Raw genomic sequence first — 72089 nt, 5'->3', positions numbered from 1 at the left:
GGTGGAACCCCCTGCCAGGGAGACAGTGATGCCAGGATGTTAAGCTCACAGAGGGGGTGTGAGGCCAGAATTTCCAGTCCTCCAACCCTGATAACCACAAACTTGTTTCAGGCAGTTTTAACTGCTCGATCTGAGCACCCGTGTAGAACGGGGGTGTGAAGGGGTTGTGAGCCGCTCCTTCCCCGCTTTTGTCCTGGTGGTCCCCAGGCACCTTTGAGGAAAAAGGTACCTTTTCCTAAAAGGTGCCCTTTTCCTAAATAATTGAAGCAGATGTACAATGCATAGAAAGGAGGCCAAAAAGATGCTATTTGAGTTAGTTCGAGTTTTCTCAGATTCATGTTCATTGAGTCGGAGATGCCATCCAACCATCTCATCCTCTGTTCTCCCCTTTTCCTCCTGCCCTCAATCTTTCCCAGCATCAGGGTCTTTTGAAATGAGTCAGTTCTTCGCATCAGGTGACCAAAGGATTGGAGCATCAGTCCTTCCAATGAATATTCAGGATTGATTTCCTTTAGGAGGGACTGGTTTGGTCTCCTTGCTGTTCAGGGGACTCTCAGGAGTCTTCTTCAGCACCATGTATGAGACCTTGGCAAATTGTTTAACCTCTGTGCCTCAGTTTTTCTATCTGTGAAAGGGGGAATGATAAAATGGGTCCTGCCTCCTGGGGCAATTGGGAGAATTAAGTGTGTCATATGCAAAATAACTCACTCGGGTTGGTATCCGGCTTTCAAGAACCAATTGTTTATCTTTTAAAGATTTTTTACAGTGTGGACCATCTTTTAATTTTTTTATTGAATTTGTTTTACAATATTGGTTATGTTTTATGGTGTTTTGTTTTTTTTTTATCACAAGGCATGTGGGATTTTATCTCCCTGACCAGGGGTTGAACCTGCAACCCTGCACTGGAAGGCGAAGTCTTAGGAAACGATATTTAAATCCTCGTTATCATTCTGCCGATGCAGTATCAGGTTAACCCATGTATGAGCCGGAATGGCTTTCCTACATCTCAATATGTGAAAACTTCTTTATTTCCAAAAGCCACAAGGATATTCTAAATATCTGTGTAAAACGGGAGGAGATCCTAGTCAGTGGGAGAGAGATACAGAACTAAAGAATAACTTTATTCACTCCTGGATTCAGCACAGCCTGGTGGCTGGGGATAAATCATAACAGATCAACATAAACATGAAACATAACAGATCTCGTCAGTGGTGGAAACCGTAGCCATTCTCCTTTGCTATAAAAGGGCTTCCCTGATGGCTCAGTGGGTAAAGAATCTGCCTGCAATGCAGGAGACACAAGAGATGCAGGTCCAATCCCTGGGTCGGGAAGATCCCCTGGAGAAGGGGATGGCAGCCCACTCTACTATTGTTGCCTGGAAAAACCCATGGACAGAGGAGCCTGGTGGGCTACAGTTCACGGGGTCGCGGGGTTGCACTAAGTACAGACACAACTTTCCTCTAGTGATGGCAGCTATTAGGTGACACAGGATTGCCGAGCTAGGGACTACACTTCCCAGCATCCGTTACAACTGCATGTCGCCATGTGACCCGTTCTGGCCAACGAGAGGTGAGGAACAGTGATCTGGGTTTCTTGTAGGAGTCGCCCTTTGAAGGACTGAAGCATGTCTTCCCCTCTTCTCATCCCCCTACTTTCCCTGGAACCAGAAGCTGGACTGAGTGTAGGGGGTGAGCCCCCTCCAGACACGTGGCACAGAGCACCAAGGTCAAAGGACCCTGGCTGCCCAACTCCACAGAGCTGCACCGCCCCAGCCCTGGGAGTTTCACACACAGACCACAGCCTTGGGAGAGACAGCAAGTTGGGTTCATTGAAGCCGCCATATTGGGGGTTTCACATGACAGTAGCCCAGCATGCATGATAGGGGGGCATGCGGGTGGCCTGGAGCGGGAGGCCGGGGGGACCTCAGGTTTCAGGAGATGTAGAGGACGTTGAGACCGCACAGGGGACACTCCCAGGCCTGGATCTCCTGATACTTTGCACGAGGCTTCGAAGGGGAGGTGTACTTCGGGCCAGCTCTCAAACTTACAGGAGAAGGTTGCGAGTCAAACTCGGAGTCGCTCGAATCCATGTAGAAGGTGAAGCAAAAACCCAGCTGGAAGGAAAGAAAGACCACAGAGAGGAGAGAGAAGAACTTTAGTGCCCAGGGGGAGAGGGCCCCCCCCCCTTAGTTTGAGGAGCTGATCATGGACTTCAGGGGCGACCCACCTGGGGTTGAATTCCTTCTTCGCCCAGTACAGCTGGGGATCCTGAGGCAGATAACCTGACCTTCCCTGGCCGCAGTTTGCATTTCTGTATAATGGACTATAAGTAACCGATCCCTCACAGAGGTGCATAAGGACTGAACAAAGTAATCCAAAAATGGATCATTAAATGTAACAAAGTTTGCCGCTTTGTGAGAGCTGGAAAGCCCTCAGCTGTGACAATGTTTGCTTTGCTGATTTTCTTAAAACCATCTGCTTTCCTAAAAAATTAAACACTTCTTCCCAACAGAAAGCTTCACCCACAGTGCTGGCAGTATTGAAGCTGTAGTAATTTCTGGGAGGACTACTATTTCCATCCCGCGGTTTTTGAGCATTTAGGACGCTTCAGCCTGAATGACATGTCAGGTCCCATTTAATCCTCACGAGGTGGCCTCTGATCTTATTTCTCCATCCTGCAGATGAGGAAATAGGGCTAGGGAGGCCCTGGTAAGCGTTCCCACTCTGACATTTGATCAGACGTATAGGTTGGGAGCATGCGGCACTCAGGATTAGAAGTGAGTACATAACCTTCTTGATTCTCCAGGCAAGGATACGGGAGCGGGTTGCCATGCCCTCCTCCAGGGGATCCTCCCAACCCAGGGATCAAACCTGTGTCTCCTGTACTGGCAGATGGGTTCTTTACCACTGGCACCACCTGGGAAGCCCATTTTTCCAGGTAAGCGTGGCACAGATGTGAACTCATTTCATTTTCCTAGTAATCCCATGTGGGGTTCCTACTGCCCTGTTTCACAAATGAGGAAACTGAGCCACAGAGGAGTTCAGGAACTGGTCCTGGGTCCCACAGCTGGTAGTGGCTGAAGCTGGGTTTGAACCCAGCGCTGAGACCCTGGAGTTGGGGCCCTTAGCCTCAGAGGGCTGGGATGCCAGCTGGGAGGCTTGGGGTGGGCAGGACAGTGTTCCCTCCACACGGTGCCCTCACCTCTGCAGAACTGTCCTCCTGTTCCCAGGTTATCAGCCCTTCCCACTTGGGACATTTGGGGTCCAGATCCTTCTTGCGATGGGTGGGGCAGGGGTGTCCTGAGCATTGCAGAAATGCTAAGCAGCATTCCTGGTCACTGGATGCCATTAGCACGACCACTTCAATTGTCACAAACAAAAATGTTTCCAGACATTGAAGGCGTCCCCTGAGGGGCAAACCGCCTCTGGAGGAGAATCACCACCTCATCCCTTCCTTGTGTTCTCCAGGTTTGGGGAAAGGGAGGGATCGCCTTCCCATTGCATTCCCATGGTCAGCTGACTTGGCCTGGGGCCATTAGGGTCCTGCATCACCTCAGTTCATGACTGGTTCTGTGGAGGACACAGGTGAGCAAGGGCCTGGAAGGCACAGTCAGAATTCTCTCTGCTTCTAGGTTATTTAGTGCATCTACAAGTGTCTCTCCAATGAGTCCCTATTAGAAAGGGGAAAGTCAGATATTATTCAGCAAAGAACTGGGACAAGCATCTTGGCCCAATGGCTCAAAATTCACATCACCAGTGATGGCGCACAGACCTCATGTGCATCAAAATGTGATGTTCTGAGAAGGACACGGCATCACTTAGGTGGTGCTCCAGAGATCAGAGCTTATCCTGAATCTCATTCATAGGGAGATGGCCAAAAATGCAACCGATAAACCACAATATGGGATGGGGGTGACTCTGGACTTCAAAATGCCTTCATAAAAGGCAAACAAGGCTTAGGAGACTGTCTAGCGTAAAGAAAACTACAGATACGTTACTAAGTACAACCCCTGCATACACAACTAGACCTAGTGTTGGAGGGAAAAGAATGCCAAAGGGACAGTATGGAGCATACTATTAATATCAAAACTGATACAGGGATAAGATGAAGTGTGTGTCAGGGCTGAATGCAGGAAGGTGACCATAGCCCCACCCTTAAATAACAGAATATTGCATTTCTCAGGCGATACACACTTAGGTATATTATGTGTAGATATACTGCAATAAATATACATATATATTACATTTTGTTAAAGAAAATACACAAACAGAGAAAATGTTAGCAATTGGTGAATTTGGGTGATCTTTAAACCGTCTGTGACTCTCACGTTCTTTTCCAATGTGATTTCTAAGGAGTCCTTCCCAGGAGTGCTACAGGCACTAATAGGAAAGACATTCTCGCAGGCATCTGACACAGGGCCTCCCCTCCCCCCTCCCCACGGCTGCCCCTGGTTCTCACCAGGGTCCCTCCAGGCTCCCTTCTGGCCTGTTAAGAAGCCCAGAGACACAGCAGATGCCTCGTTGGCCAAGGGTGAGTCACGTGCCCAGCCCAGGTACAATCACAGGGAACCTTGGCACTGCCAGCTCTGATTGGTCGGGGCGGACCTGGAGCTGGTCTGAGGATGGGATCAGATCCATCCAAAGAGCATGGAGACACGTGGTCTCCCCGGAAAAGTCAAAGTGGTTAGTAGGAAAAAGAAGAATGGTACCCAGGTAGACAAGGCCATGCTTGCCTCCACAGGAGGGACCGTTCCCGAATTCATTCCTTCATTTAATCAGCCCGTGTGTATACAGAGCCTGACACCGGTTACACCTGATCTAGACAGGGGATGTGTCACTGAAGAACACGGGGGTTCCTGCTGGCATCCTCCCCCTGAACTACTCTCCTAAGGGAGACAGATTAGGAGCAAATAGATACACAGTGTAATCTCAAGTAGCAGTAACAGTGCTGAAGAAACTCAGCAAGGCAAGGCATCGGGGAGGCAGTGTCAAGGGCGGCTTCATGAAGGAGGTGACACAGGAGCAGAGGTTGGAATCAGCAAAGAGAAGGAGGCAGGAAAGAGGGCAGCACCCTCAAGGAAAACCATCCCCTCCACAGGAAGGGGTCCCATCTGGGACGGCGGAGGGGCACAGGGCACCCAGGCACCCAAGGGTCTCTGCTGGGCGGAGAGGCTGGCCGATAAGCCTGACCTCTCAGGCCCAGGGTTCTCTGGGCAAAGGAGAAAACAACTAGACCCACCATGCCACACGTCGGCACCCGTTTGGCTGACACTCTTGCATTCTTTCCGGTGGGCCCCCTTTGCCGACCGGTAGTGCTCTCAAAAGGCAGGGCTGAGCGAGGAAGAAAGAGGCATGAGGCTATCTCGCCGCTGAGGCTTGAGAAACTCGATAATAATAAGATGCTCATCAGGAAACCAGTGAAGACGGCTAATACCTGTGGAGTACCTGTTATGTGTCAGGTGTGCTTTTAAGTGTTTTGCAGGCATTAGCTTGTTTGGCTGTTCATAATAATTCTCTGAGATGGGCACTATATTCCTCCAACTTAGCAATAAGGAAACAGAGAGCTTAGGACCCTTGTGGGAGTTTGCACAGCAGTGCCTGCAGAGATGCATGAAGTTGCATCCTGAAGGTCCCCAGGGAACAGACAGGGCTTGTCAGTGAGTGGAGAGGCTAGAGTTAGACAACAGGAGCTCTGGAGATAGTGACGCCCTGGGGCGCCCATGCCCAGGAGGAAGGCACAGCTGATACACAGGTGCCAGTGGGGCACGTCTCTCCAGAAAACACGAGAGTTTCCTCGAAGAAGACAGACATGTCAATTTGGAGTCAGAGTTCCTGCTATTTCAAAGCTGCGCACAAATCCATCTATTTCCTTACACACTCCTCCACTCCTGGCCTCTCTCTGGAGGAGCATCCAGGCCACCTGTGCAAACGTCCCCTCGGACACTGCCATCTCCCTTTCTAAACATATGGTCCTGGATCCACTCCCCTGTGTAATGTGACCCAAGTAGAGTCCTGTTTCTACTTGCATATATTGTCATCATCAAACACTGGGAATAACCCAAATGGCCACCTGCACGAACCTGGTTAAGCTTCCCTGATGGCTCAGTGGTAAAGAATCTGCCTGCCAGTGCAGGAGACACAGGAGACCTGGGTTCAATCCCTGGATCCAGGAAGATCCCTGGGAGAAGGAAATGGGAACCCACCCCAGTATTCTTGCCTGGAGGATTCCATGGACAGAGGACCTTGGCAGGGTTACAGTCTGAAGGGCAGCAAAGAGTCGGACATGACCGAAGCAACTGAGCACACACACATAGCACAGAGAGACTGTGGAATCCCAGGCAGCTGGAACACAAACCAGGCATCCTGAGAGGGAGAGCCCTCGAGATGGACAGGGGACACAGTGCTTAAGGTCAAAGACCCCCAGGCCAGATGGCCAGGGTTCCGATCCCACTGTGAGCTGATGATTCACACTTGTCACCCTTCAGATTTCCCATCTGAAAAGGCGGTAATTCCTGTCCCTCCCTCACTGTGAAGCATGTGTGACTGGATGTGTGGAAAGACTTGGGACTGTGACTGGAAGATTCTCAGTGTCAGATCAGAACTAAATGAAACAAGACCCAGTATGAATGAAAGTGGCATGTGTAGTATGCACCCGTATATCAGACATAAATACACAGTAACAGATACATACACATCCTTGTCTCCATGAGTGAGCATAGAACATTCTAGAAAGCTGGACAAGGAGCTAGAAAGTAGCTATGTCTGGGGAAGGAACTACAAAGCTGAGCGACGGAGAGGCAGGCCTGTTGTTTTGTGTGATGGTTATAGGCTCCGACAGATTTGATAAAATACGTGGGGAAAGACATGGTGGATTCCGGCAATATCTGGCGTACCATCATCACGTCAGCTACAATGACTGGGTGTCCCCAGCCCCCCCCCTCCTTAAGAGGAGCCAGTGGGAGATACTTGGGGTTGGGGCCAGTCTTCAGGGTCATCCCTTCCCCATCAGCCTTTCCCTGAGGCCCTCCCCACTCCTGCCTGCCCACAGTTTCCGCCCCACGTGTGTCTCACCTGGTCTCTGTGGAGGCCTGGTCTGCACCTCCTCCCTTTCCTGGCCCCTGCTGGTGTTCAGAGGCAGCATGGTGACTCCACTGCTGCTCCCTGTGAACAGGAGAGACAGCAGTCAGTGCCTGGGTGGCAGAGCCAGGGGGCCCGGGTGTGAACCCAGAGGTCAGGTGCACTCAGACAGCTCCATCCCCTCCACATGTCTCCAGGTCCCCAACATCCAAGGAACCAAGGGGACGTGTTGACAATGCCTCCCTCCTGGTTCTGTCCAAAGCCCAGCATGTGATCTGGGGAGACCGGTGGTCATGGAGCCTGGCAAGGACAGGGGCAGGGCTCGTGGTACCTGGGACTTACCCCCTCTAAAACTAGAAAACCTGTGACATAAAGTGCTGGGGACAGGAAGCTGCAGCTTGGCTAAGTGGGAATCAAAAGGGCCTCAGGAGTCTGGCATACAGCAGGCACTCAGTAATTGCACTCCTGGGGCATTCCCAGGGCTGTCTTTCAGCTCCTTCCCAGGGCTACCAGGCAGTCTGACCGAGGGGTTCAGACAGGCCCTCCCCTCCCTGTCCTCGGGGCCATCCAGGTCCACATCAGGACTGTGGTCAATGGGAGGGGCTGAGCCCCAGACCCCCAAGCACAGCCCGGGGGAGGGGCTGGCCCTGCAGGGAGGCTTCTCTGCACAGGCTCAGTGTGGGGTCCTCATCTCCGGCCAGCATTGCCCTGGGCAGGACTTGGGCCAGCGTGTCCGGGGGTGAGAACTGGGGGGATTCCAGCCTGCCAGTCACTAGCTGAGAGAGCTCAAGGTTTACCAACAGCACAAGAAAGCACAGCACACTGAGATTTGAGTTTCAGACACACAGATCGTTTTTTAGAATAACTATCTCCAAACACTGCATGGGTCGTGTCCTACATGACATAAAAATTCATTTTGTGTTTATTCTGCTAAACTGTGTTTCAGTATTGGCATGTCCCATGGACTACTTTCGATGTACTTGTACTAAAAGGTAATTCATTCTTCACCTGAAATTTCTATTTAAGTATTTATCATGTGTTTTACCTGGGATGCCCCAGTTTGGGGGTATTTAACCTCTTGTGCTGTCAGCTTTCCCATCCACAACATGAGCAGAATGATGAAACGTGAGGATTACATAGAATTAAATGCATGTCAAGTGTTGAGAACACAGTCTGACCCAGACTCAGGCAGTCCCGTGTCGGATCCAACTCTATCGCTGTTGGTGGCGGGGGTGGGTCAGGAGGCCTCCCCCCAACCGTCTCCCATGCACCTTCCCTGGATCACTGTCTCTAACCCTGGGACCCTCCAGCCTGACCTCTGACCTCTGATCTCTCCCTGATCAGTCTAGGGCCTCGTTCTGGGCCAGGTTGTCTGGGGGAGAGAAACCCTGCGGGAGGGAAAAGGCCCCTGGGTCACCAAGCAGCTGAGGCACAGGGACAAGGTGCTGGTCAGTAGGGCATGTGGGCTTCAGAACTGGGGCAGCCCTCCAGGACCCTCAGAGCTAGGACAACCCCCCAGGAACGGGGAGACCCCCTCGGGTCCTCTCACGCACTCTGGCTCTCCATGATGTGCTCCAAGCATCTGGGGCACCAGGTGCACCCAGAAGTTTATTGGAAAGAACCGAGAGCCGCAGGCAGACACACTGCCCTGCAGCCCCAGAGGGGAAGACATAAGAGCTGTGTGCCCACCGTACCCTCCGGCTGAGCCTGGCCCCCCAGCCCCGGCGCCTCCCCCGGAGGCCGCCCCTCTGACACAAGCTGCCCTGTGCCCACCGTCCCCGCCCACTGACCCCGGCCCACCCGGGCCTGGCCCCTCCCCCAGAGGCTGCCCCTCAGAGAGGCACCCTGACCCCCAAAACCAGACACGACCCCCAAAGTCCCTGGAGGTCGCCAAGCCCATTTCCGACGGCTGTAGTTAGCAGCACATCATCACAGCCATCCTCCGAGGACCTCTGTATGCCTCCAGAAGTTTCTCTGTCCCTATTTGTCCCAACAGGCTCCCCCCAGAGACAATTTCTCAATCTTCTCTTTGGTCAGGGCTGTGCCTGGACCCGTGATTCCCACCTGACCTCTCCTGTGTCCTGCACAAAGTCCCGCCTCCTCCCCCAAACTAACAAGTCCACAGGTCTGTCCCTTGCGCTCCCTAAAACCTGGGGACCAGGACCCAGCTCCCCCTCCGCTGTCCCGCGGGTGGTCACCGCCATCCCCTCTTGCAGATACCCCAGCCTCCTCTGACCACTGCAGTCGTGGCTCCTCCTGGTGACCCCAGAAACACTCAGACTTGGGAGGGGCCGGGAGGCTCAGAAGGTGAGATGGCCCTCAGGGAGGCCTGGTTCCTCAAGGGGCGCCACCGCCCGCCCCATTGGGTCTCAGTGGCCCCCAGGTCGTGCCCCTGCACCCCACTCCCCAGGAGGCCCCCGCACATCCTCCCCGGGTGCCCCTACCCCATGCTCCCCGCGGAGACCCCGCAGCACCGTCCTGCCTGAACATGAAAGTTGGAGACCCTTCAGGACCGTGGCCAAGGAACTGATCTCGAGACTATCATTGCGACCTGGGTCTTCCACCCTGGGCGTAGACGGGATGGGTCCCAGTGCCTTTGCTTGACGCCCGGACAGGGCTGGCTCTGGGGATGCCCGTGGAGCCTGTGGACAAACGCGAGAGAATGAATGCGGCTGGATTGCCCAGTCACACAAGGCCCCCGTCCCCGCCCCAACCCCCAGATATTAAGTCAAGAGGTTAACAGGGTCTCTGACACCCGCACAGGCGTCGGAATGTTCACCGCAATTCCATTATTCGTGGGGAGGGTCCCGGGCCTCTTCCTCCAGGGAGATCCCCAGCCTGCCAGCATCACTGTCCCTCCTATGAGCTGTCCCTACTGGACCTCAGCGCCTGGCCCCTCGCCCAGCGCCCCTCCCCCACTGTGGGGCCAGGCCTTCCTGGGAAAGGCACAGAGGCTCAAGCTTCAGAGACCCAGGGGTGGGGGTCCTGAAGGATTACACACACACAGTGACTCCCTCCCGCGAGCTGACCCCCTGCTGGGGACTCACAGGGGGACACTCTCAACAACTCCCAGCCACACCCCTGGCCCCAGAGTCCCACGTGTGCAAATAAAGACACACTTTGCACTTGTAGATCCTGAAACACACGCAAATGGGCAGTAACACATCGTGAGGTTCAGGAACGCTCAGGCATGCATGCGTGCATACACACACACACACACAGATGTGCAGATACACACAGCTTCAAATACTGGGCACTTCCAGGCACACACACTCAGGACACACATATTTGCACAATTCAATCTGAAAGGACACTCTATGGGACACCCAGACCACCTCTGTCTGACACCCCAGGCTCAACCCCCAGTCTCACCTGGGGACCCATCCCCCAGAGGCTTCCCCTCTAAGACCACCCCCACCCCTACCCGCAGGTTCACTCGCCTTTACACTCTCTCCAGATGGTGTTTTTAAACATCAGAATCACTGCTTTGGACTTACAGGCTTGGTAAACAGTGAAACCTACTAGGAAATCAAATCACACAGATAAGCAGAGAGAAACCCTGGCGTGTCTCTCTCAGACACCCTCGGAGACACCCAGCCGTGCACACGGACACACACATACCCACACCCACACCGCAGTCACAGACATTCCTGGAAAATCAGAGTCACCCCTTCAGCTCGCGGGCCTTTTGGAAACGCTAAGACCCGCTCACAGATCCACACACACAAACGTTCAGGTTTAGGTTCGTGGAGCTTGAAAGAGCAGACAATCCGGGCAGATACACACACAGACACACGCATATACGGACTTGCAGAAACACCTATTTTCAAACAGACACTTTGGACACGGGGACATAAAGACACAGACGCCTTGGCAGACACGTTTGCAAAGCCGGAATCGGCCTCCAGACACAGGATCGCCTAGGGCTGGACCCGGGGGCCGACGCCCGGTCTCCCCCAGAGGTCGCCCCCCTCAGATGCGCGTCCCCGGCGCGCTCCAGGCACCCGCCGGCCGCAGGCGCGGGCGCGGAGACACACGAGGCTCCATAACGCTCCGGCAAGCACGCTTCTCGCCAGCTTGCTCTGGTGCCCCCGAAAGGCTCCGGAGGGGTTGCACGCCCCTCCGCACTCCCCCAGGCCCCCGTCTAGGCTCCCCCGAGTCAGCCTCCTGAGCTGCCTCCGGCCGTTCCGGAAGGAGGCCCCGGCCCTGCCGCCTCCCCAGAGCGCCTCGTCCCCCACGGGAGCCGCGCGGCCCGCAGACCCGCGCTCCTACCTCCTGGCGTCTTCGGGCCGGGCGCCTGCTCCTCCTGCACCTGCCCAGGGAGGAGGCCCAGCCAGGCCTTCACCCACAAGGCCCAGTCCTCCTCGCTGCCCTCCAGCCTGCTCTCTTCCCGGCGGCCCGAGGAGCCCTCGGACCACGAATCGCCCGCCTCGCGCCTCAGAAGGGTCTGAGGACTGCGGCCGCCCTCGGGGAGCCGCGGGCTCCTCGGGGGGCTCCTCGGCGCGCGCGCCCGCGGCCCGCCGCCCGCCGCCCTTCGCCCGCCGCCCCGCACTGCACACTCGCCCGGATGGCGCAGACCCTTCGGAGCCCCGGCAGCGACTCGGCTCTGGGCTGCCCAGAGGCACAGAGTCGGGGCGGGCCGGCCCCGGGCCGCTTCCTGGCGTCCCGCGGGGGCGGTGAGGGCGGTGGGTTCCCGGAAAACCCTCCTGGGGACACCCTGGACAAAAGCACGGAAGGAGCGGCTCCAGACCAACGACCCCGCCCGGGCCCACAGGGACTCAGATCGGGTGGGTATAACAGTGCCCAAAACAGACAGCAAGTGCTAGTGCTGGCTGTGGTTTTATTGCCAGGGTTGGAGGGTTGGAAATGTTGCTCTCATACCTGCTCTGTGAGCCCAGCGTCCATGGAATATTGTCTCCCTGGCGGGGGGTCCACCTGGGCCCCCCGCCCCCAGCGCCCCTTCCCCTCCCCGACCTCGACCCAGCCTGGGCCCAGGTCTTCCAGGAGGCAGGTGGGGTTGACAGGGAAGAACCAAGAACCCTGTTATACTGCCGGACCCAGGTCTTCCAGGAGGCAGGTGGGGTTGACAGGGAAGAACCAAGAACCGTGTTATACTGCCGAGCCACGGAGACCCAAGGGTCTGGATGCCTGGGGGTCAGGGGGGTGGCACTGATGTCTGGGACCTGGGGGCCTGCCCTGTGCCTACTTCACATACACAGTGACCCCCAAGGCACACCCACACACTCACTGCTGTTCACAGTGGCCTACTCTCAAACCCCCAAGATGTATTTCTCCTCCATGGACCAGAATCTCCTCCCCTCTTTTTTGATATGCAGATAATTAGAATGAGGAAGTTATCTTGGGTATTGACCATGCGGTAGGCACCAACCCAGTGTCTTTACACATGTCGATCCCCTTAATGCTCACGACCACGTGGCCAATTCTGTTATTCTGTCTCTTTCTGAGATAAGAGAACAGAGGCACAGAGTTCCTGTCGCTTGCTTCAGGTCACACAGATCATAAGGAGCCAAGCCAGGATTCAAATCCAAGGAGGCTGACTCTAGAGACTGTGCCAACAGGACTTAGCAGTTAAACAACAACAACAAGCCTCTGTATCAGACTCCTTTGGTGGCAAGCAACAGAAACCCTGATTCAGGGCCTTTGCACTGGCTGTTTCCTCCCCCTGCAGCGCCCTTCCCCCAGGGTTTTTCTGTTGTTGATTCAATCAGCATCTTTTCCAGTTCTTCCTTGCATGCAGGTATTGTTGACTTCACCGCTTATGAGATATTTATGACAGTTCTTTGGTGCTGGCTGACTTTAAGATTATCACCAGTTTCCAGCCCTCTGTTACTTAGGAAAGCACCCACTCATTTCTGAGAAGTCAAATGATCACCCATGAGCTTCAGCACTTCAGCAATTTAGAAGATTATAGAGCGAGTTTTCTCTTTAAGATAATACATGCATTTCACAAGAATCCCAAGTCGTAACAAGGTGTATTCATTAAAACAAACAAACAAAAAGCCTCTCTCTCTCTACCTTCTACTTTTGAAGTATCAATTTTGGGGATATTTATAATCTATTCATCTTGAGAAATTTCTTTCAAAAGTTTTGCCTTCAAAAACCAGATTCCAGGGGTACAAGCACATATCCTTCCGACTGATTAAAGGAAAAGAAGGAGAGTCGGTGAGGCGGTGAAACCCCTGGAACTCTTGTGCATTGTTATGGAAGTGTGAATTGGTGCTGCTCTTTAGAAGAGAAAACTGGTGGCTGGCATAACTGCACATATGCATGTGCAACCCCAACAACCCCATTCTTGGGTATATTCCCAGTAGAAATGTGTATTAAGCTAACAGAGGGTGTGTACGAAGATGTTTCATGACACCTCTCACACTGTTGGTGGGAATATAAACTGGTGCCGTTACTCTAGAGAACAGTGTGGAGGTTCCTTACAAACTAAAAATAAAGCTATTGTATGAGCCAGCAATCCCACTCCCAGGCATGTATCTGAAGAAATCTCTACTAGGAAAAGACCCATGCATCCCAATGTTCAGAGCAGCACTGTTTACAACAGCCAAGACATGGAAGAAACCTCAGGGTCCATCAGCAGACGAACGGATGAAGAAGATGTGGTACATATACACAATGGAGTATCACTAAGCCATCAAAAAGAATGAAATGATGCCATTTGCAGCAACATGGATAGACCTCGAGATTATCATACCGAGAGAAGTCAGGCAGAGAAAGACAAATACCTTATAATATAACATATAGATGGAATCTCATAAAAATGAACTTAGAAGAAACAGAAACAGACTCGCAAACATAGGAAACACACTTATACTTACTGAAAGGGAAAGGGGTTGGGGAAGGGATAAATTAGGCCTTTGGGATTAGCAGATACAAACTGCTATATACAAAACTACATAAGGTCCTGCTGCATAGTCCAGGGAGCTCTATCTGATATCCTGTAATGAAAACCAATCTGAACATTCATATTTCTATCCGAATCACTTTGCTGTGCACCAGAAACTAATACAACATTGTCGTAAATCCACTATACTTCTATAAAACAAAACCAAAAATTAACTCATGTATATACACGTGCTGTCGCTTCGGTATCACTAAGCCATCAAAAAGAATGAAATTATGCCATTTGCAGCAACATGGATAGACCTAGAGATTATCATACCGAGTGAAGACAGGCAGAGAAAGACAAATACCTTATGATATAACTTATAGATGAAAATTCATACAAATGGATTTAGGAAACAGAAACAGACTCGCAGACATAGGAAACACACTTATACTTACTGAAAGGGAAAGGGATTGGGGAAGGGATAAATTAGGCCTTTGGGATTAGCAGATACAAACTGCTATATACAAAAATACATAAGGTCCTGCTGCATAGCCCAGGGAGCTCTATCTGATATCCTGTAATGAAAACCAATCTGAAAAATCCTACATACTTCTATCTGAATCACTTTGCTCTGCCCCAAAAACTAATACAACACCGTAAATCCACTATACTTCTATAAAGCAAAAACAGAAATGAACTCATTATATATATATATATATATATATATATATGTGCTGTTGCTTCGGCAGTGTCTGCTCTTTGTGACCCTATGGACTGCAGCTTGCCAGTATATATAGGCTTCCCTCATGTCTCAGACAACAAAGAATCTGCCTGCAAATCTATAGGTTAACTCATGTATATATCCGTTCAGTTGAGTCCAGTCACTCAGGCATGTCCAGCTCTTCGCAACCCCACAGACTGTAGCACGCCAGGCCTCCCAGTCCACCACCAACTCCCAGGATTGACTCAAAGTCACGTCCATCCAGTTGATGATGCCATCCAACCATCTCATCCTCTGTCATCCCATTCTCCTCCCACTTTCAATCTTTCCCAGCATCAGGGTCTTTTCAAATGAGTCAGTTATTCACATCATGTGGCCAAAGTATTGGAGTTTCAGCTTCAGCATCAGTGTTTCCAATGAATCATATACACACACACACACACATATATATATATGTAAACCTTACATATATACCTGCACATGTATGAAGAATGTTCCTAACAGGTCCATTCGTAATAGTCCCAAAGTGCCAGCTACCCAAATGCCCACAGGATTTCTCAGCTTTTGTGCTGGGAATCCATTTGTTTAAGGTCTGATGAGAGTCCATCCTTAAGGGTAAGGACCAGCCTCAACACACAGGCCAGGCGGGGTGTGTTTCGGCAAGTGTGTGCCCAATCCAAAAGAGTGTCATTTGCCACCATCTTGGGGGTTTTGTGAGTAGGCCATTGTGAGCAGCAGTGAGTGTGTGGGTGTTTGGGAGAGGGGTGACCGCGTGCCTGGGGGTCACTGTGCATTTGGTGATTCTGCAGTGTGGGACCCCAGCCCCCGGCCCTTCCTATCCCCACCCCCAGGCATCCAGGCCCTTGTGTCTCCGAAGCTTGGCAGTATAACATGGTTTTCCCCTGTCAACCCCACTTCTGGCCTCCTGGAAGACCTGGGCCCGGGCAGGGACAAGGTAGGGGAGGGGAGGGATGAGGGTGGGGGCCCAGGGGGAACCCCCCGCCAGGGAGACAGTGATGCCAGGACGTTAGGCTCACAGAGTGGGTGTGAGGCCAGAATTTCCAGTCCTCCAACCCTGATAACAACAAACTTGTTTCAGGCAGTTTTAACTGCTCGATCTGAGAAACCGTGTGGAGTGGGGGTGTTCGGGGGTTGTGAGCCGCTCCTTCCCCGCTTTTGTCCTTGTGGTCCCCAGGCACCTTTTAGGAAAAAGGTCCCTTTTCCTAAAAGGTGCCCTTTTCCTAAATAATTGAAGCAGATGTACAATGCGTATCAGTTCAGTTCAGTTCAGTCGCTCAGTCGTGTCCGACTCTTTGCGACCCCATGAATTGCAGCACGCCAGGCCTCCCTGTCCATCACTAACTCCCAGAGTCCACCCAAACCCATGTCCATCGAGTCGGTGCAATGCATATAAGGGAGGCCAAAAAGATGCTATTTTAGTGAGTTCGAGTTTGCTCAAACTTATGTCCACTGAGTCGGTGATGCCATCCAACCATCTCATCCTCTGCTGTCCCCTTCTCCTCCTGCCCTCAATCTTTCCCAGCATCAGGGTCTTTTCCAGTGAGTCAGTTCTTCCCATCAGGTGTCCAAAGTATTGGAGCATCAGCTTCAGCATCAGTCCTTCCCATGAATATTCAGGGTTGATTTCCTTTAGCATAGACTGGTTTTGTCTCCTTGTGTTCAGGGGACTCTCAGGAGTCGTCTTCAACACCATGTATGAGACCTCGGCAAATTGTTCAACCTCTGTGCCTCAGTTTTTCTATCTGTGAAAGGAGGAACGATAAAATGGGTCCTGCCTCCTGGGGTGGTTGGGAGAATTAAGTGTGTCATGTGCAAAAGAACTCACTCAGGTTGGTATCTGGCTTTCAAGAACAAATATTTATCTTTGAAACATTTTTTCAAATGTGGACCATTTTTAAAATTTTTTATTGAATTTGTTTTACAATATTAGTTCTCTTTTATTGTTTGTTTGTTTGTTTTTTTTTTTTTGGAACAACGCATGTGGGATTTTATCTCCCCGAACAGTGATTGAACCTGCACCCCTGCATTGGAAGGGGCAGTCTTAAGAAACGATATTTAAATCCTCGTTATCATTCTGCTGATGTAGTATCAGGTTAACCCATGTATGAGCTGGAATGGCTTCCCTAGATCTCAATATGTGAAAACTTCTTTATTTTCAAAAGCCACAAGGAAAATGTGAGGCCTGTGACGCTGAGTTTCTGGATCCCTCCCCTGTCCTGGGGCTACCCATGTGGCCCAGTGGTAAAGCATCTGCCTGCCAGTGCAGGAGATACAAGTTTGATCGCTGGGTCGGGAAGAATCCTGGAGGAGGAAATGGCAACCCACTCCAGTATTCTCGCCTGGAGAATCCCCTGGACAGGGGAGCCTGGTGGCTACAGTCCTCGAGGTCTTAAAAAGTCGGAGGCCTCTCAGCATGCCCACACACACACACAAAAAGGAAACTGAAATCAGCCATCCTCTGTAACATAGGCAGGACTGAATTAAAGATTAGTATGGCTAGGCTCCTAAAAAACAAACAAAAAGAAACAGACAGACAAAACCACACATGCGTGATTTGTCGTCCCTGGAAGTCTGAAAATCTAATATCTGCAGAGTCTGGGCAAAGACATCCAGCGAATTATTAGTGAATTAGTGAATCCAGCCAATTGATAGAATAGCGAGTGATGGGGGCCCTGGAGAAACGGAATCTGTTGCAATGAGGCGGCCGCTCCAAGCTCCTGCCAACTGGTGGTGGTGGACCAAGCACTGCCAGATTCTCTGATACTATTCAAGAGAACCCAAATTCCAGGTTGTTATTTAAACTTCTTGACTTGGCAGTTAACTCAACTATCAAGGGCTTCTCAGGTGGTGGTAAAGAACCTGCCAAGGGCTTCTCAGGTGGTGGTAAAGAACCTGCCAAGGGCTTCTCAGGTGGTGGTAAAGAACCTGCCCGCCAATGCGGGAAGACAAAAGAGACTCGGGTCCATTCCCTGGGTTGGGAAGATCCTAACCAACCAGAGGGAAGAAGAAAAGGAAATGGCACTGTGCATGTCAAATACCCGCCTCCAAGGCTCAATCCTAGCCCAGCCATGTACCAGCTGTGTGACGTTAGGCAAGTTGCTTAACCTCTCTGTGCTTTGGTTTCTTTATCTGCAACATGTAGGAATAACAATGTCCCCTCACCCACCATAGAATTGTCATCCTGATGCTGCTGCTAAGTCGCTCAGTCGTGTCCAACTCATGGACCACAGCTTACCAGGATCCCCCGTCCCTGGGATTCTCCAGGCAAGAACACTGGAGTGGGTTGCCATTCCCTTCTCCAATGCATGAAAGTGAAAAGTGAAAGTGAAGTCGCTCAGTCCTGCCCGACTCTTAGAGAGCCTGTGGACTGCAGCCCGCCAGGCTCCTCCGTCCATGGGATTTTCCAGGCAAGAGTACTGGAGTGGGGTGCCATTGCCTTCTCTGAGAATCATGAGGATTAAGTAAAGTTAGTACAGGTGTAACTGTGAGAATTGTGCCCAGTATGTAAAACCCTGTGTCTCTACTGCTTTCTCTAAATGGGTGAGTCTGTTTCTCAGAACTGTGTGGGACGGTCTCTTCATGGATATAAATAACAATGCTGCAAACATCATGATTGGGGACTTCCCTGGGGGTCCAGTGGTGAAGAATCCGCCTGCCAATGCCGGGGGCCCGGGTTCGATCCCTGGTCTGGGAAGATTCCACATGCTGCAGGGCAGCTGAGCCCGTGCGCCAGCCACGACTGCTGAGCCCGTGTGCTCTAACTACTGAAGCCTGTGGACTCTGGAGCCTGTGCTATGCAACAGAGAAGCCGCCGCCATGAGAACGCCACACATCGCAACCCCAGGATAGCCCCCGTTCGCTGCAGCTCGAGAAGGCCCTTGTGCAGTAATGAAGACCCTGTGCAGCCAAAAGCAAACACATAACTTAAAAAGCATCACAATCTGAAGCAGTGGAGAGGAGCAGACACCCTGGGTTTGAGCCATCGGCCAACGCGACACGTCAGCTCGGCTGCTGAGTGGCATGGAAGCATCGCTTCGGGGGTAGGATGAGATTTTAGCAACTGCCTCTCCACGAGCACTGCCCGCAGTATTTCTATCCTGCCGTCTCACAGCTCTGGCTTACATGCCTCCACTCATGGGGATCTCATGTACAACAGTGCTTATTCAGACAAGGATGACCATGCTCCCCTAAAAGGGATCTGTGGCACCATCTGGGGACACTTTTGGGTAGAGACAGGGGATGTTGGTCAACCTCCTGCAGTGCACAGGACCACCCCCCCAGCAAAGACGGATCCAGCTCCCATACAACAGAAGCACCAAGCTGGCCGCTTTGACCCCTCAGTCTGGAATCCCTGATGCTGCATCAGCAGAGTGACAACGAGGATTTAAATATCCTTTCCTAAGAATTCCCCTTCCCATGTAGGGGGTGCAGATTCAAGGCCTGGTCGGGGAGATAAAATCCCACATGCCTTGTGACCAAAAAAACCCCATAAAACAGAACCAATATTGTATATATAAAAAAAAAAACAACTCAATAAAAATGTTCCACATTTAGAAAATCTTTAAAAAAATAAATAAACATTGCTTCCTGAGAGCCAGATACCAGCCTGAGTGAGTGCTTTTGCATATGAGACACTTAATTCTCCCAACCACCCCAGGAGGCAGGACCCATTTTTTCATTCCCCCTTTCACAGATAGAGAAATAAGGCACAGAGGTTAAACAATTTGCTGAGGTCTCATACATGGTGCTGAAGACGACTCCTGAGAGTCCCCTGAACAGCAAGGAGACCAAACCAGTCCCTCCTAAAGGAAATCAATCCTGAATATTCATTGGAAGGACTGACGCTGAAGCTGACGCTCCAATACTTTGGTCACGTGATGCGAAGAACTGACTCACTGGAAAAAGACCCTGATGCTGGGAAAGATTGAGGGCAGGAGGAGAAGCAGAAAACAGAGGATGAGATGGTTGCATGGCATCACTGACTCAATGGACATGAGTCTGAGCAAACTCGAACTAACTAAAATAGCATCTTTTTGGTCTCCCTTATATGCATTGTACATCTGCTTCAATTATTCAGGAAAAGGGCACCCTGACCAGAAATAATGTCCATGTTAAAAATAAAGATTAAGGGCCCTATTTCTGGGTCACCAGTGTTTGTTCTTCTTTGATAGGAAGACTCCCTTCCCAGGTGCCAGGTCCACACTGACTCGATATGTATGTGCTGGTCTCTCTTTTAACACTGAAGAAATATAACCCCCCTGACTCGTTTAATGTTTTTGTTCTGTTGTTTTGCAGTGGTTGAGTTATGTCTGACTCACTGTGACATCATGGACCGCAGCACACTAGGCTTCCCTGTCCACCATCTTCCCGAGTTTGCCCAAACTCACGTCCATCGAGTTGGTGATGCCATCCAACCATCTCATCCTCTGTCGCCCCCTTCTCCTCCCGCCTTCCATCTTTCCCAGCATCAGGGTCTTTTCCAGAGAGTCGGTTGTTCACATCAGGTGGCCAAAGTATTGGAGATTCAGCTTCAGTCCTTCCAATGAATACTGAGAGTTGATTTCCTTTAGGATTGACTAGTTTGATCTTCTCGTGGTCCAAGGGACTCTCACGAGTCTTCTCCAGCAACACAGTTCAAAAGTATCAATTCCTCAGCACTCAGCCTTCTGGCAGCCTTTGTTCTGACAATATATAAAACTGTGCTGAAAACTTGGAGCAGCTTGTCAGAATAATCTGGGAAGATGACTTTCAGGTTGGCCATGTTTGGCTTATAGAAATCAAGACTTTTCTCTATCATAAGTAAACACAACTCTTCTCTCTTCTTATTATAGACTACTATTATTTTCATTGGTGCTGCTTGGCATACACAGCAGGATATCTGAAAAGCCCACCTGAGTTCACCTGAAGTCTACTTTGGACCAGTGCTCGGTACCAAGCACGGGACCCTTGAGCCCCTTTGGCATCACAGCGCCCTCAGGTGAGTCTGTGAGTTTTCCCTTGTATCTGTCGCTCAGTTGTTAAGTCGTGTCTGACTCTTTGCGACCCCATGGACTGCAGCACGCCAGGCTTCCCTTTCCTTCACTATCTCCCAGAGTTTGCTCAATCTCATGTCTGTTCAGTCGATGATGACATTCAACCCCCTCATGTGCAGTCACCTCCTTCTCCTCCTGAAACATCTGGATCTCCTTATATTAAGTGATGGTCCACCGAAGAGAGAGATGGTCCTTTTTTCTAGGCAAAGGACCTAGGCGGAAGTTCCAGGTAGGAAGGCCTGGAATTTTGGTGTGAACCGGGTTGGCGTGTTTTTTTTTTTTTTTTTTTTTAATGTGGCTTAAAACAGGAAATCTAATTTTTGATTTGCATTCTATAATAGAATGAAACTAAAAGAAAGCAGGAGACAGTGCTACCCAGTGAGGCGCCACCCTCTGGAGCACCAGCTGGTTTCTACAATTGGTAGGGAGAACTAAGATCCCGTAGGTCATGTGGTATGGCCAATCCTGCCCCACCCCACAAGAAAAACCAAAGCCCAAGTAAACAAACGACGAAGCCTATGGTCAACTGATCCAAACCAGTCTTCTATCTGAAAGGCTGAAGTGGGCCAGGTATCATACCAGTGGGTCCTGTACTTCTTCCCTCTTTCAGGGTCCCCCCTGGAGGAGACCTGAGAATCAGATGGCCTGGTCCCAGCACTGGAACCAGAGTGAGAGGAGATTCACAACTGAGGCTGGGCGCGGGGTATGGGGGTGGTATTTGTAAGTTGTGTCTATACCTGTGCTCACATACTTAATGCTATGCTTTTCCTGCATTTTCCTTCGGAGAATCTGTGGTCCCCACCTGCCTCTGGAAGCACAGGGTTTGGCTAGCTTGAGTGCATGCAGCGGGGCAACACTAGGAATAGTAACCCCATTCCTAGGATGCTGGCGTTTGGGGGAATTATAACCAACGAGAAAAAGCCTACACAACGAAGCCTACAACTGCAACAGTATGTGGGAATAACTAAGGAAAACTGATGAGAAAAACAAAAGCTTTGTTGAGAACACAAAGCTTTACCAGTTGATAAGAATGCTTGAATATATAAAAGAACATCATATTCCTGGATGCTAATAAATGTAACAATGTCAATTCTTCCTGATTTGTGAAGTTCACTTCAATAATCATCAAAAAGCTGTTTTTAGTTGGTAAACAAATTTTTCATCCAGAAGAGTAACCATCATATCTTTCTCATATAAGTACACATACATATAAATACACTTTTAAAGGTACAATGACAGAAAGCTCACCTAAGACGATATACAAGTTAAAAACATAGATCTAGGATGCGTAAAGGGTGACAAAACAATTTGGATGATACAGATATACAACTGTATTATAAAATAACATATTATGACTTGATGTGTCACTTATTAAAATTGATGTTGCGGCAGTTAATGGGAGACCAGTTTTATTTTCACATAATACATTCAAAGTAAATTCAGTAACAGTTAAAGTATATTTTATAAGTAATAAAAACTGCAGAATAAAACATTAATGTTTAGAGGTGGTTAGATTTTGTAGGTTTAGAAAAGATAGCAGAAGAATTGAGCTATATAAAAATTGAAACCTTCTGAAAAAAATTATTGAAACAAACTGGGGGAAAATGTTTATGGCCAAAATGAAGACAGTTAATATCCTTATTATATAAAGAGACTGCTCAAATTGATTGGAAGATATTAAAGCTACACAGACAATGAATGCAAAGAGGAGAAATATAATTGCTTAAGAAGCTCAGAGGAAACTATTCAGTGTCCTTAAAAACGAAATAAATAAAATTAAATTAGATGTCCCTTCTCTTGTTAAACTAGCAAAGGTGAAAAGCACCATCATGAGTTAATGGCGGCGGTGCAAATCGATATGTTTTTGAATGAAAACTTAGATGTGTATCAGGAACCTTAGACAAGTATACCCCTTCCCATACAATGAATCCCCTTCTGATACAGGAACTCCCTTTTGGCAAAATCTTAAAAGACTCCTAACTTTAGAAAAATATTTTAAGGACCAAAATGTTCATCACAGTATCCTTTACAATTGTGAAAAACCAGAACTAAATGAAACATTCAAACAGAGGGGAGGGCCACACAGATAAATCTCTGGGCATACTCTGCAGCTATCAGCAAGGTGAAAACGACTTCCCGGGGACAGAGCAGTGTGTGAGGTGTACGGTTACATGGAAAAAACATGCCATGCACACATGGGATGATCACAGCTAAATGAAAACTATAACCATCTTAAAATAGGTAACACGCCCACATGTGTCAGTAGGTGAGACAGAACAGAGGTACCATGGAAGCCAGACTTCCTCCCCACTACTCCCTACAGGCAAGCACCTCCTTAGTCTGGTGATTAGTTTTAAATTATAACAAAACAAGAGGACTTCCGTGGCGGTACAGTGGTTAAGACCCTGTGCTTCCCAACACAGGGGACTCAGATTCAATCCCTGTTTGGGAAACTAAGATCCTGCATGCAGTATGTGCAGCCAAAAAAAAAGAAAACAAACCAAAATGACCAAAATGTTAATGCTGTCTATGGTGTACTGGAGTCCGGGGCAGGGGACAGCAAGGCAGAGAGAGAGAGAGATCTCAGTTCAGTTCAGTCGCTCAGTCGTGTCCGAGTCTTTGCGACCCCTTGAACTGCAGCACGCCAGGCCTCTCTGACCATCACCAACTCCCAGAGTCTACCCAAACCCATGTCCATCGAGTCGGTGATGCCATCCAACTATCTCATCCTCTGTCATCCCCTTCTCCTCCCGCCCTCAATCCTACCCAGCATTAGGGTCTTTTCCAATGAGGTAGAGAGATCTACCTTTTCATAAAACTGAAATTGTTTTTAATGAGTCAAGTTAGTGCTCTCAAATGAACAATAGGAATCCTTTTAAAAATCCTTTTAAAAAAAGGAAAACCAGTTTGTGCAAATCAGTAAAAAAGAAAAAAAGCACAGACACAATAGTAAAATGGGCAAAAGGCCTAGATTATACACAGAGAAGTTTAAAAGCATACACGGGCAGGAGGGAATTCATGAGGTACCAAGAATCACTTTTTTGGCTTATCAAACAGGCAAACATTTTCTTGGTTTAAGTAATAAATATCCAATGCTGGTAATGTTGTTCAAAGGCTTCTTTATACCAGGCATGGGAAAGCCATTTCTTTGCAAATATGAACTGCTCAGTCTGTCTTATAAGGAGTGCTATGCTGAGAAAGGTTGTGGGCCAGTCTTCAGGTTCAGGGCCAGCGTGACTGATTAGCTATACACATCTCTGCCCACCCGCCTCCTGCCCTGCCTGTAGCTGGTGGCTGTGAGTGCTGCCCCTCAGGAAACAAATTCTGCACCATCTTTTGAGAACCACAGAAATGCTTTTCCTGTCTCATCTGGTAATACCACTTTTTGGAAATCTATCTTCAGAAAACAACTACAAATACAATGCTTTATGATCTGTTTACCCAACCTTTATATCACTGCCATTTTTAAATTGTCATTACAAATTAGTGAGAAAAAGAGAACTCCAAATCTGTAATTATACGAAAAATGTTTACTCAGAAAAATTATTTAAAGTACAGTGAATACTCCAATGTGCTAAGGTGTGGTTGTATCTGACATATGGCTGTGGTCTGTAATTCTGCGGTTTAGCAACTGTCACTAAGAGAACTTTAAGAACACCCCCTGAGTGCCTACTATGTACCAGGCACTGTTAGGCTCTGTTGTACGGACGAGCTCCAGGCCTTTCAAGAGTTCCAAGGGGAGGCACTGTTACCGCATTTCCTGAGAAAGTGAGGTTAAGCGGCTTCTGAGGAGGGAGCTGGCTCTGGCTTCAGGTCAGCCCAGCTCCAAAGCCCACACTCTCCCTACCCTACCAAGGGGCTCCTCAGCCAGTGAACACAAGCATGGTCCTGGGTGTGTGCTCTGATGAGAGCACCCCGGGGCGGGGGAGTTTATTAGCCTGCTGTGTTTCTGAATTTTTTTTTTTAATATGCTTACTACTGTTTAATGAGGAAAGTAAACCTAACACAACTGGTAAAATGAGGGTGTGGACAAACTACTTCATCTGTGGATCTTTCCAGGCCTGACATTAGGCCTCTTAATTCCCTAAGCGGGGTTAAGAGTGCAAATTCTTCACAGAGCAACTGTAGTAGTTCTTCACAGAGAGTTGAGTAGTTCACTTGCTCCCAAGAGAAAAAAAAACAAGTGTACACATCTTTTTGACCTTGAGGAGAGAAGGCCAGGGGTGCTTCCAAAGCCTTCAAGATACATATACCTTTTGGCCCAGAAGGTCTATTGCTGGGAACTTCTCCTTGGGGAACACAACCACATGCAAAGACATCAGAGCAAGTTGCTGATGGAAATTCCAAGACTCAGGAGGTAATGGGGAAGCAGCGCACATGTACCAGATAAGTTTCAGGTGTACAACACAGGGAGTGAGCATTCTTACACATTCAGCAACAATCACCACAATCAGCACAGTTACCATCTGCCACCACAAAGCTGTCACAACAGTACTGACTATATTCCCTACTTGTACATTACATTCCTGTGACTTATTTTATAGCTGGAAGTTTGTACTTCTTAATCCCCTCACTTTTCCGGTCTATCCCCCCATCCTCATATAATACAGTATGTTAATTATAACTAAATAAAAAAAATAAAAGGTTTGCAATGGAATAAAAAAAAGAGATAAAGAACAGTAACCCCATTTTCCAAACCTAGAAGTCTAGGGAAATAAATTAGGCCAAGTCTATGCAACCAAGTATGAGGTAGTCCTGAAAGATGAAACTGGGGGATACATTTAGGAATGTGGGAAGATGTTCATGATATATTACAAGAAAATTGCCACCTTTAAAATAGTATGTATTTTCTTTAAAAATCTATAGAAACCTATACACAGGAAAAAATGTCTGAACAGTGTATACCTCTTCTGGCAGCAAGTATATCTAAGACAGGAAATACAAATATTAAAAAAAAAACAACCAAATCCTCAAAGATGATAGTATTTTCTAATCATCTTCAACAGATAGGTATTACTTGCATAATCAAAGAAAGCTTACAACATGAGTGTTTCTACATTAAAAAAATAGCCTGAGTATAAGACCAGTGCTCAAACTGTCTGATGTATCAGGAATTGGTTGGGAAAAGCCACAAAGAATAGTATTATCCTTGGGGGCCCACTAGAATAGGAGCAAGAAAAGCAGCAAGGTGAAAGATAACAGGCTGAGGTACCTGCCACCACAGGCAACTAGAGCTCAGCTTGAAAAGTATGGAGGCAGTGGCTTGTGCATATTTTATAAATTCCAACTAGTCCAGGGATGACCGGCAGAGTTAACTACCCACGTTGTCACTGCTGCCATCTGTGGTATGAAAGCAGCATCGGAACAGAGTCAAGTCTGATGCTCCCTGGCTTTCTAGAGTTAAGGTCTCTTAAGAAGCCTTGGCCCAGGGCCCTCGACAAATGTTCCACAGCAGACCCCCTCGAGGAGTCTCTATCACCTCTTAATCCAAATATCTAAAGACCAGGATGGAGTAATGGGGGGAGACACGTAAAGAAAAATCTAGAAGAGGTGGTGAAGAAGGAACATGCAGCTGGATCATGAAGAGTACATGGATGGTGAAAACTATGAAACCTTCCTGCCTGTGAATGGTGCAAGCTTGGAGAATGGTGCAGTGGCTTGGAGAATGACTTCAAGAGCCTAGACCTTTGGCAGGGGCAAAAAACTTGACCGGGATATGATATAAAGTACACAAAACCACCTACGAGGTATTCCTGCCAAAGCAGCTGAAGACGAATCAAACTAAATTCTCCAGAGTTTAGCACTAACTTCCATTTACAGAAAATACAGGGAGAGAGGGACAAGTTAAGGATACCACAGGAAGCAAACAGACACATTTACAAGGGGGGACATTCCACAGGACAACTGACCTAGTTTCTTTCAGGACTACTGGCTTAATCACACAAAGCTTTAAAAAAATGAGAGCCAGAAAGATGGCTGCCATGGCTGGAGCGAGGGGGAAATGGGGAGTTCTTGTTCCATGGATACAGAATTTGAGTTTTTCAAGACGAAAAGTCCTGAGTATTCACTGCACAATAATGTGGCTCTACTTAACACTACTGACCACTTAAAAATGTCTGAGATGGTTAATTTTATGTCATGTGTTTATCAGAATTAAAAATAAATTAAAAAATGAGGGCTTCTAAAATTAAACAGTTAAACCTTAATATAAGGAATATAAAAGCTGTTAGCTATACTAGGAATTGGGTGGAGAGAGGGGGGAAATATATTTCTACATTATTCTTGGGGTCACACAAGGCACTAAGAAAAAGTGAGAAGAGATTGCTTTAGGTTAAGAGAAACTTGAAATCAGACAACCAAATGCAATTAATAGAGCACATTTGGATCCAGGTTCAAACAAGCCAGCTATAAAAGGACATCTCGGCAATGACTAGGAAAATCTGATTATGGTCTGGGTAAGACACTTTTTCTGAGTTGATTTAAAATTTTCCTTTTTAGGTAGATATACTGAAGTTTAAAGAACAGAGATGACACAATTGAAAGAAAGTGTGTTAAGCTAATAATAATTGGGGTAGTATGGAGATTTAGCAAAAATGGTGAAGGAACAAATGGGATGGCAGACTGATGAAGGGTGTGAGTAAAGCTATGATCCCAGGGAAAGCAGCAGATTTCACAAGGTAGTGGTGAGGTAGAAGTTATCATAAAGAAATGACAGGGTTTTCCTGGAGTGCATGGAGGTTACAGTTACAACCATTCAGAAAAAGGATGGAGTCTTTTCGAAAAGGCACAGGAGCCAACTCGGAAGGACTCCCAGTGGCCAGAGCTGGAACAATTCTAAAGTAAGTAATGGTCATGTTGAATTACAGCCCATGCCACAAATCCATGCTATATAAATAAATTACTGAATAAAAATCTAGAGGAGCAACTTTTCCTCACAGAATTCTAATTACTAAACGTAGAAGGGATGAGAAAAATGAAAAAATCACTAGTATGACAGAGTAAAAACGGCTGTATGTAAAACCCACTTGCTAGATTCTAGAATTCAGTAGGTAAAAGTTGGAGGAGAAATTGGAAGCTCTCCTGAAAGTTTCTCCTGAGAGATATTTATTAATCACCAAGAGAAACAAATGAAGGTTAATTAACAACATCAACAATAAGCCATACTGACATTATCTTCCCTTCAGGTAGTGGTGGCAGGATCAGAAACAAATATACAGTGGGTGGGGAGGGTGGTCCATGGGAGGAAACAGGGCCAGTCAGTGAGGGCTGTTCCACCAGGAACTTGGGAAACAAGGATGAGGGGCTGTGTAGTGAGCGCTCATGTGGATCAAGTGCTCATTTGGCTGGTGCAGGCCCTAATGACTCATGTTGGTTTTTAAGTTCATGACTTTGTAGCCACACATCATAGGTCAGAAACGGCAGGATGAGAAAAAGCACGGCAGTGAATAACGACAGACACAACCCACCCTGCCAGGCCAGGAGTCAGATTCTGAGACACTAGGTCACCTGGTTCCCAGGTGTGTTTGCATCTGACCATCATTCAAGTCAGTGATGCAAAACCTTTACATTAGAACACTATGGCATAAAAGAGATTTTTAGTGCAACTCGTGGCTCGTACTTTTGAGTGAAGTATGCCCAGCATAGAAATAGGACTTTAGGTGAAGCTGGCTGTGCTGATGACGCCCGAGTCCTACAACAGAAACCGTTTTCAAATACTCCTTTTTTTCAAAAATGCAAAACCCCAAACCCTCACATATAAAACTACTAAACATGCTACTTGATCAGCAGCAGATTTACGATCTACAAGACCAATTATAAGAAAGTGTTTAGCAAAAATATTCTTCCCTGATCAGTGTCCCCAAAATTCATCTAATTCTAAATTGTAAGAGAAATGGCTATCTGAACTTCACTTTAACAATCTCTTTGACCCCCTAGTTCCACCAGTGTCCCATCTGATTTAACATGAAATAACACTGAAATTACTAAAAAGAAAGGTGGCTTCGGTCAGTACAGATGTTACTTTTCTTCAGAGAGAATGTGGCAGGAAGAAAACAAACCTGGGTTGAGCATCAAGATTTAAAATAAGTATCTCAGGGACTCTCAAAAACCAAACAAGCGAACCAAACCAAGCTGGGGTTCAGTTTTTGCCTCATCACTTACAACCCAGGTCAAATCAAATGACAACCTGGAGTTTCAAGTTTGCTCTATCTGTACATATGAAATAAATATCCTCAACACAGGTGCAGTGCAGCATTCCTTAACTGATCAAATAATACACATGGCAATGTTTTCAAAATTATGAATGTCTATGTAAGCACATTACCAATTACTTCAGCTTTGTGGATTATCACCATAGGTACACCTCACACACCTTTTTACGATGCCCTTTGCTGATGCATCCCACGTGGTAAAGATATTGTATGTCAACACTTCTGTAAAAATTCAGACAACAGAGTTCCTGTCTGGAGCACACCTGCCAGTCACACATTTTTTGTCGGGATGTCAAAATCGAGGTTCTCTATTCTATGGACACCACCAGAGAAGGACAAACTCTATCGGCTTCTTTCCCAAAAATACTCTGTAAGGTTTTTTGCTTCAGTGACTGGCACACGTGCTGACTGTCCGTCTGCAAAAAGACTGTTCTATCACCTTGCAACCGCTTGCTGTTTTCTGACTACACCATGACATGTTTTCAAGTTGTTAACAAGGTGGGAGGGCTGGTGCAAGACCTTCTTTCATTCAGAGCGCTCCAAGGGTCTCTCTCCAGGAGAAAGCCTAAGAGGTTGAGAATGTTCTGACTGGACGTGTTTCAACAGTAATGGCACTCCAGGGGCTTCTCTTGAGAATGGAGTTGGTAATGTTGAGTGAGGCAGGAGGGTCAGCTGAAACACTTCCCACACAGCTGGCACTGGTAAGGCCTCTCCTGAGTGTGAATCCTGTAGTACTGGATGAGGTGTGATCTTTGACGCAACCTTCTGCCACAGTCGCAACACTGATGGGCTCTTTTTCCAACGCAGTCGTGCTGCCGCTTACATCCAATCAAATACATCTTGTCTCGGGGTAACTCACGTGGCAGGGCTCTTGCTGCTTCGTGGGCTTTGAGATGCTGCACATGATGGACAGCCTGGATGACAGCTTTGCCACACTCGAGACGCTCATGGCAGTCCTGCCTCTGAATGCTCACGCGGCCGTAGACATCTGCACGCTGGGTCAAGGACTTCCCATCCCAGTGAGTCTTCTGATGCCTGCTGAGGTGCGGCATGAGGTAGAAGGCCTCCCCACACCGTTTACATACAAAGGGCTTCTTCCCCGTGTGGATTTGCTGGTGCTTCTCCCGGCCTCCTCGGGTACTGAAGTCTCTCCCACAAAATTCACATCTATAGTGTTTGTTCTGTCGGAGGAAAAACGAGTTGTGGGCCAGGCAGGACCTGGTGCAGGCTCCAAGAGTACTGTGCTCCCGAGGACCATTTCCTAGCAGACTCTCCGATGGTTTCTTAAGTTCTGAGCTTTTCTCTAGTTGATCACCCTCGTGGCTTCCTTCCTGAGTGAGGGTCTTGGGGTCACTTATTTTTATGGGACTCAAAACTTCTGCCGGCTTGACCTGGTGCAACTCCAGCGGATCATCAGCACAAGACTCTCTCGTGTGGGCACACAAGGAGTCACCTGCCTACAAATCCTCTATTCTTGCCCCCGAGGATGATTTCTCTACAGGCAGGCTTTACTCTGGAGTTAGATCTTTGGTTTCAGATTGGTCCTCGCAACCTAAAAGAAATGTAAAAGGTCCTCTACTATTTTTTACTCAGAGAAAAACATCATTATAGTAGAAACAGAAGAAAGAGACCAATCATTACACACACATTAGTACAGAGGTTTGAGAGTTTTCCAGGAACCAAAGGAGAGAGTGGGAGAAGGATGCAGAAGACAGCAAGCAAGGATAGGTGAGGGTGAGGCAGCAAAGACCATCTAGGAGGACTGAACATTGACAAAGATGCCAGAGGCACTGACAAGAGAATGAGAAGGAAACCAGAGAAAGAGGGGGGACTGGGGTTTGGCTGCAACTTCCAGACCATGCTTGGTACATCACTGCGCTTTGGAGGAACTAATACAACTTTGGCCATAAAGGGATTCTACTGTCAGGTCAATCCGGGAGATACCGTACGATGCAAGTCAGCTTTCACTCTTGTAGGACTCTTCAGATCCCTTAAGCAGCATCTCAGATCTCCAAGAGGGGAAATGTAAGAGGTAGCATTTCTCGAACTGATCTTGTTAGGCAACACTTTTGGGTTTTTTTTTTTGTAAAGAACCCCGATTATCATAATTCTGTAGGACTATTGGGGAAACACTGGAGTACACCGGTCAACACCTTCTCACTCAGAATAAAGCAAGAGAACTCCAACTCTTTTCTTGGCTCCCAATCTCTCGTTTTACACATTCAATTCAACATTTACTAAACGCTGATTCCGAGCAAAGCATCATCCACCTGGATGTTCGTAAGTCTGTACAAAGACTCTAATCAGGCTATAAATGTACAAAAGGAGAGTTTGGGGAATTTCATCTGGGAATGGAAAAAGATCAGGCAGGGGAAGGCATTAGGGCTGAGCAAGCAGTCAAATGGGCAGCAAGCTTATTCTGAGCAGACACTGACTATGGAAGTACACAGTCCTGGGGAGCAGCAATATAGGGTTCTAGTAGGAGTATCTATGAGAGATGAAGCTGGATGTGACTTTTGGGCCAGACTGGGACGGATTTAAATGTTTTGCTAGAAGTCTGGATTTTCTTTTGGGAGTGGTAAGAACCTGATGTGTGCTTTATGTCACCTCCGTGAGGGCTGGAAAGAGCAGTGGTATCACACCAAGGTTTTCGATTGTCTCAGGGACAGAGAAAAGACCTCTGATTTCTAGCTGTCAGGGGAAAGGCACAAATGAATGCAGGGGCTTGAACATTAGAGGATACGGAAACTGGCCTCCCTGGAGCTAAGCAGGAGAGGAAGAGATGAGCTTCAGAGAGGAGATAAAAGAAGTACCGAGTGAGCATGATGTGGCGTGGCCACACGAGCCCCTAAGGTGAAAGCACCTACTGGCCCTCTGCCTAAGCTGAGTGGGCTCTGAGGACCAGCTCCCAGCCCCTGCTCACTGAGCAGGGTTGTCTCCCCAAGATCCCGGTCTCACTGCTCACCTTGACATGTCACTGCACTCCCGTCTTCCTCCCTAGCATGTGACTCCTCCTCTTCCAGCTGTGAGATAATGTCAGGTTTAGGGAACTGGTAACCTGTTGAAGAAGGAGACTTATAACTTGGGGGTTCTGTCCTGTACCCTCAGGAACTCCCAGCCTGGTTTCTAAAGGCTCTGAGATAACAGGCAAGTGCAAATTTACACACAAGAAAAATAAAGCCTGTTTCCAAAGATTCTGCCACTAGGGACATATGCCAATGTCTGGAAACAATTTTGGTCATCACAGCTTACCGAAGGAGACCAGGTTCCTGTAATTTTCCAGCATCACCTCCCGGTAGAGCTTCCTATGAGAAGCACTGAGGTAGGGTAATTCTTCTGGACTGAAGTCCACAGCCACATCCTCGAAAGTCATCAATTCCTGAAATACAAGATATACTCCTAAATGATTGAAATCCGGAATTATCCCAAAGAGGGATAAAGGTGCCTGGTAAGAGGGGACTGACCATGAAGCACACATTCAGACAAGCAGAAAGACTCTAATCCAAAGGTTTCAGGGACCTACAAGGGTTTCTTTCCTTTAAGTCTTTCTCATTAAAATGTTTTCTTCTCTGCAATCACCCTCTTGTTTTTTTCAGCCTTCTAACTTTATAGAGGCTTTCAATGGCTAAGTCAAAGATCTCTCTTGGGAAATGTCACACTGCACTTGAAAATATGTGGGTTATTTTCCAATATCTTTTGGTATTAACTTCTAACATAATTCCACAGTGATAGGAGAACAGACTCTATATGATTTCAATACCTTCAGGCCATGAAACTTTTGCACTTAATATCCCTGGATATGTTCCATGGTCTCCTAGTTTATAGTCTATGGGTACTTGAACAGAATTTGGATTCTCTTGTTGTGTGAAAACTATATAAATCTGAAGTTATGTTCAATTGGTTCATACTGCTTTTCAGATCTACTATAGACTTCTAACTTTATTCATTCCATTAATTTTTTGAGTTTGATATTGGAAGTCCAACTAAAAATTGTAATTTATCTACTTAAAAATAATTGTAATTTATAGTAGAACTTCCCCCATAGCTCCCTCATAGCTCAGCTGGTAAAGAATCTCCCTGCAATGCAGGGGACTTGGGTTTGATTCCTGGGTCGGCAAGACCCCTGGAGAAGCAAATAGCAACCCACTCCAGTATTCTTGCCTGGAGAATCCCCTGGACAGAGGAGCCTGGCAGGCTACAGTCCATGCAGTCACAAGAACTGGACATGTCTTAGCGACTAAACCACCAACCACCACATAGTGGAACTATATGTAACTTTGTTGTGAACTCTCCAAGCCTCCTGTAAATGTGTTATCATAGTTTCATAATTTAAAACATAAAAAAGAAAGAGAAAAAATAAGTATATCTTTCTTTTGATTTGAACTCTTGAGAGAAGTAGGAATATTTCTAAGACAGCTCCTGCTGCGAATTTCTAGAGATCTGTGTGGGAGGAGAAAGATCCTTTTAAGTTCCTTAATAAAGAGAGAAAAATGCAAATAAAAGCTGAGCAGTATACCCCAATCCCAGGAAAAAGAGACAGCTGGGTCTACGTTCTGGTTCTCTCTTACAAGCTCTGTGAGTGTGGATAGGTTAAGCCTCAGTGACTCATCCACAAAACACAAACAGCTCATAAATATGCAGAGATGGCCAATCTTATAATAAGAAAATGCATTTCAAAATGACAAAGTATGACTTTATACTCATTCAACTGACAAAAATTAAGACGTTGGACAATACCAAATACTGTCGAGAAGGGGGAATCTTCGTGGTGGTGGTGGTGTAGTTGCTCCGTCGTGCCTGACTCAAAATTTTGAGACCCATCCACTGTGACCGAGCTCTTTTGTCCATGGGATTTCCAAGGCAAGAATACTACACAGCAGGTTCCCATTTGTTTTCCAGGGGATCTTTCTGACCAAGGATTGAACCTCCATCTCCTGCACTGCAGGCAGATTCTTTACTGACTGAGCCACCAACGAAAATCTTAGAATGTGGGCTTTTGAGACCTCTTAAAAGATGCTAAAAGTGAAGTTGCTCAGTTGTGTGTGAGTTCAGTTGTGTGTGACTCTTTGCGATCCCGTGGACTGCAGCCTACCAGGCTCCCCCATCCATGGAATTTGCCAGACAAGAGTACTGGAGTGGGTCGCCATTTCCTTCTCCAGGGGATCTTCTCGATCCAAGGATTGAACCCAGGTCTCCCGCGTTGCAGGCAGATGCTTCATCGTCTGAGCCACCAGGGAAATGTAAATTGGTAAACCACTTTTGGGTCCAGAAATATACCTATTCCTAGGTGTATCTGCTCATGTGTACTGTCTTATAACCTCCAAAATCTAGGCAAGACCCAAACACTCATTTATGGTAGAAGAGATAAATGTATGATGATATTGGGGCTCCCCTGGTGGCTCAGATGGTAAAGAATCTGCCTGCAATGCAGGAGACCCAGGTTCAATCCCTCAGTCATGAAGATCCCATGGAAAAAGGAATGGCAACCCACTCTAGTATACTCACCTAGAGAATTCCATGGACATAGGAGACTGTCAGGCTACAGTCCCTGCAGTTGCAATGAGTGAGACACAACTGAGCGACTCAGTTCAGTTCAGTTCAGATCAGTCACTCAGTCGTGTCCGACTCTTTACAACCCCATGAACTGCAGCACGCCAGGCCTCCCTGTCCATCACCAGCTCCCGGAGTTTACCCAAACTCATGTCCATGGAGTTGGTGGTGCCACCCAACCATCTCATCCTCTGTCATCCCCTTCTCCTCCTGCCGTCAATGTTTCCCAGAAACAGGTTCTTTTCCAGTGCATCACCTCTTTGCATCAGGTGGCCAAAGGACTGGGGTTTCAGCCTCAACACCAGTCCTCCCAGTGAACACCCAGGACTGATCTCCTTTAGGATGGACTGGATGGATCTCCCTGCAGTCCAAGGGACTCTCAAGAGTCTTCTCCAACACCACAGTTCAAAAACATCCATTCTTTGGCACTTGGCTTTCTTTACAATCAACTCTCACAATCATACATGACTCCTGGAAAAACCATAGCCTTGACTAGATGGACCTTTGTTGACAAAGGAACATCTCTGCTTTTCAATGTGCTGTCTAGGTTGGTCATAAACTTCCTTCCAAGGAGTAAGTGTCTTTTAATTTCATGGCTGCAATCACCACCTGCAGTGCTTGGGGAGCCCCCAAAAATAAAGTCAGCCACTGTTTCCACTCTTTCCCCATCTATTTGCCATGACGTGATGGCATCAGATGCCATGATCACTGGGTGACTAACACACACATAATCACACCTCAGAATAATCCAGTAATACAAACTAAGTAATTACAATTACATGCAACATTCTTGGTAACAGAAAGGTGAATGTAAGAAGCAGGTATTGGAAGACTACCGAAGACCATGATACCCATTTTACTAATATACGTCTCTTGTGTTTTCATGGAAACATTATGCAGATCAACGAACTAGAGAGCATGTACTGACTGCCCAGCTTTTATAGAGGGGTTTATTTGGCTCACATGTGTTCTTTATTCTTTCTTCAAAATTTGTTAGTTGCCAACACCAAAATATTAGTATAATTCATATTATTAGCAGGATTTTTTGACTTCACTTTAAAAAATCAGAAGATCTAGGCATCAGGGTCCACATTCTCACATGGCGCCATCAGCTGATGCTGAAACATAGCTGCCCTTAGATGGGGCAGATGCCCCCCATGTTGTCACAATCCACCCACTTACAAATTCTCTTTTATTACCTCAGTCATCTCTGAGGGCATCTTCACTTGCGATCCTAGACACAGACACTGTAGGGAAAGAGGGCTATTCTCAGGAACAGATCACCTGGAACAATATTTCTCACCTCTCTTCCCCTTAGCTCTTCCTCAAGGAGCATTTGTAAACACTTTCTTTTCCTAACTGTCAAACGCCTTCCCCTCACCCATGAATTTTTTTCTAAAGCAAGTGCAACACATTAGCTTCTTCTAGGTTTCAAAACATGATTTAACAAGAACATTAAGGAGCAAATTTTTAAAAATTCACAACAGTTATTTCATCTATAAAAAGGAGCATAATAGTAGTACAAATCACATGAGGGTTGCTTTGACTAAGTCAAAAGTGGAGAGATAATGGAACAATAAACAATGAAAAATTAATTCAAGAGACAGGAAAAGAGAGAAAATATTAAAGATGTGGTATGTGGTGGTGGCAATAAGTGTGAGAAAAAGCAGGAAAGCAAAAACAAAGAGTCAGAAGAAAACTCTGATACAGACGCCTGGGAAAGAAAGGCTCAGTTAGGTAAAGTTTACATAAAGACTTTAAGGAAATGAGGATGTTTAATTAGATAGAGGAGGTCTAGAAATCAGAAAGGGGAGCTCCTCACACTGCAGAACTAAGTCAGAAGAAAACCTGACTCACCTGAGATCTAACAAATGGCTTCCTGTCAGACATCTTTGTGTCCTTCTTTTGGTGGTGTTTTGTGTTTCTCTCTTCTGCAAGGACACAGTTCTGAGCAGAGTAACCTAGAAGGGAGAAGGAATAACCACAGAGTTGAGTCCAGTCTGGCAGCACTCACAGACACAGAGAGTAGCCTGCCAACCCCTCACCTGCCATGGGCAGAAGCAGCACTTCCTATGACAAGAGAAAAACCAAAAAAATCATTTCTCAGCTCACTGTGGCAATTCCAGAAAAGAGGTTTGTTTACCTCCCACCTCTAAATGCTTCCATGGATTTTCAGTGCCTTCCAAATAAAGTAAACCTTCCCTCTACATTTGTATCAATGGTCCTAGCTTCACCATCGATTTAGTCACCAGAGAACTTCAGTTTCTCAATTGTAACATGAAAATTACAATCATCTCTCTAATTCTACAGGCACCTATAAGGGTTAAACATTACCTGCTGTGTGTGGGGCACAAAGCAGGTAGTAAAAAAAAAAAAAAAAGACCACAACTCTTATTACTACATCTTTTTCACTCAGGGATCTAGAAGACAACCACCACCTTCCCTCAGGAAACCTGAAGTCCTTCCTTGTTTGTGGTCTCTTTCCAAGAGTACCTTTCACTATTCTATAGTTTCTTCTCATACCCTAGCAAGCTCTTTCCCTTCTCTTGAATTTCAGCTCCATCAAAGGCTGTGTCTTTGACCAAGTTTAAAAATTCTGTGGGACCATATGCCCTATGTCCGATGGAGGCAGTATTAACAGCCACGATTAATAAGATGACAGACTCTGGAGCCAGCCACGGAGGTCGGAATCCTGACTGCCAATTACTATTAATAATTGTGGACCACAGGCAAGTTGGGCTTCCCTGGTGGCTCAGACGTAATCCCTTGGAGAAAGAAATGACAACCCACTCCAGTCTTTTTGCATGGAGAATTCCACTGGCAAGGAGCCTGGCAGGCTACAGTCCATGGGGTCAAAAAGTCAGACACGACTGAACGACGAACACGTTCACAGGTAAGTTATTCAATCTCCCTGTGCCTCTGTCTTCTCATCTGTGGAAGGAGGGTAATACCTATCTCAAGAACTACTAAGAGAGGTAAAACACTATTATAAAATATTTACAATGTAGTACATTTTAAGTGTCCAACATGTTTACTATTCGGTTCAGTTCAGTCGCTCAGTCGTGTCCGGCTCTTTGCAACCCCATGAACCGCAGCACAACAGGCCTCTCTGTCCATCACCAACTCCTGGAGTCCACCCAAACCCATGTCCGTTGAGTCGGTGATGCCATCCAATCATCTCATCCTTTGTCGTCCCCTTCTCCTCCCGCCCCCAATCCTACCCAACATTAGGGTCTTTTCCAATGAGTCAACCCTTCGCATGAGGTGGCCAAAGTATTGGAGTTTCAGCTTCAACATCAGACCTTCCAGTGAACACCCAGGATTGATCTCTTTTAGGATGGATTGATTGGATCTCCTTGCAGTCCAAGGGACTCTCAGGAGTCTTCTCCAACACCACAGTTCAAAAGCATCAATTCTTCGGCGCTCAGCTTTCTTCACCGTCCAACTCTCACATCCATACATGACCACTGGAAAAACCATAGCCTTGACTAGATGGACTTTTGTTGGCAAAGTCATGTCTCTGCTTTTAAATACGCTATCTAGGTTGGCCATAACCTTCCTTCCAAGGAGTAAGCGTCTTTTAATTTCATGGCTGCAATCACCATCAGCAGTGATTTCGGAGCCCAAAAAATAAAGTCTGACACTGCTTCCACTGTTTCCCCATCTATTTCCCATGAAGTGATGGGACCAGATGCCATGATCCTGCTTTTCTGAACGTTGAGCTTTAAGCCAACTTTTTCACTCTCCTCTTTCACCTTCATCAAGAGGCTCTTTATTCTTCTTCACTTTCTGCCATAAGGGTGGTGTCATCTGCATATCTGAGGCTATTGATATTTCTCCCGGAAATCTTGATTCCAGCTTGTGTTTCTTCCAGCCCAGCGTTTCTCATGATGTACTCTGCATATAAGTTAAATAAGCAGGGTGACAATATACACCCTTGACGTACTCCTTTTCCTATTTGGAACAGGTCTGTTGTTCCATGTCCAGTTCTAACTGTTGCTTCCTGACCTGCATACAGGTTTCTCAAGAAACAGGTCAGATGGTCTGGTATTCCCATTTCTTTCAGAATTTTCCACATTTTATTGTGATTCACACAGTCAAAAGCTTTGGCATAGTCAATAAAGCAGAAATAGAGGTTTTTATGGAAATCTCTTGCTTTTTCGATGATCCAGCGGATATTGGCAATTTGATCTCTGGTTCCTCTGCTTTTTCTAAAACCAACTTGAACATCTGGAAGTTCACGGTTCACGTATTGCTGAAGCCTGGCTTGGAGAATCTTGAGCATTACTTTACTAGCATGTGAGATGAGTGCAACTGTGCTTTAGTTTGAGCATTCTTTGGCATTGCCTTTCTTTGGGATGGGAACAAAGACTGACCTCTTCCAGTTCTGTGGCCACTGCTGGGATTTCCAAATTTTCTTAGCCTCTTCAAAATTCTTTTAATGAATGCAGGTGCACAAAACTGGACTAATCATAATCCTTGATACATCACCATTCAGCCATACATGACCCTCATGTTTATTTCAAATTTAATTCTTTATATTTTTCAATGTAATCAACCCATCCCACTGGTCCACATCCCCATCTTGTTCCCTTGCCTTTCTCTCCTTGTCTATATATATACACACATATATAAGTATATATGTATATATATATATACACACACACAAACAAAGCTTTGGTTTTAGTATCAATATCATCCAAAGGGCTATCGGGAGTGAATGGCTTTCTTCTATCACCAGTGAGATGCCCTTAGTTCCAATCGAGTAACTTTGAGTTTCTAAGACACCAGTCAAATTTTGACAGAATTGAAATTTCGGGCCTCCTATCTCCCACACTGCATGCCCTCTTTTTTTTTTTTTGACTGTGTATTGTTTTGTGTTGACACTAAGGTTTAGGCTCAAAATGAAAAGTGGAAGGGTGGGGAACAGAGCAGAGAGAAGGCATACTCTCCGAAAATAGCATGAAAAGCAAAAGCCAAATCTCAAGTTTCTTTCATTTCACATAGGATTAGGCAGATTAGACTGGAGATTACAAAATTCATTCATTCATTCATTGAACAAGTTTTTATTTAGCTCCCTCTTACATGCCAGGCATACAGCAAAAGTTCAAAAAGTCCCTCTCTCACCTTCCTCCTCACATGCTTGGATCAAGTCTGCCACCAGGTCACCTGCTTCCTTGCTGCTCTTGGGCTGCTTTGACTTCGCTCATGTCTGAACCTCCCCTGGCAACGTGTTCAGAAACTGCTCCAGCACCAGCTGCTCCATCATCTGCTCCGTGGTGCGGCTCTTTGGCTGCAGCCATCACCAGCAGAGCTCCTGAAATTGGCTCACAGCTTGGTGAGGTCCTGTAACCGACAGGGGCTGAAAAGACCTAAAGTTTTGATGAGAAACTCTTGGAGCCTCTGGGTTTCTTATGGGGGTGGTTTCTCGATTTTCTTCTTGATCACGTAGATGAACGAGCTGGGTATTCCTCGAGATATCCAAAACTTCTTTCACATGGAGCATTTTTACAGCTTGACCCTTCAAAGGATGGAGATACTCTAAAAGGCAGGCTGCTTCAAAGCACACTGTTGTGGAAGATGGTGGGCTGAGTTTTATCAGATGAAGAAGAGAGTCAGAAACCTTAGGGTCTGCAGAAACTACACAGAGAGACTCACAAATGGCTTGCAGAGTTTAACTGGACAGTAGAGGTTATGCAAATCAAAGGAAGTTAGCTCATTTCACACAAATGCCTAAATGAATATTCACACAGATTTGCATATCTACAGACCGGCTCTTGCCTCAGTCACAGCGTCAGGTCTAGAAGATGCACAGACACGGGCTAGAAAAATCTCAGAAATGGCACTGAAGGGAAGAGACTTGAACTCCAAACCACAACGAACTGAACAAATTCATGAACCACCTAAGAAGATGCTTTTAAAAATGAGTTAATACAAATGAGGAAAGATCATTACAATACATTCATCCTACAAAGGACTGCATCCCTATGCAAAAAATATAAAGAAATCAAACAAGCCTATAACAAAAAGGCAGAGATCACTTAAAAATGCAAATTTATTTTCTTATTTTTTATTTAAACATTTTAACTCTTTAGCTAGAAGTTAGACTGGGATAATGTATGAGAAGACTGTGATTTTTTCTTAATACTTATCCACCTACCAGCAATTTAAAATTTGCTATTACTTCCTTTTTTTGGATGTACGATACCCCCCACTGAATTTCCATCTCTACAGGCTGCAGCATAAGATTCTGACAAAGGAGTAGCAGAAATGACGGTGAAATCCTGGCAACCTGCTTCTCTAGGCTAGCCAGGTCCCAAGCTAGAGCAAAGAGTCACAATCCCTTCTCCTCGCCCAGAGAGGGAAAAGTAGGCATAAAAGCAGCTGATGTTAAACACTTGGGGGGAAAAAAGCAAAAGAGTCCCTAAAAAACGTGAGTGGTGGTGGGTTCCTTGATTTCAGAGTAGGGAAGAAAGTTCAGAGAAATGGGAATAAGTGCTGGGAGAAGGGAGTGGAGGCCAAGAGATTCCAGGTGAGCTGAGGCTGTGGGAGGAGGGAGCAGGGACTGAAGGGAGCCACCAAAAGAGAAGTGCTGAGGAATGGGGAAAGGAGGAAAGCAAGGCCAGGCAGAATGCAGAGCTGGACCAGAGGAGGAGGAGTGGGGCAAGGTAAAGAGGAAGAACCAGTCTGGGCTAGGAGAGGTGTCCAGGGAGTAGGCGCCCAGAGAGAAGGGGTGGGACTGAGGCAGAGGAGCAGAAAGGAGAGGCAGAACTAAGGAGAGGAAGGGGGCCAGGACTGAGCGAAAGGATATAGAGAGGAGAGGTGTGATGGAGGGAGGAGGTCTGAGGCAAGAGGGGCAGGAAGGAGGGACCAGGGCCAGGGCAGAAGTGGGGGACCACAGGAAGGCTGAGGGAGGGTAAGGGCTGGGAGAGGAGAGGTGGGCCAGAGCCAGGGGGAAAACACAGAGGAAGGTGGGACAGGAGGTAAAGGGGGAGCTGAAGGAAGGAGCGCCTCTGACATAAAGGGGGTGGAGCTCGGAGAGAGGCAGGAGCAGGACAGAGGGGAGGGATAATGGCAGGGCCAAGGCTGAGGGCACTGTGTTGAGGGGAGAGGAGGGGTCCTAAGAAAAAAGGGGAGTTTGAATGTGGGGGAGGCTGGGGGGAGGGGCCAGGGGGTCTGGAGAGGAACGGGGGGTCTTCAAAGGCGAAGAAGGGTGGTTCTGGTGGGGGAGAGCGAGAGTGGGGTCCTAGAAGAAGAGGGCTGAGGGGCATCGTCGAAGGGGAGGGTGGAGGTCCTCATGGAGGAAGGAAGTTGTTCTGAGGGGAAGGCAGGGGGTCTCTGAGGGGGTAAACTGGGGGGATCCTCCAAACGGGGGGGGGTGAAGGGAAGGGGAGGGGTCCTCGAGGGGGAAGGAGGGTTTTCTAGGGCGGGAGTCCTTGAGGAGGCCAACAGGTGTGTCTGAAGGGGAAGGCCCGTGGGGTCCTCGAAGGGGAGGGCAGGGGTCCGAGAGGAGGACGGGGAGGGTCCTCAGGGACCAAGGAACGCGTTCTTGGGGGTGAGAGCAGAGAGGCCATAAAAAGGGAGGGTCTGTGGGGTCCTGGGACGGGGAGGAAGGTGCGACGCGGGAGGAGGAGGGCGGGTGGAAGGCCTTCCAGCCAGGGAAGCATTGGCAGGAAGCCGGGGCGTGAGCAACAGGGAGGCCGCCGCGTCCTCCTCAGAGTTGACTTGGCCCGCGCGGCCTCCCGCACCCCTTCCCCTCAGGGCCGCTACTTCGCGCCTCCCTTTCCGTCGACTTCCCCGCGAAGAGGAGCGTCTGCCTCGGCGTCCCTGAGAGGACGCCCGCGCCTCCTTGCCCGCGAGCCGGGCCCTCACCCCCAGGGCCTCTCCCTCGCGTCCGGGCCCTGGCCGCCGCGCGCTCACCTCGCAGACGGACACCCTCGCCTGGTCGAACCTCTGCACCTCGGTCTTGCAGAGCAAACCCGCCAGGCAGGCGCTACCAGCGGTCTGCGCATGCGCCCTGTGGGACGGCCGGTGCAGAAAGCGCCGCGCAGAAAACGCAGGCCGCTTTTGGCCGGCTCCGCTGGGCGGGCCCGCGAGGACCACGCGGCCTAGAGAGGGCTGGGAGGGGCCGGAGGACTACTTCCTTTAGATGCTTTACGAGTTTTGGCAGTAGTCAGCACGTGGTTTAAAACGGTTTCAAAATAAGCAGTATGCAGTGAAAAGCCTTCTCACTTTGTGTGTGCCACCGAAAAAATTCTCATGCTATAAAACCACGGAACACTCAGGTGACCGGTGCAATTATTTGAACACGTATGATTATTAAACTGAATAATTATGCAACTGTGAATAATTATGAAAGCATGAACATGTTTTCAGTGTCCTTCCACAGTGTCTTTGTGTATATGAAAATAGAGATACATGCGTATATACATATGTGCGTTATACACACATATATGTCATTATCATTGATACGTATTATACATATCTATACTATAAATTCGGTAGATATTAACCTGTAATAGATATAAATAGTTTAAAATATAAAATATATTTTCTAAATAAGAACTGTGACGATGTAACACAACCTATAATGTGACACAGTGTGGTACATACTGTAGCTTAAAATGTGTACTTAAGTAATATAATTACTCCCTTGATAGCAATATAAGGCTTCCCTGGAAGCTCAGTTGGTAAAGAATCCGCCTGCGATGCCAGAGAGTCTGGTTCGATTCCTAGGTCAGGAAGATCCGCTGCAGGAGGGATAGGCTACCCACTCCAATGTTCTTGGGATTCCCTTGTGGCTCAGCTGGTGAAAAATCCACCCTCAACACAGGCAGACGTGGGTTCGATCCCTGGGTAGGGAAGCTCCCCTGGAGACGGGCACAGCTATCCACTCCAGTATTCATACCTGGAGAATTTCATGGACTGTCGAGTCCATGGGGTCTCAAAAAGTCAGACACGACTGACCAACTATAACAAGTATATCATGATGCCACACAGATTCATATTATATGTAACTATATGTTTGTATAAATAGAGTAGAAACATTTTTAGTTTGCAAAAGTACTCATAGTCTCGTTTCCTACCTTTTTTATACAAAAGGTGGCAGACTGTACCCATTGTTCTATGCCTTCATTTTTTCCTATCTCAGAGACCTTTACATATCAGTACAAAGAGAATTTGCCTACTGTTTTTGAACAGCTGTTTGAATTCTGTTGTACTGTTGTTGGAACTTGATTTATTTACCCCATCCCTGACTACTGGGTGGTTGAGTTGTTTTCAGCCCTTTGCTACCAGTATTCTGTGCAAAACTATGAGCTTCAGCAGTTCTGCTGCTGTGTGAAATCTTCTGGGAAGAAAAATCCCCTGCAGTGGAATTGTTGAGCCACAGTGCACACGTGTGTGTCATTTTGACAGAGATTTCTAAGCTGCCTTCCATAGACGCTTGCCTATCAGACCCCCACCAGCCTGTGTGAGCAAACCTGCATTCTCAGTGTTATAGGATGCTTTTTCAGTTTTTCCAAAACTAGGGTCGAAAAATTTTTCAGGAGCAAGGTAGAATATGTTTTCCTGTGTTGAGGAGCCATTTGTGTTTAACTAAAGAACATTTATCAGGGCCTCGAGATATGTAGGGAAAGTATAGTGAAAGGTGCAATAAGTATTTTAGTCATTGTGATGTTGATTATGGTGATGATGGCATAATGGTTAATATTCTTGACACTGGTCTTATACCTGTGACAAAAACTAACTCAAAGTGGATCAGACACCCAAATGCAACACCAAAACTAGAAAACTCCAGGAAGAGAACTTAAGAGAAAACCTATGACCTGAGATTTGGTGATGGCATTTTAGGTATACACGTGCAGCTCACAAACCCCTGGTGTGGGGGATTCCCCAGAAGTGCCCTTCTATGTATTGTATCTGAAAACCTGCAATTTGGAGGTCATTCAAGCTCTCTGAGCCTCAGTCTGTCCTTCTAAACTAAAAGGACAGCAAGTTACTAAATATAAGGATTAAAATATGTAGAGGTGGATAATGTTTTCTTCCACGTGCTGAGGGTCGCTGGGTGCGTCTGAAAATGAATCAACAAAGACATATTAACTGGAGACAAGCTTACAACTTATTTTAATATGTTTTAAGTGACACAGGAGCCTTCCTAAGGAAATGAAGACCTAAAGAAACAGACCTGAGTATTTCAAACTAGGTTTGATGAGGTGGGGACAGTTGTGGAAGAATATGATCGGTTAAGGAATAAGAGGTGAGTGTAATAAGCTGGCAGAAACTTAGCAAGGCCTGTGTGTTAGGCTTCCTCTTGGAAGTGTTCCTCACCCTTTGGAGATAAGAATGCTCCTTTCCTCCTGCTATAGGCAGGGTACCTCTCCCATGATGGGATTATGGCTTGTTTCATGGAAGAAGGGGGAAGGGGAAGAGAGTGAACCTCTTCCTTCCGCTGTTTTCTCAAACTGCTTCACCTTCAATATGCCAGGTGCCATATTTTGGGGTGAGGTATCCTGAACCTCATCACATGTCAAATGATTAAAGTGGTGTCTGAGATCCATACAGGCAGTTTATATCTGTTGGCTTCAATTTTATTAGAAGACTCTTGAGAGTCCCTTAGACTGCAAGGAGATCAAAGCAGTCAATCCTAAAGGAAATCAACTCTGAATATTGATTGGAAGGACTGACATTGCAGCTGAAGCTCCAATACTATGGCCACCTGATGCGAAGAGCGGACTCCTTGGGAAAGACCTGAGGCTGGGAAAGACAGACGGCAAGAGAAGAAGGAGGTGGCAGAGGATGAGATGTTTGGATGGCATCACCGACTCAATGGACATGGGTGTGAGCAAACTTTGGGAGATGGCGAAGGAGAGGGAAGCCTGGCATGCTGCATCCGTGGGGTAGCAAAGAAGTGGACGTGACTCGGTGACAAACAACAACAGCACCCAAAAAGTAAGAAATAACAGTGGTTGAGGGAGGAATGGAGATAAGGGGGAAGCAACAAGGACGTTCCCAACAGGGATCGCTGATTCCGGATTAGAAGTCAGTGAGGAGTTAACACAGCTTGGGGTCCAGAGGAAAAATAGGTCAACAACCCAGCTTGGAGGGTCCCAGGGAGTCATGCACTAAATGTCAGACTTGATGCAAAGCTCTCTGTTGTGTACATTTCCATCTAATTAAAGAAGCAGACATTTTTCTCAGAATCCACATGAAACATCCAGAGGTCAGGAGACTCCCACCTCTAAGTCACACACATACCTTAAGTGCACGTCAACTTCTTGGAAATTCATATCTTGTTCTGGATATTGTTTTTCTCCTTTGTTCTTATTTGCTAGGCTGAAGGTAACTCACAAATATTTTCTTAGGTGTGGGTGTCTTGTCCAGGGTGCCTGCCAGGGGCGCGACACAGAGTCAAGTGTGAAAAAGCTGTATGTTCAACATATGGTTGCTGAGGGGAAGGATGCAGGGAAGGGATGGTTAGGGAGCGTGGGACAGACATGTACACACGGCTGTATTTAAAACGGAGAACCAACAAGGACCTGCTGTGGAGAACAGGGAACTCTGCTCAGTGTTCAGTGGCAGCCTGGATGTGAGGGGAATTTGGGGGAGAATGGATATGCGTGTATCTGTAGCTGAGTCCCTTTGTTGTCCGCCTGAAACTATCATGGCATTGTTAACTGGCTATACTCCAATATAAAATAAAAAGTTAAAAACTTCATGTTCGATTTATTAGCAGCACCTCTTAAGAGAGCATATGTAGGAGGTTACATTGTCTTAAATGGTTTTCTAACTCCTTATGTTAAAATCAGAGCAGCAAGAGTAGATAAAGGGATTATATATTCATACATATTAAGATGGCACAATATGTAATCATATAAAAGCAATTTATGCACATTTGAATCTTGATTTTCGTTTGCTGAAAGAAAATATTATTAAGACAAAAAGGAAAATCATCCCCCTGAACATGGCATTACCCCCGTGTTTCTTGCTCCCATGCAAATATCTTACTCAGTCATCATACCTTTATACAACTTAAAAAAAAAAAACAAAAACTTTTTGTTTGTATTGAGGTATAGCCAGTTAAAAATGTTGTGATACTTTCAGGTAAACTGTGAAGGGACTCAGCCATATGTATATATTTATCCATTCTCCCCCAAATTCCCCTCCCATCCAAGCTGCCAGGTAACACTGAGCAACGTTTCCTGTGCTGTACAGTAGGACTTTGTTTGTTATCCGTGAGTTTATCCATAAGAACAAACCATAAGTTTGCTCTCTAAGTCTGAGAGTCTTTCTGTGTTGTAACTTCATTTATATGATTTCATTTTAGATTCCACATATGAGGGATGCCATATGATATTTCTCCTTCTCTGTCTGATTTACTTCACTCGCTATGACAATCTCTAGGTCCATCCATGTTGCTGCAAATGGCATTATTTCATTCTTTTTAATGGCTAATATTCCATTGTACTGTGTACAACTCTTATTGTATGTGTATATTTTATGCTTTGCACAATTTATTATGTTGTCTCTTTAAAATTAGTATCCCTAAGATCTAATAAGAGTACATCCTGAGAAATGCCAGGCTGGATGAAGTACAAGCTGGAATCCAGATTTCTGGGAGAAATATCAATAACCTCACATATGCAGATGACACCACCCTTATGGCAGAATGTGAAAAAGAACTAAAGAGCCTCTTGATGAAAGTGAAAGAGGAGAGTGGAAAAGTTGGCTTAAAGCTCAACATTCAGAAAACAAAGATCATGGCATCCGGTCCCATCACTTCATGGAAAATAGATGGGAAAACAGTGGAAACAGTGTCAGACTTTATTTTTTGGGGTTCCAAAATCACTGCAGATGGTGCCTGCAGCCATGAAATTAAAAGGCACTTACTCCTTGCAAGGAAATTTATGACCAACCGAGACAGCATATTTAAAAGCAGAGACATTATTTTGCCAGCAAATGTCCATCTAGTCAAGGCTATGGTTTTTCCAGTAGTCACATATGGATGTGAGAGTTGGAGGGGGAAGAAGCCTGAGTGCTGAAGAATTGATGCTTCTGAACTGTGGTGTTGGAGAAGACTCTTGAGAGTCCCTTGGCCTGCAAGAAGATCCAATCAATCCATCCTAAAGGAGATCAGTCCTGGGTGTTCATTGGAAGGACTGATGTTGAAGCTGAAACTCCAATACTTTGGCCACCTGATGTGAAGAGTTGACTCATTGGAAAGGACCCTGATGCCTGGAAGGATTGGGGGCAGGAGGAGAAAGGGATGACAGAGGATGAGATGGTTGGATGGCATCACCGACTCGATGGACATGGGTTTGGGTAAACTCCGGGAGTTGGTGATGAACAGGGAGGCCTGACGTGCTGTGATTCATGGGGTTGCAAAAAGTAGGACACGACTGAGCGACTGAACTGAACTGAACTGAATGAACACACAAAAGATGCTCAACATCACTCATTTTCAGAGAGATGAAAGTCAAAACCACAATGAAGTGGCATCTGACACTGGGCACAATGACCATCACCCAAACATCTCAAACATGAAATTCTGGAGAGGGAGTGAAAAGGTAAGGGTCTTACACTGTTTGTAGGAATGCAAACAAGTATAGCCACAATAAAGCGTATGAGTTCTTAAAAACCTGGAAACAAAACTGCCATATGAGCCAGCAATCCCACTGCTTACATACACCCCAAGGAAAGTAGAATTGAAAGAGACACGTGCACCCCAATATTCATCTCAGCACTATTTACGATAGCTAGGACATGGAAGCAATATTGCTAGATATCCATTGCAGATGAATGGATAAGGAAGTTGTGGTATATATATACAATGGACTATTACTCAGCTGTGAAAAGGAATGCTTTGGGTCAGTTCTAATGATGTGTGGAAACAGGAGCCTGTTCTACAGAGTGAAGTAAAGTCAGAAAGAGAAATACAAATGCTGTATAGTAATGTATATGTATGCAATTTAGAGAGATGGTCACGGGGATCCTTCATGCAGAGCAGCCAAAGAGACAGACATGGGAAGAACAGACTTTTGGACTCTGTGGGAGAGGGCAATGGTGGGACAATTTGAGAGAACAGCATTGAAACATGTACATTACCATACAAAATCAGATGGCCATTCCAAGTCCAGTGCATGACGCAGGGCACCCACAGCCAGTGCTTGGGACAACACAGAGCAATAGGCTGGGGAGGAGGGTTCAGGGCGCGGGAATATGTGTGTACCAGTGACTGACTCCGGTTGATGTAAATTTAATATCTTACAGTTAAAATAATTTTAAAATATGAAAGTTTGCTTTCTGAAATTGCAGTGTTGGAGTTCATGGTCCTGCATATCTTCTGAACCTATGAAACAAAGTCTGATTTGAAGGAGGGTAGTGTCAAATTATGTTGCCAAGAACTGTGTTCCCACACTCTAAAATCCTACAAAATGGACCTGTCAAGTTTCCATTAAAATATTACTTTGTTTTCCCTTCCGGGGCATCTTATGGAATGTTTCAAGTGACTGGAGAGGAAGCAAAAGAGATCACCCTCTTTGAAGCACCAAGTGACATGGGGCATCCAATTTTGAATAAATTTCCTAGGCACCACCCCCCACAAATTTTACCTATACAATTTCTACATGAGATGTATCAAAATAATTCTTCCATGGAAAATTGTACAGAAGAAACTCAAGATGAAACACTATGCCTCACAGTTACTAAACAGAGAGAAAAAAATGTGTTGTCACCAGTGTTTCCCTTCATTCAAGTTCTTACATCAAAATACTACAAACTGGCTTCTCAACAACAGAAAGTTTCACTTCCAGACATGGGAGGTCTAGGATCAGTGTGCTGGTAGGGTTAGGGTTCTGGTGAAGCCTCCTCTGATTTGCAAACTGCTGAGTTCTTGCTGCCTCTGCTCAGGGCAAACCCTCTGAGGTCTCCTTCATAAGGGTAGAAACTCCTTTCCTAAGGGTTCCCCCGCAGTGGCATAATGACATCCTAGAGGGCCTGCTTCAAAATACTATTATCTTCTGAGGTTAGGGTATCAGAACACAATTTTTAGGAAAATAAAAACAGAAATCAAGAAACAAACAAGAGTAAAACAATCAGACCATGAAAACTAGCAAACACAATGTAAGTGTAGATTAAATCTTTGGACAAGCCCGTGTTTGTTTGAGAACATCCACAGAGAAGTTTTTCACTATGTCATGTGCACAGATTCTGGTATTTTTGGCAAAGGCTTGAAGAAAGATACGTAAAAAGACTAAATAACCAGGAAGTTTTGATTATCAATGAAGTCAACTTCTCAAGTTTGTTTCTTCAGACTATTAAAACTAGTCCTCCATCTCAAATATGTTCAGCATATAAGTGCTCAGGAACTCCACAGATGAAGCACCAGAAAACACATCCATGAACTTTTTTCTCGGATTTAACTATGTACACACTCAGTGTACAAACTTGGGAAAGAAAACTCTAGCAAAGTGAAATGAAACCATCCAAATGTTTACTCCCCTTTTTTATATTACAGAAACCAGCTAAATGTATATTCCCTAAAAATTCTCCAAAGGAATATGTTTCAGAAATTACTTGATGAATGGTCTCTCACTACACATGAGTAAAATTTTATTGAGGTCATTGAACAAGCCCTGAATTTCATTTCATTCAGAGGATACATTCAAAGCACACTGTTAAAAAGCAAGATTAGTGTCTAAATTTGCAGTAAAATATGCACACACACACACAAATACACCAGTGACACAAAGCAAGACCAAAATATATTGAATGCAACACTTTCTTGTATTTTTCAGTGGCTGTTCCTTCCTTTCCCTTATCACAGCTAAGGGACAAATTTATGAAAGTATTAGTTTATAGAAATTACTTATGAAATGAGATTTTCACGCATACAATGTGATTATTTTACTCAGCAAATTCAGCACTATATTGTTACAATGCATATGACTTTTGAGAATGAAAGGACAAGTAACCTACTTTATCTGTAAAGGTTCATCTATTTACTTTATTCTTAATGGTGGTTGTACTTGAGAAATATTTAAAATGCTAAGTAAAAATACTCTCCACAAACAGATCAAAACATTCAATGTTAATAAAATTGAGTGTTACTTAGTGTAGAATTTCTGCAACTTCTAATCACATGAATTGAACATTATGACTCCAACCTGTCTTCTGAAGGCTTCACTTTGGAAATGCCCTTTTTATATATAGTGGCAACACAAAATGATGAAAAGAGTATATGTTACCAAACAGAATAAAACTACACTTGAGCATCATATGTAAGAAAATAGCCCTTTTTCTTAACTTCAAATGCATACTTCTGCTTTCTTTATATTCTATCAAAAATCTCAAGAAAACCTCTAGATAAGTGGAATATATAGAAAGACTCTGCAAACAAACGAGTTCACACGAGGGCTTATGATGGTGAGGCAATTTATTCAAAACATCCGTTGACTGGAGGTAAAACAGGAGAGGAATCTTTCCTCTTCTTTCTTTGTCCCCAGTGTTTTGGCAGCAGATATTGAGGTCTTTACCCCTAAAAATTCCATTACATTGAAAGAAGCAAGTGTTAACATTTTACTCAAAATAATTCAGCTTCATCTGTTTTTAAAAGCAATATGATACCAAAACCTTGAATAGCCAAAGCAATGTTGAGAAAGAAGAATGGAGATGGAGGAATCAACCTGCCTGACTTCAGGCTCTACTACAAAGCCACAGTCATCAAGACAGTATGGTACTGGCAAAAGGGCAGAAACATAGACCAATGGAACAAAAGAGAAAGCCCAGAGATAAATCCACGCACCTATGGACACCTTATCTTCGACAAAGGAGGCAAGAAGATACAATGGAGAAAAGACAATCTCTTTAACAAGTGAGCTGGGAAAACTGGTCAGCCACTTGTAAAAGAATGAAACTAGAACACTTTCTAACACCATACACAAAAATAAACTCAAAGTGGATTAAAGATCTAAACATAAGACCAGAAACTTAAAACTCCTAGAAGAAAATATAGGCAAACCACTCTCCCACATAAACCACAGTAGGATCCTCTATGACCCACCTCCCAGAATATTGGAAATACAATCAAAAATAAGTGGGGCCTAATTAAAATTAAAAGCTTTTGCACCACAAAGGAAACTATAAGCAAGGTGAAAAGACAGCCTTCAGAATGGGAGAAAAGAATAGCAAACGAAGCAACGGACACACAATTAATCTCAAAAATATCCAAGCAATTCCTGCAGCTCAATTCCAGAAAAATAAATGACCCAGTCAAAAAGTGAGCCAAAGAACTAAACAGACATTTCTCCAAAGAAGACATACAGATGGCTAACAAACACATGGAAAGATGCTCAACGTCACTCAGTATCAGAGAAATGCAAATCAAAACCACAATGAGGTACCACTTCACACCCATCAGAATGGCTGCTCTCCAAAGTCTACAAGCAATAAATGCTAGAGAGGGTGTGGAGAAAAGGGAACCCTCTTACACTGTTGGTGGGAATGCAAACTAGTACATCCACTATGGAGAACAGTGTGGAGATTCTTCAAAACACTGGAAATAGAACTGCCATATGACCCAGCAAGCCCACTGCTGGGCATACACAGAATTGAAAGAGACACGTCTACCCCAATGTTCATCGGAGCACTGTTTATAATAGTCAGGACATGGAAGCAACCTAGAAGCCCCTGAGCAGACGAATGGATAAGGAAGCTCTAGTACGTATACAGAATGGAATATTACTCAGCCATTAAAAAGAATACATCCGAATCAGTTCTAATGAGGTGGATGAAACTGGAGCCTATTATACAGAATGAAGTAAGCCAGAAAGAAAAACACCAATACAGTATACTAACACATATATATGGAATTTAGTAAATCGGTAAAGATAACCCTGTATGAGAGACAGTAAAAGAGAAACAGATGTATAGACCAGTGTTATGGACTCTATGGGAGAGGGCGAGGGTGGGATGATATGGGAGAATGACACTGAAGCATGTAAATTATCATATGTGAAACGAATCACCAGTCCAGGTTCGATGCATGATACAGGGTGCTCGGGACTGGTGCACCAGGATGACCCGGAGGGATGGGGTGGGGACGGAGGTCAGAGGGGGGTCCTGGAAGGAAAACACATGTACACCCACGGTGGATTCAAGTCAATGTATGGAAAACAAATACAATATTGTAAAGTTAAATAATAAAGAAACTAATTTAATAAAAAATAAAGAAATAAAACAATGAAAATAAACCATAGTTTATTTAAGGCACAGTGTGCTTTAAACTACACTCATACTGAATTTTATTCTTCTCGGCAGGTGATGACCAAAATTCAAGCTGTAGCATGTTCCTCAGACTTCTGAATTCAATTCAGATCTGTAAGTGAAAAGAACATCAGATCTACAGAAAAAATAATTCTTGTAATAATGCTTAAAGGATCTTCTTACACTACTTAGAAAATTATTCCTTTTGAACTAAAGTTAAGAACAACAACCAGATTGTTTTCTCAATTCCTATGTGTTTTCAGTGAATCTCTATGATCTCAATGAGAACATCATGTTACGCAAGCTATTATTTTTTCAATGTTTTAAATTAACTCACTCATCTTAATGGCAGGTTAGAATCTTTTCGCCTCCCAAAGAGAGAAGGATGGTACTAAATCCAATGCTTGTGACTCAATCTGATCACAGGCGTGACACTCTAGTAATCACCAGGATATCTGACTGTGGCAAGAACTGCGATTCTGACATAAAACACATAAACCTAAACAAAATTTCCAATATAAGACAAACTCTTTCACTTACGGTTGCCTTTAGTCTTTTCCCCAACTGACCTGCTTAGTCACAGCTCCAGAAACCTGTTCTCTTTTCCTTCTAAGGAAAAGCTTAACTCTGTGTGGCTTGGTATTCAAGTCTTCCCTTTGGTTAGATCCCTTGCCTTCAACCCCAGCTCAGCCGTGACAACCTTCCGGTCTCGAATAACATACTACATAACTGGTTCATTTTACATTCTTACCACAGAAAATAACTGTCAACTGTACCTCCTCAGTATTAATTTAGCCACAAGGAATCTCTGGCAAAACTGAGCAAAACATTAGAGAGAGGACAGCATTTCTAAGAAATCTGTGGTCAGCATTACAAACCATCTAGATACTACAAAGATATCATTAAAAAGACATCTACTTAAAAGACATTTCATTACTGGATTCTTTCTTAGTATATAATTGTGTTTTACTTTCTGATTTACACTGAATCATAAAACCCGGGGTCCACTTTTTCAAATAAAACTGCCTTTTCATTTTTAACCACGGTTTAACTGAAATCTTTAAGATGTTCATTTTAGCATTTACAAAATTCATAACTCCAAATACATAAAAGATGATGACAGAGGCATCATAAATATATAAAATAAAAACTGATGTAAAATTTTCGAGCCTCTGATAAGTGGTAGCAAAACTGGAAGAGAAAATTTTTAAAAATATTTAATGATATTGCAACAATATTTTTCTACTCCTTTTTAATTTCCTGTTTCTGGTGTGCTTTAAAAGCATGCAACATCAGTAGAGTATCGGGCTTCCCTGGTGGCTCAGAGGGTAAAAGGTCTGCCTGGGTTGGGAAGATCCCCTGGAGAAGGAAATAGCAATCCACTCCACTGTTTTTGCCTGGAGAACCCCCACAGACAGAGGAGCCTGGTAGGCTACAGTCCACGGGGTCAGAACGAGTCAGACATGATTGAGTGACTTCACCTTCGCTTCAATGGAGTATTGTCATATGTTTAAAGATCTATAAAAATAGGGTAAAAGAAAGAAATAAATTCTCCACTATTGGTACATAACCAGCTGTTCTAATTCACGGTGTGAATAATCTTAAGCAGTTTGGGTGTTAAATGTTATTTGTGGCCATGTCGCACAGGATGCAGATCATCCTTTTCAGACCAGGAATTGAACTCGTGACCCCTACAGTGGACGCTGAGAATCTTAAAATACTAGCACACCAGGGTAGTGCCTTGGTTTCATTTCCTAAATGATTTGGAAATCCATCAAAGTATAATACGGACTGGGATGAACAGGATAGATGTGAGAGACTGAGTATAAAATTGTAAACTGTGTAATCTTGGTGAATATGTGATTGCTCACTTCCACTTAAAATTCAATTTCTCTGAGTGTCTGAAAATGCTCTTAATAAGGATGTTGGTGACTGAAAGATCTTGAAATCTGTGTTCTAAGTCATTGATTCAATTTAGACTTCCTAAAATCTGCTCCTGGAATTCTAAACTTCTACCTTAGTATTCAATCAAACACTCATTTTTGATTTTGCATTTCTGTCTTCTACAGTACATTTTTACTACAGAAGTACCGAAAGAAGAAGATGAAGAAGTCTAACACGCCTTACAAGAGTATAAGCCATATTGTCATTCCAGTTACTTGATATGCCTGTCTAAAAAGTCAAGAGACACAAATCAATAAAATTTGTACTTAAAAACATTCATAGCAGCATTGAAGATTGTAAATTATCATATATGAAATGAATCACCAGTCCAGGTTCGATGCATGATATGGGGTGCTCAGGGCTGGTGCACTGGGATGACCTGGAGGGATGGGATGGGGAGGGAGCGTGGGAGGGGGTGTCTGGAAGGGGAACACATGTACACCCTTGGTGGATTCATGTCAATGTATGGCAAAACAAATACAATATTGTAAAGTTTAAAAATAGATAAATAAACTAATTTAAAAAAAAAGAACCGTGAGGCATTTAAAAGTCTTATCATCACTATTTCCTAACCAAGATTAACAACCATTTCCCACAAACTTCAAACCAAAAGTTTTTTCTAGAGTGATACAGGACAATTAATGTAACCTCTAAATACATGGGCAACAAAACAGGCCTTCATTTTAAGAATGCTTTGGAGTACACTGAAATTCCAATGCTTCTGCAAGGTGGCTGCAACATGCTTTACTTCTTTTAACGTACCAGCCTTGGGAGATGATACATTTTAAACCTGTCTGCTAAACTTCTTACTACTATCACTGTAGACCCCCTTACCTAATAAAGACAAGGAGTGCCCACTGTCAGACCCAGTTGACATAAATCAAACAAACAAGGAGATCCCAAGAATTATAAAGTTTTTGAAAAATTAAAAAGGTTGTCATGCTGTCTTATGAATATTAATGGCTATTCAAATTCACGGATACATGAGCCTCAATATATATTCAATTCAAGTGTTCCTCCTTCTGAGCCCAAAGATGGTGAAAGGTCTGACTACTTTCATGTACCAAACAATAAAAAGCACACACACACATGGTTCAGCCTGGACTTACACCTCAATGTCTTCAACCTCATCTGCAGGGTCCTTAAACTGGATTTCATCATCATCTTCAGGATCAAAGGAATTTGTTTCATCTGTTTCACTAAGTTCTGCTAAAAACACAGTAAGAGCATACTCTTAAAAATATAAAATCAAGATGTTACTAGATTAGTTGCCTACTTAAAGAAATAATACTGGATTAATACTAAAACACTGAACTGTACAAGAAACTGCTTGTAATCAATCATCGATTCAACAGTTCCATTCCAAGAAAAATCTGCCTAACTGCAAACATATCACAGAGAACAAACTCAGAATGAAACAACTAAAAGAAGTTCACTGCCAAGTAAATGTTGATCTGATTCCCAATTATCTTAGTCTTTTTTAAATGGCCTATATGTCATCAGAATTTTCATTCTTACTAAAAAACGCATACCTTTATAATAAAATGCACTGTAACTGAATAAATAAAGTTGCTATCATGTTCACAATGTGAGTTTAGTACACTTCCTCTTTTTTGTTACTAGAAACTTATTTTAATCTTTCCAAGCTCACTAGAGGAAGAATAGAATACTTTTGTCTTTAAGAAACAAAAGGGATATCTTTTAAGAACACTCTCCACAAAATGCCACAACAGTACTTTATGTACTAAGAAAACCTGAATACTCCTCCATAAAGATCAATACCAGTACCATAACTGTTGTCCTCGATTAGCTGAAACCAGGTATAATCTCTTAAGAATTGTTTAAAAGAGGCATTCCTTGAACAATTGTTACGTATCAGGCTACAGTCTGTAAACTTTTTAATTCCCCACCAAAACAGCATATATTAGGAAGAGAATCCATTACTAAGTTGTTAATACACTGAAGTATTTCATACATTCTTAAAGCGAATTGAAGTATATATGCAAAAATACATAAAAGAGAGAGAAAGAACAAGAGCAGAAACAACTGCTTCACCTAAACACTAAGTAGCAAATACTATAAGAAGACAGGGAAATGTAATAACTTTGACATTAACTACCATATTCTGGAAGCTCTCCATAAGCCTTCAGACTTCTAGCTTCATCTGCATTGTACTTTAAAATTACATCAGCTTTGTTATCCTTGGAGAAAAACAAGGAAGGATGAAAAGTGGTTATACAAAGAATCATCAGTTGTCTCCTAAATTACTTTCAAATTAAACACAATTATGTAAAACCTCACTATTCTCTCACCTTCCTTCTATGAGCAGCACAGACACACACACACACACACACACAAATTCACACGACAAAGTTTGCATGCATGACCAAATGAAGTATAGACAAGGAAAATGATGCATACAATGCATTGAATCAAAGAAAGAAAAGGAAAGGGGTGTGTGTGTGTGTGGTGGTTTTGAAATGTGGTCCTTGTCCACACTCTAACACTGTAGTTCAAACTGAAAGTGGTATTTTACCCAAAAGAAACCTTTCTACAACCCACAGTTCTTAGAGTATCTTACTGATTCGAATTGTTTGCGGTGCTTTAAAAAGATACCTATATCTTCCTAAAACCTGACAGGCCTGAAGTGAAGTCCTTGCATGTTTATAAAGCTCTTCTGGGTGTTTCTGATGCAAATATGCCTGAGAAGTACTGCCCTAAAATGTTCACTTTTCTCCATTTTAAAGAAGCTGAGACACTGACAGAACAAACAATTCTGAGCGCTTACAATTAACCTAGAAAAGACCTAAAGAAAGGCAACTGAAAATATCACAGTCATAAAACTGCAGTGTAATACACACCAACACTTCTCAAACTATAATGTGCACAAAAAACACGTAGGTATTGTGTTCAAACTCTGAGTGCAACTCAGTAGGGACAAGATTAGCAATGCTATGCTATGCTAAGTCGCTTCAGTCGTGTCCGACTCTGTGCGACCCCATAGACGGCAGCTCACCAGGCTCTGCCGTCCCTAGGATTCTCCAGGCAAGAATGCTGGAGTGGGTTGCCATTTCTTTCTCCAGTGCATGAAAGGGAAAAGTGAAAGTGAAGTCGCTCAGTCGTGTCCGACTCTTAGCGACCCCATGGACTGTAGCCTACCAGGCTCCTCCGTCCATGGGATTTTCCAGGCAAGAGTGCTGGAGTGGGGTGCCATCGCCTTTTCCCAAGATTAGCTAATAACCTGCTAATACACTTCCACAGAGTGGTGATGCTATTTTCTTTACATTATGATTTGACTAGCAAGGGTTTGTAATTATCTGCAACAGATTAAAAATCAGAAGAGCTGTTTCTGGCTATCCACTTTAAAGTTAGTATTTTAACCCCTTAATGGATTGATATAACTGTGGTTACACTGCCATTGCAACAAAGAATTAAACTGGGAACTTAGAATTCTTCAATCCATTTGCGGGGTTATATGTAGTTAAATGAAAATAAATGGACATGAAAATGATACACTTTTACAGACAGATTCTATGTTTTTAGTCATCAAGCATGAAAAATGGAAAGGTTATAAATGGATGATCTAGATCACAAAAACATACAAAGGAAAAAAATACAGTAAAGTTTCAGGATATAAAATCAACATACAAAAATCAGTTATAATAGTAATGTGTCCACATTACCCAAAGTAATGTACAGATTGCATGTAATTCCTATACAAATTTAAGTAGCAGTTTTTTTCACAGACAAAGTTATATGGAACCTCAAAGAATCCTAACCGCCAAAGCAATCTTGAGGAAGAATAAAGCTGGAGGACACACACTTCCTGCTTTTCAAACACAACTGTCCAAACAATATGGCACTGGCATTCCACCAGTAGGCGGACTCCTAGAACAAAACTGAGCACTCAGAAACAAAATTTTTCAAAGACAGTCAACGAATACTTATGAAGGGAAGCAAGATAACTGTGTAGAAAAGACATCCTCTCTAATAACCAGGTCTAGGAAAACAATACTTAACATAAAAGTGGACCGCTATCTTACACCACAAACCACCTAAAATAACCCTGAAGAGATTTAAACCCAGGCTTGAAACCATAAAACTACCACAAGAGAACACAGTGTAAAACTACCAAATGCCGCTCTTGTTCTTTGTTTTTGGTATAGGACACCAAACCCATAAGCCACACAAGCAAAACCTAGTAAGTGGAAGTACTTCACATTAAATCACTTTTGCACAGAAATGGAAATCATCAACAACAACATAAAAAAGACAGTGTACTAGATCAGTAAAAATATTTGCAAATGATAAGACCACTAAAGGATTAACATCCAACGTAGATATATATTGCCATTTGCAAGAACAGAGATGAACCTGGAGGACAGTGTGCTAAGAGAAACAAGTCACACAGAGAAGGCAAACACTGTAGGACCTCATTTATATGTGGAATCGGGACTGAACCCAAACTCATCAAAGTTGAGGGATGCTCCTAGTCTCTCAGCTTTGAGTGACCTGGAGTTTCTGCACAAGCCCGAAATGATGACTCAGAACTATCAGTTGCCTGGATGAGTATCAAAGGTATGCCCCAGCATGCACAGAGCCTAAAAGCAGAGGCTGAGAGGACTGCTGGCTTTTAATGAAACCTCAAACATGGGCTGTGTGCAACGTTATAAACAAGCATTCAGCGGCCACATGAAGGAAAAGATACATGCCATACACAATCTGTTTCAGAAATCACTCAACAAACAATGGCAAGATAAAAGCCCTGGGGGAAGAAATCTGATCTCCCAGTTCACCACGTTATATTTGCATTTTCTAGTTTTCAACAACAACAAAAATAACAACAAACACAAGACACACAAAGAAAAAGGAAAAGGTGTTTTGTCACATACCAGAAAATTAGCAGTCAATCCAAAGCATGGCTGAGAAAGCCTAGAAGCTGCACTTAACAGAGACTTCACCTCAGGTAGTATACGTAAAAAGAAGACAAGAAACAACGTGCATAATGTTTTTAATTGTCAAGAATATTTCACTAGAGAATCAAGACATACAGATTCTTTAAGAGAAAACTAGTGCAGATGAAAAGTGAAGTAGCTGACTTCAAAATGTCTCTTTTAGTCACTAATAGAACAATCACACCAAAAAATTGACAAGGAAACAGAAGACTGAAACTTTACAAATCAGAATGTCTTAAGTATTTACAGAAAACATGACCTGATAATCGAATAGAGAGCGACTGAGCAGTTGTTTCACTCAAAATCTAATTTAGCCCAAGGGATGGGTTTGACACAGAAATCAAAAGAATTTCTGTCTCACAAGTTATAGTCCAAACATTAAGGTCGTAGGGGGCAACTACCAAGTAGTTTTCTAAGTATTCATATCAGATTTATAACATAGACGCTAAACAACCTAGTCTATGTCTTACCTTTCTCCTATAAGCCTCAAACACCCTTTTTGGAGATTACAGGTTTTGCCTGAATTAATTGCATCATCTACAGCAGTGGTTTTTCAAACTTAGATCTGAGACCTTGAAATTTAAAAATTGGAACTGACAACCCAATATAAAATTACTAAATTTTTCTTTTGATGAGTGAGAATACTAACGAAAATCACTGTCATATGCTACTGTTCTTATTTCAGCAAAGGTCATTTTACCAAAATATTTAAAAGGCAAAACGGGGGGGGAGTCTTCTGGTGGTCCCATGATTAGGACTCAGGACTTTCTCAGCAGTATTCTGCATTCAATCCCTGACTGGGGATCTAAGATCCTACAAGCTGCAGTGTTGTCAAAATTTACAGAAAAGAAAAATGGAAGGAAAATGAATAATCTAGTTCTGTGAAATATATGTCACAAGATAGAAAGATATCTTCTCATTTTACTACAAAACACTGAAAACGTCAGCCTGTGGCAAAATTCCAGAAAACCTAGCACACAGCCTTGACTACATGTGCGCTTTAAAGGAGGACAGAGTGATGAGTTGCAGTATTTATCCAAAATTATAAGAAAATACTTATTGCATAGCATATTTACAATAAAAAAGGAAACAACCAGTCTTCCCACAAAACCGTCAGTCATATGCCGTCAGTCAGCCAGAATTCTATCATCTTATACCTCATGGATCGTAACAAATTTTATTGCCAGAAGGATGAGAATCATAACTGGCTGGAACAGATCAAATGCATTTTATTGCATCATCTAAATACTGATGTTAATGATTTCTAAATTCAAGAACATTATAAATTTAGGTGTAATTGTTACCTGATAGTCTCGAAGACCAACCAATATAATATCTGAAGTATTTATCCAAACCTATAAAAGAAAACTCACAGTATATTATACTTAAAATGCAAACAAAAAATAGTGTGTGATGTTAAGCCATACTTAACATAATACAAAAGATACAATTCACTCAGTGTGTGAAAAGGACCTACGAAAAATTAGGGCAAAACGACAGATGAGTGTGTGTGTGCGTGTGTGTGTGTGTGTTTGTGGTGTGTGTGTGTCATGTGTACACGTGCATGTATGTGTGTGTGATCTGTGTGTGTGCTCGTGCCTATGAGACAAAGTCTAGTTACAGAGAGTTATTAAGTAACTATTAAATAAAAACTAAAGATAGGCAGTTCAGTTTGGATCAAGATTTCTAATTTAGGATATTAAAATAGATAATAATTTTACTTCAAATAAGCCTTTAAGTTTACAAAAGCATAGTTCTTTGCCACGTGAATTACTTTTATTCACAAATCACTTTGGACATCTTTAGTTATTTTAAACAAATGAAAATAACTCATCGACCCAAATATAGCCATCTAGTTACCATCGGACATCAATTTAGGCCCCCAAACCACTAACTGGAAAAGAATGACTCAAGAGAACAAAACTGTTTTTTAATCCAAAAAATTAGGGTTGAAGGAACTTTTAAACAATATGATCAATCAGTGTGCCAAAATTATTAAATAAGATGGTCCCATTTCAAATGTTCCTAACACCACGTACAGCTGTTCCCACAAAGCAAAGTCTTACCCGGGACCATACACTGGATTTAATTAGCAATTAGACTCCTTTTGTCTTAAAAATAATTTTCAGGTGTTTTATTTTTCTTTCTTTCTCTCATGGGTTAATATTTTTGTTAAGAGTCTAGGTCATTTGTTTCATACACGGAATGTGTCTGTTTCTTCAAGAGCAAACATTTCTGGCCGAAATCCAGCCTAGGTGTCACAAATCATTCTTTCTAAATCTAAATCCTCTGATGAAAGTTATCGAGGATTTTCTAATTTTATGTGTTTCTATTGTCATATAACTCACTATTTTTGAAGTCTTGAAGAATTCACCAAAGTCAGTCACTTGGAAGCACAGCTAAATTTTTTAAAGGTAAGTTTTGTATTAAAGGAAAATATATCTCCACACTCACCCTTTTTCTCAAGCTGCCTCGGATATGACATATCCTTGTCATACCATCAAAACACATTGCTTCCAATCGTGCATTTCCCAACATTTTGGTTACCTGGGCATATTCTTAGGAAGGGGCAAAAAAGAAAAAAAAACAAAACAAAAGAGAACTGTAAAATACTGTTCAATTTTTTTAAAAAATGTAACACTTGTTGTTAGGTTGGTAACTTCACTTTTATTGCCAAATTTAGACCACACCAACCATGATTTAAAAAAGAACAAAATGTTCAAATATTATAACAAAGGAGAGCTGTCTCAAGGTGACCTATATTAATTTTATCCACAAAAATGAGAGAACTCTTAATCTGCCAAACAATGTCTATAGTCTCTTCCAGCTACACTTAATGCATTTACCCTCATGTTTTCAGAGCAAGGAAAAGTCGACAAAAGTGAAGCAGTTAATCCAAAATTAGAAATGTTAGTAACACAAAAAGCTACCTGCTACTTTGAATATTTAAGTCATCTACTAATTTGAGAAAATCAGTTCAGTCGTGCTCTTCATGACTGCATGCTCTACCTTTGGACATCAAAGCGGCTCATTTCAGACTGCACCCTAAAGGCTGACTTAGCAACCTCTCAGGCTGAGTATTCGCCAAACCTCGACTCTCCTTTCCCTCATTAACTCTACCGATAATCAACAGCAGGTTGATCATTAACAAACTTTTGCTTGAGAACACGTTGATGCTTATTCTCAAGTTCTTAAAATGGTATCTTAAGGTAAAGTGTCAAATGTTTAAATACAATTATATCTAAGAATAGTAGAGGCCACCTGATTCTACTGTCATTTGAAAACAATGACAAAATCATTAGCTAGTATGGGATGATGTCTTCTTGATTTAAAAGACAAAAGCAGGCATCAGAATAAAGAGAAAGAAACAGGTAGTTAATATAAAGCGTGTACATTACTAAATTTTTTACTAAGGACTAACATCAAAGTGACAGCCACTGCAGCCACGAAATTCAAAGGCACCTGCTCCTTGATCATTCAGGCATGACATAAATCAAATCCCTGATGATTTTACAGTGGAAGTGAGAAATAGATTTAAGTGACTAGATCTGATAGGCAGAGTGCCTGATGAACTATGGGTGGAGGTTCGTGACACTGTACAGCAGACAGGGATCAAGATCGTCCCAAAGAAAAAGAAATGCAAAAAAGCAAAATGGCTGTCTGAGGAGGCCTTACAAATAGCTGTGAAAAGAAGAGAAGTGAAAAGCAAAGGAGAAAAGGAAATATATACCCATTTGAATGCAGGGTTCCAAAGAATAGCAAGGAGAGATAAGAAAGCCTTCCTTAGTGATCAGTGCAAAGAAAGAGAGGAAAATAATAGAAAGGGAAAGACTAGAATTTCTTCAAGAAAATTAGAGATAGCAAGGGAACATTGCATGCAAAAATGGGCTCAAGAAAGGGCAGAAATTGCATGGCCCTAACAGAAGCAGAAGATATTACGAAGAAGTGGCCAGAAAACACAGAAGAACTGTACAAAAAAGATCTTCACGATCCAGATAATCACTATGCAGTGATTAATCACATAGAGCCAGACATCCTGGAATGTGAAGTCAAGTGGGCCTTAGGAAGCATCACTACAAACAAAGCCGGTGGAGGTGATGAATTTCAGCTGAAAAATTTCAGATCTTCAAAGATGATGCTGTGAAAGTGCTGCACTCAATATGCAGAAAATTGGAGAACTAAGCAGTGGCCACGGGACTGGAAAAGGTCAGTTTCATTCCAATCCCAAAGAAAGGCAATGCCAAAGAATGCTCAAACTACTGCACAATTGCACCCCTCTCACACGCTAGCAAAGTAATGCTCAAATTCTGCAAGCCAAGCTTCAGCAATACATGAACCATGACCTTCCAGATGTTCAAGCTGGTTTTAGAAAAGGCAGAAGAACCAGAGATCAAATTTCCAACATCCACTGGATCACGGAAAAAGGAAGAGATTTCCAGAAAAACATTTATTTATGCTTTATTGACTATGCCAGAGCCTTTGACGGTGTGGATCACAATAAAGTGTGGACAATTCTGAAAGAGATGGGAATACCAGACCACCTGACCCGCCTCTTGAGAAATCTGTATGCAGGTCAGGAAGCAACTACATCTGGAACAGTTATAACTAGACATGGAACAAGAGACTGGTTCCAAATAGGAAAGAAGCACATCAAGGGTGTATATTGTTACCCTGCTTATTTAACTTCTAGGCAGAGTACATCATGACAAACGCCGGGCTGGAGGAAGCACAAGCTGGAATCAAGATTGCCGGGAGAAATATCAAGATCCTCAGATAGACAGATGACACCAACCTTGGTGAAAGATCATCTTGATGAAAATGAAAGAGGAGAATGAAAAAGTTGGTTTAAGCTCCACATTCAGTAAATCAAGATCCTGGTATGCAGTCCCATCAGTTCATGGGAAATAGATGGGGAAACAGAGGCTAACTTTATTCTGGGGGGCTTCAAAATCACTGCAGATGGTGACTGCAGCCATGAAATTAAAAGATACTTACTAGTTGGATGGAAAGTTATGATGAACCTAGACAGCATATTAAAAAGCAGAGCCATTACTTTGCCAACAAAAGTTCATCTTGTCAAGGCTATGGTTTTTCCAGTAGTCATGTATGGATGTGAGAGTTGGACTGTAAAGAAAGCTGAGTGCCGAAGAATTGATGCTTTTGAACTGTGCTGTTGGAGAAGAGTCTTGAGAGTCCCTTGGACTGCAAGGAGATCCAATCAGTCCATGTGAAAGGAGATCAATCATGGGTGTTCACTGGAAGGACTGATGTTGAAGCTGAAACTCCAGTACTTTGGTTACCTGATGAGAAGAGCTGACTCACTGGAAAAGATCCTGATGCTGGAAATGATTGAGGGCAGGAAGAGAAGGGAATTACAGAGGATGAGATGGTTGGATGGCATCACCACCTCAATGGATGCCAGTTTGGTGGAACTCCAAGAGTTGGTGATAGACAGGGGGGTCTGGCGCACTGCAGTCCATGGGGTTGCAAAGAGCCAGGCACGACTGAGTGACTGAACTGAACTGAACCGCTCCTTGGAAGAAAAGCTATGACAACTCTAGACAACACGTTAAATGGCAGAGATATCACTTTGCTGACAAAGGTCTGTATAGTCAAAGCTCTAGTTTTTCCAGTAGTCACATAGGGATGTCACAGTTGGGACCGTAAAGAAGGCTAAACGCTGAAGAGTTGAAGATTTTCAACTATAGTGCTGGAGAAGATTCTTGAGTGTCCCCTGGACAGAAAGAGACCAACCAATCAGTCAATCCCAAAGGAGATCACGCTGAATATTCACTGCAAGGACTGCTGCCAAAGCTCCAATAGTTTGGCCTCCTGATGCAAAGAGTCGATAGCAAGGAGAAGTCCCTAATGCTGGGAAAGCAGGAGGGCAAGAGAAGAGGACAACGGAAGATGAGATGGTTGGATGGTATCACAGGATTCAAGAGACATGAGTCTAAGCAAATGCAAGGAGATAGTGAAAGGCAGGGGATCCTGGTGTACTGCAGTTCACGGGCTCCCACAGAGTCATAGACATGGCTTAGCGACTGAATAACAACACCTCCACCAAAGAGATCCTAATCTGTCATTATCCTGAAGGGTAAATGGGATTCACATGATGGAGAGTCCCTTGGTTCACAGGCCATGAACCCAGCTTATTGTTCAGGACTGCTACACAGGAGAAAATAACAAAGAAAAGAAAATTGTAATTTAAAACCTGGGCCTGAAAACAAATTTCTAATGTAAGGAAAAAATACGAAGGTCAAAGACCAGATTATCTTTAGCCACACACCATGTTTCAAATAATTAATAAAAATATTTGTGTTTGTGCCTGAGTGTGTGTGTGTGTGTGTGTGTGTGTTTAGTGACTTCCACTATGAAGGAATAATTACGTGGCTTTTTATGAAGTGCTGGAAATTACTGAAACAAATGGACACATGTGAATGGCAGTTACACACCAGCTCAACAACAGAGAATAGCATTTTCATTAAGAGAAAAGTTTACATGTGAACTGAACAATATATGTTAACTTCAATTCATTTCAACACCCACATATGGCTACTGGGTATTCCAAAACACAAGTTTGCCCAGTGGTCAGCCATGAAGTGCGGGGGGCAACCTGCGAGCAGGACGTGCTTTGAAGAACTGCCTTGTTAACTCAGGGGTTAATTCCAGGGCAATCTGGCACGCAGGCTCTGCTTTGAGAGCTGGGGCCGCCTTTGTTAACTCAAGGGTCGAGTCCAGACATAGTTCTCTGTCCCGCCACCTCTTATTGTTTACTAGGGAAACTCCTTGCAGCTTTCTGGAGCACATCTGACACAGGACAAATGGCTTTTTATGACCTAAGTCCTGAGAAACACAATCATGGGAAAATCATGGGAGTTTGGTTAATAGATTTATGTTTTTTAGGTGATTTCTGATGCATGTTACTTAGGTAATTTTTAATAATAGTATTGTATAAGAATTTCCTGGTATAAGGGTATATAATTCTGTGTGTAAGAATAAACAGGTGTCACTGGCATTGCAGGTTGCAGTGATCCTCTCAACGCCCCGCTGTGTCTGTGTCTGTGTCTCTCTGTGTCTCTGTGTCTGTTTCTTTTCTTAGCCAAGGAATCCCGCGTCCATGCCTACGTTGACTCGTCGGCTGGCTCCGACAATGAAGAATCCACCTGCAAATGCAAGAGACAAAGGAGACACGCACTAGACTTCTGGGCAAGGATGATCCCATAGAGAAGCAAATGACAACACACTACAGTATTCTTGCCTGGAGAATTCCATGGACACAGGAACCAGGTGGGCTACAGTCCATGAGATCGCAAAAGAGTCAGACATGACTAAGCGCAAGCAACGGGGCTAGAAAAAAGTACTTACTAGGTGACAATACAATGGTAAGGTTAAATTTCTCGTGACCATGCTACTGGAGTTACATAAGAGAAAGCCTTCACTCTTAAGAGATGAGATATTTAGGGCTAAAGACCGTAACTGTATGTAACTAGATCTGCCTATAAGAAAGATTAAAATATTAGGAAGAAAATGTTCATGTACAGAAAGAAAGTACAAGAAGAAAACATTAAATATTAGTGAGTCTAAGTTAAAAAAAATATGGGAGTTGTATTCATATTTCAACTCCTCCGTGGGCTTAGCTATCCATTAAAGGGAAGAAAGTAAGTGCTTCAGTCAATTATTCTACTCTTCTTTTAGCCTGAACTTACTTAAATAAGAGACAGTCAATTATTCAGTTACTTTATTAAATACACTAAGGACATTGGAGTACTGAGGGTCTGAGGTCTTGGCATGGATTTCTCAGAGTCTACTGAAAAATATTACAATAGTAGGGAATTTTCGATGTTGGCAGCCAGGCTTACTCTGCTCTAAACCCTACAATTCAGTTGCACTCATGCCATGCTTTGTCACAGAATAAAAACTGGACACTTTCTTTACAGAAATGCCACATTAAATCTGCATGAGAAACAGTGTAAATTGAATTACTTAAAACAGAAATTATGCAGCAACGTAGGGCACAGTAAATGGGGAAAAGCTAGAGATACGAGGGGCTTCTGTGGTGGCTCAGTGGTAGGGAATCCACTGCCAATTGATCCCTGGTCCAGGATGAACCCACATGCCCCCAAACGACTGAGCCCCTGGCCCACAGCTATTGAGCTTGTGCTCTCAATAGCTGTGCTCTCAATAGTTGCAGCCTGGCAGCTGCAGTTGATGAGCCCATGTACTGCAGCTACTGAAGCCTGGTCTCCCTAGAGCCTCTGCTCCACAAGTGGAGAGAACACCCCAACGAGAAGCCCATGCACTTCAACTACAGAGCAGCCCCCACTCCCCACAACTAGAGAAAAGCACATGTGCAGTAATGAAGGCCCAGCACAGCCAAACAAACAAACAAAGAAACACATAAGCAAATGAAATCATTTAGATTAAAAAAAAAAGGAGATATGAGACAACTCCTCGGGATTATGACTAAGGTATGTTTCAGAGTAAACTCAAATTCAATTACTAGAAAAGGTATAAATAACTAAAGAAGTCTTACCTTGTCCGTCTTCCTTAAAGACTAAGTCTCGTTTTTCATATTCATTCTCCTTCTTACCCTTGCCTCTGTTTCTGCCTCCTTTACCTAAATGATTAAAGAGTGAATAAAAATTGACATCTAAGCATCTGTATAATAGTTTACAAACTCAACTGTTGCACAAGCTAACGTAAGATTTTAAACTTTATAAAAACACAGGGAAACAAACAAATTACCATTTAAATTAAGAGACCTAAAAAGAGATTTACAATTTAACGTTATTTGCTTTCTGATTAGCCGCATGTTACAAATTGTCAGTGGCTTTCATCTAAATCCCTTACCCGATAAGTATATTATCAACCACATAACCCATTACCAGAGACAGCCATTAGCATTTTGTTATTATCCATGCTTTCCGATTAAACCTGGATTCTATACATTTTCTTCCACAATTTATTTTCAAATTAATAAACCAAGACTAGTCCATATATTTGTAAAGGGCTGAAAACTGAAAAATCATATGTAGAAATGTCTTCAGTTTGGCATGAGAGGTAGCAGCTAGTATAAAAGTTCCACAGAAGGAAGAGCAGAGTTACCCAAGGCTGGAGTGAAGCCTAGGAAGATAACATTAACAAAAATGTACTGAACATCTACTAAGCACCAAGCTGTAGCAATTCAGCATTCATAAAGTCCTGTTCTCTTTAGAATACACTACCAAATGTGGGCATAGGAAACTTCATTCCTAGAAACAGAAGAGGAAACAAGGAATGCATGGCAATGTACAGTTATTTGTAAGCTAAACGTGAATTAAATAGAATAGAAAAAACAAGTAGAAGTGGTTTGTAATTTACCTAACACATTATGAAAAAGACATTCCTAGAGTTTCACTGACTAGTAGCAGCAAAACATTTGCTTGCTAGAGAAAGGCTGGGCCAGTTGGTCTGGGGAATCTAGAGAGCACTGAACTCAAAGGTAAAGAAATGTGACCGAATATGGCAAACGTTAAGTAAGGCTTGAGAGCTAAAATGAAGCGCCAGGAATGAACAATGAAGAGATTTGTTGTGCAATGTGAAATGTGGTGCTATTCTGAAGGAGGTATTCTCACTCCTTGCAGTTACAGTTTTCTGGGAGGCATTACAGGCCATTAAACATGACACAAGAAGAATTGAGGTCTGTAAAAAGGAGAATTCAAGGAATGACTGTCCCAGTGGTCTGCTTCAGTTAGCTTACAAGTACGATGTTGGAAGTTACAAGTAGAGTTATTGTCAAATCTGATTATTTGTGAACTGTCTGCCTCAGAATAAAGATAAGTAGAAATACATAGTGCCAGCATCTATTTTATGAGAAAAGGCAGAACACGTTGGTATATGCTTCCTTCTAAAGAAGGTTAAGGTTTGTGACAGGTAGAGGAAAGTAAGGAGAAGGCAATGGCACCCCACTCCAGTACTCTTGCCTGGAAAAGTCCATGGACGGAGGAGCCTGGTAGGCTACAGTCCAGGGGGTCGCTAAGAGTTCGACACGACTGAGCGACTTCACTTTCCCTTTTCCCTTTCATGCACTGGAGAAGGAAATGGCAACCCACTCCAGTATTCTTGCCTGGAGAATACCAGGGATGGTGGAGCCTGGTGGACTGCCGTCTATGGGGTCGCACAGAGTCGGACACGACTGGAGTGACTTAGCAGCAGCAGCAGAAGAAGAAGAAGAAGAAGAAAGTAAACTGGCAGACATGAACCTAAACATGCAACGGTGTTTTACCTTCGTGTTTGCAAAGAAGCAGTATTTTCAGCAGTAGTCAACTGTCCACAAAGTAAAGTATGGAGAAATATTTAATGGTCCCAAAAGAAAGAATCAGTGTGTCGTAAACAACAGCTAAGGGAGAGTCCCGGGAAAGGATGAAGGCCACAGAGGCGAAGCCTTGGCTGCCCAAAAGTAGCCTTCTCCTCAGTTTACTAATGCGCTGGCAGTTAACCTGGCATGTTCAGTTCAGTTCAGTCACTCAGTCCTGTCAGACTCTTTGCGACCTCATGAACTGCAGAACTCCAGGCCTCCCTGTCCATCACCAACTCCCAGAGTTTACCCAAACCCATGTCCATCGAGTCGGTGATGCCATCCAACCATCTCATCCTCTGTCGTCCCCTTCTCCTCCTGCCCCCAATCCTTCCCAGCATTAGGGTCTTTTCCAATGAGTCAACTCTTCGCATGAGGCGGCCAAAGTATTCAGCTTCAACCTGGCATGAATGGAAAACTAATCTATTTCACCCTCTGTGTAAAACTGACAAACACAGAGAGAAAAGGATACCGCTATGTGAACAGAGCGGGAGGAGGCAGGGGCAGCTTCCTAGCTCCTATGTGGACTGTGCAGTCCTGCTCAAAGATATCAGCCAACCACAAGAAGGAGGGGCTACCACCGGTGGCGGCTGAGCAAACCGTGGTTCTGGGAAACCGAGTCATTACCTTTATTCTTGGGCATAGCTGTAAAGGCAGGCTCACTGTGTTCAAGCAGCTTCCTGGGCTGCTGCCGCTGCCAAGCAATCCTCCGAGGCTGCCAAAGAACTGTTACGCACTCCGAATTGAGAACTCGGGAGAGATCGGCACGCGGCCACGCTTAGCGGCAGCAAAATGGCGACCCAGCTGGTGTCACGGGGTTTAACGTCACTCTCGTCGCCTCTGACGCCACCAGCCTATCCCCAAAACACAGTCTCTTCTGACCTATGGACCTCATGTAGTCCAAACCAACTGACTATCCTGATTGAAGGTGAAAAGAAAACTAGGAAAGTCAAACAAAGGAATAAATGTAGAAAATTATGATAGGTTTAAAAAAAATTTTAGATTAAAAGTATACATGCTGCTACTGCTAAGTCACTTCAGTCGTGTCCGACTCTGTGCGACCCCATAGACGGTAGCCCACCAGGCTCCCCCGTCCCTGGGATTCTCCAGGCAGGAACACTGGAGTGGGTTGCCATTTCCTTCTCCAGTGCATGGAAGTGAAAAGTGAAAGTGAAGTCGCTCAGTCATGTCGGACCCTTAGCGACCCCATGGACTGCAGCCTACCAGGCTCCTCCGTCCATGGGAGTTCCCGGCAAGAGTACTGGAGTGGGTTGCCATTTCCTTCTCCGAAAAGTATACATACAGAGAGATAAAAAAAGGTGGATTTATGTCAATGTATGGCAAAACAAATACAATATTGTAAAGTTAAAAAATAGATAAATAAACTAATTTTAAAAAAACAGAAAAAAAGGGAATAAAAAGGAAACAAACAAAAAAAAACTCTACAGAGCAACAAAATACCAACAGAGCAACAAAATACCAACTTTGAGGCAGAGGTGTATAACAACAATAAAAAGTGTGACTGAATATACACATATACAGATACATCCATAGGAACATCAAAACTGTCCAAGAAAAATAAAGTACATTAAGTTGACCCCACAAACAAAGGAAACCTAAAGTATCTCTACAGGAGCAAAACTAATGCAGAAACTAGAAAGCAAAACTAGAGCAAGATTCATATTGAGGAATAAAGTGATTAAAATAAAAAATACCAAATTTGCTGAGATGAAAGGGAAGAAAGTATAGAAAGAAAGAATAGATATGCAAAGTTAAACAGAGGTAGATAAAGAAGATTTATATGCATTAAAGATTAACTGCAAGGGGAAAGAAACAGTAGAAAAAGAAAACAAAGGAATAAATATAGAAAAATAATAATAGGTTTAAAATTTAAAATTTAAAGTAGAAAAAGATAAAAGAAAAACAAAATGAAAACTCCACAGAACTGCAAAAGCCCAATGTAGAACCAGAACTTTATAAGAGCAATAAAAAAATGTGACTGAGAAAAGAAGAAAAAGCTCAAAAGCTTCATTAGATTTCATAGTGCCAATGCAATCAACAACTACAAAGAGGGGAAAAAAGGAAAAAGAAAAAAGCCTAAAGAATCTCCAGAGCAAGTCAAAA

General features: G+C 44.2%; 2 protein-coding genes across 5 annotated transcripts; both read right to left on the bottom strand.

Moving 5' to 3' along the window:
- Nucleotides 1-24660: 24660 nt before the first annotated feature.
- Nucleotides 24661-42753, bottom strand: LOC145537799 (zinc finger imprinted 2-like). Of its 2 annotated transcripts, XM_081568666.1 has the most exons (6): nt 42387-42753; nt 36324-36427; nt 35666-35713; nt 32169-32295; nt 31882-31974; nt 27198-30468 (listed from the first exon to the last, which is right to left on the bottom strand). In XM_081568666.1, the coding sequence occupies exons 2-6, from the start codon at nt 36354-36356 to the stop codon at nt 30425-30427; spliced, it is 345 nt and encodes a 114-aa protein (XP_081424792.1). In that variant the 5' UTR covers nt 36357-36427; nt 42387-42753; the 3' UTR covers nt 27198-30424. The 2 variants fall into 2 exon arrangements, with proteins under 2 accessions (XP_081424793.1, XP_081424792.1); XM_081568667.1 differs by lacking the exon at nt 35666-35713 and having other exon boundaries at nt 24661-30468; nt 42387-42548.
- Nucleotides 42754-52704: 9951 nt separating this feature from the next.
- On the bottom strand, nt 52705-70762 carry LOC145537533 (eukaryotic translation initiation factor 1A, X-chromosomal-like). 3 transcript variants are annotated; one of them, XM_081568232.1, is made up of 7 exons: nt 70593-70762; nt 68163-68246; nt 62081-62184; nt 60931-60981; nt 56791-56872; nt 55781-55877; nt 52705-52839 (listed from the first exon to the last, which is right to left on the bottom strand). In XM_081568232.1, exons 1-7 carry the CDS (start codon nt 70606-70608, stop codon nt 52815-52817), a joined length of 459 nt encoding a protein of 152 aa, XP_081424358.1. In that variant the 5' UTR covers nt 70609-70762; the 3' UTR covers nt 52705-52814. The 3 variants fall into 3 exon arrangements, with proteins under 3 accessions (XP_081424358.1, XP_081424357.1, XP_081424359.1); XM_081568231.1 differs by having other exon boundaries at nt 55781-55880; nt 70593-70667; XM_081568233.1 differs by lacking the exon at nt 60931-60981 and having other exon boundaries at nt 55781-55880; nt 70593-70667.
- Between the last annotated feature and the right edge of the window lie 1327 nt (nt 70763-72089).

The sequence above is a fragment of the Giraffa tippelskirchi genome, chromosome Y, assembly GCF_054371585.1.
Source record: "Giraffa tippelskirchi isolate mGirTip1 chromosome Y, T2T-mGirTip1v1.2.pri, whole genome shotgun sequence".
In the NCBI taxonomy this organism is placed as follows: domain Eukaryota; kingdom Metazoa; phylum Chordata; class Mammalia; order Artiodactyla; family Giraffidae; genus Giraffa; species Giraffa tippelskirchi.
This window is presented reverse-complemented; position numbering and strand designations above follow the sequence as displayed.

Coding starts and splice junctions, on each gene's coding strand:
- LOC145537533 (XM_081568231.1), bottom strand. Junction 55,881..56,790: donor TGGAGAGCTTCCAGAATATG/GTAGTTAATGTC, acceptor CTGTGTTTTTAG/CAGAACTTAGTGAAACAGAT. Junction 52,840..55,780: donor GAGGTTGAAGACATTGAGGT/GTAAGTCCAGGC, acceptor TTTCACTTACAG/ATCTGAATTGAATTCAGAAG.
- LOC145537799 (XM_081568666.1), bottom strand. CDS start 36,356: ATGTCTGACAGGAAGCCATTTGTTAGATCTCAG. Junction 35,714..36,323: donor AGCCATTTGTTAGATCTCAG/GTGAGTCAGGTT, acceptor CTTTCCCTACAG/TGTCTGTGTCTAGGATCGCA. Junction 31,975..32,168: donor CAGGAACCTGGTCTCCTTCG/GTAAGCTGTGAT, acceptor CTTCTTCAACAG/GTTACCAGTTCCCTAAACCT.